At 48.5% G+C, this 72,089-nt stretch overlaps 1 protein-coding gene across 1 annotated transcript; it reads right to left on the reverse strand.

Annotated features, from left to right (window-relative positions):
- Positions 1-21,422: 21,422 nt before the first annotated feature.
- ccn1l1 (cellular communication network factor 1, like 1) lies at positions 21,423-39,648 on the reverse strand. The gene is made up of 5 exons (XM_085965862.1): positions 39,131-39,648; positions 32,764-32,977; positions 31,430-31,795; positions 28,636-28,838; positions 21,423-27,070 (listed from the first exon to the last, which is right to left on the reverse strand). Exons 1-5 carry the CDS (start codon positions 39,176-39,178, stop codon positions 26,768-26,770), a joined length of 1,134 nt encoding a protein of 377 aa, XP_085821988.1. The 5' UTR covers positions 39,179-39,648; the 3' UTR covers positions 21,423-26,767.
- Positions 39,649-72,089: the final 32,441 nt, after the last annotated feature.

Raw genomic sequence — 72,089 nt, forward strand, 5'->3', positions numbered from 1 at the left:
CCATCTAATCTCCCACCCCATCTAATCCCCCACCCCATCTAATCCCCCACCCCATCTAATCCCCCGCCCCATCTAATCCCCCACCCCATCTAATCCCCCGCTCCATCTAATCCCCCGCCCCTTCTAATCCCCCACCCCATCTAATCCCCCACCCCATCTAATCCCCCGCCCCTTCTAATCCCCACCCCATCTAATCCCCCGCCCCTTCTAATCCCCCGCCCCATCTAATCTCCCACCCCATCTAATCCCCACCCCATCTAATCCCTCACCCCATCTAATCCCCACCCCATCTAATCCCCCGCCCCTTCTAATCCCCCGCCCCATCTAATCTCCCACCCCATCTAATCCCCCACCCCTTCTAATCCCCCACCCCATCTAATCCCCCGCCCCTTCTAATCCCCCGCCCCATCTAATCTCCCACCCCATCTAATCCCCCACCCCATCTAATCCCCACCCCATCTAATCCCCCGCCCCTTCTAATCCCCCGCCCCATCTAATCTCCCACCCCATCTAATCCCCCACCCCATCTAATCCCCCACCCCATCTAATCCCCCACCCCTTCTAATCCCCCGCCCCATCTAATCTCCCACCCCATCTAATCCCCCACCCCATCTAATCCCCCACCCCATCTAATCCCCCGCCCCTTCTAATCCCCCGCCCCATCTAATCCCCCACCCCATCTAATCCCCGCCCCTTCTAATCCCCCGCCCCATCTAATCCCCCGCCCCATCTAATCCCCCGCTCCATCTAAGCCCCCGCCCCATCTAATCCCCCGCCCCTTCTAATCCCCCACCCCTTCTAATCCCCCACCCCTTCTAATCCCCCACCCCATCTAATCCCCCGCCCCTTCTAATCCCCCACCCCATCTAATCCCCACCCCATCTAATCCCCCGCCCCATCTAATCCCCCGCCCCTTCTAATCCCCCACCCCATCTAATCCCCCGCCCCTTCTAATCCCCACCCCATCTAATCCCCCGCCCCATCTAATCCCCCGCCCCTTCTAATCCCCCACCCCTTCTAATCCCCCACCCCTTCTAATCCCCCACCCCTTCTAATCCCCCACCCCATCTAATCCCCCGCCCCTTCTAATCCCCCACCCCATCTAATCCCCACCCCATCTAATCCCCCGCCCCATCTAATCCCCCGCCTCTTCTAATCCCCCACCCCATCTAATCTCCCACCCCATCTAATCCCCCGCCCCATCTAATCCCCCACCCCTTCTAATCCCCCGCCCCATCTAATCCCCCGCCCCTTCTAATCCCCCACCCCATCTAATCCCCCGCCCCATCTAATCCCCCACCCCTTCTAATCCCCCACCCCTTCTAATCCCCCACCCCATCTAATCCCCACCCCATCTAATCCCCCGCCCCTTCTAATCCCCCACCCCTTCTAATCCCCCACCCCATCTAATCCCCACCCCATCTAATCCCCCGCCCCATCTAATCCCCCACCCCTTCTAATCCCCCGCCCCATCTAATCCCCCACCCCTTCTAATCCCCCACCCCTTCTAATCCCCCACCCCATCTAATCCCCCGCCCCTTCTAATCCCCCACCCCATCTAATCCCCACCCCATCTAATCCCCGCCCCATCTAATCCCCCGCCCCTTCTAATCCCCCGCCCCTTCTAATCCCCCGCCCCATCTAATCCCCCACCCCTTCTAATCCCCCACCACATCTAATCCCCCGCCCTTCTAATCCACCGCCCCATCTAATCCCCCGCCCCTTCTAATCCCCCGCCCCTTCTAATCCCCCGCCCCATCTAATCCCCCACCCCATCTAATCCCCCACCACATCTAATCCCCCGCCCTTCTAATCCACCGCCCCATCTAATCCACCGCCCCTTCTAATCCCCTGCCCTTTATAATCTCCCTGCCCCTCTCCAGTTGCAAGTCATTATCTGCAGTGCCCTAGTTATTGGTACGACCCATCCAATTCTGAACTGTACAGTACAATTTTGGACCCTGCTGTCCAGAAATTACTAAAATGTATCTGAAGACTATTTGTATTGTAAAAGGTATTGTGAGACCATTTCCTCATTCAGCTTACATTTGGAACTTAAAAAAAATTGTTTTCACAATCATTGTTTTTTATTTTTTGAGGTGAGGTGAATGTTGCTCTTATCAACACTCAGCGTGAATCACTCCCAGGGCAGGTACAGCACGGGTTAGATACAGAGTAAAGCTCCCTCTACACTGTCCCATCAAACACTCCCAGCACAGGTACAGCACGGGTTAGATACAGAGTAACGCTCCCTCTACACTGTCCCATCAAACACTCCCAGGGCAGGTGCAGCACGGGTTAGATACAGAGTAAAGCTCCCTCTACGCTGTCCCATCAAACACTCCCAGGGCAGGTACAGCACGGGTTAGATACAGAGTAAAGCTCCCTCTACACTGTCCCATCAAACACTCCCAGGGCAGGTACAGCACGGGTTAGATACAGAGTAAAGCTCCCTCTACACTGTCCCATCAAACACTCCCAGGGCAGGTACAGCACGGGTTAGATACAGAGTAAAGCTCCCTCTACACTGTCCCATCAAACACTCCCAGGGCAGGTGCAGCACAGGTTGTTAAGTCTGTGAATTATTTAGTTAATTAAAACACAGACTAATGAGTAACAATAAAAACAGGTCTTTACTGGTTGGAGGTAGGGACTATACTGAATACAAGATTACTGCACAGTGCTTATATACCGGTGTGTTCACCCCCGGTATTATGTCTACAGCAGCCTGAGAAAGTAGTACATCTCTTAAGGTGGAACAGGTTACATACACAACACTCCTCCCTTCTTAGCTTTTTAGTCATCCCCCCCATTTAACATAACGTAATAACATATATACATATATAACTTCATGTTTAACGTAACATATCACAGATTCAGTCTCTGCGGAAAACAGTTCACAGATTCAATCTCTGTGGTGTAGTCGGTTCACGTTACTCATTCAATAGTCCTTTCATGGATTTAACAGCTTGAACTTCCGAACTGATTTGGCTCCGTTCGGAGGGACCACGTGTGTGATCTGGTAGAGGTGATAATGGTTCAGATGGGTCATCTTCTGTTTTTACTTTTCCTTTTCTGCTTCTTGGAGACTCTCTGGGCTCCATTGTCAGCTGCCACAGCTGCCAGCTGCATGCGCAGTTCCTCCTTCTCTTCCTCCTGTTTCCGTCGTAGAGCCAGCTTCTCCCGATGTTCCGTAGACTTTTGGTGCTCCTCCATGATTTCTGCACTTTGGGAGTCGAAGTTACAAGCTGGGCAGGACAGGACATCGTAATATTCGGTGTCGTCCACCAGGTCATGGTAATATTCGGTGTCGTCCTGAGCTAGACCAGTGAGAGGGTCGTCTATTTCCTCCATACCCAGCTGGACGTTAGCCAGCTCTTGTTCCAAATCCAGACATCTTTCCTGAAGAGACTTCTTCATGTGTACCTCTGCATCCAGCTTTTTCTGGGCTTTCAGCAAGTCGTTTACTAGTGACCTCATTTGTGATTTTAATACTTCAACTTCCTTTGGAGATTGATTGATCGGACTATGCAATCCCTCTACCGGAGCAGCTGTTTCAGCGGTCTGTTGTTCTACATTGACGTGAGTCAGCGTACTTTTGGCATCCAATGGCTGCTCTGTTGCAGTCGTTTCAGTCTGTGTCATCACATCAGCCATCTCAATGACTTTTGAGAGCTCCGAACCCTTTTCCTTTGAAGATCGCAGCTCGTGTTCAAGTTTTTCCCATTTCAGAGTCTTGTCCCTCAGCATATGAAGGAGTTGGCTGACCGTTAACTCTTCTGACACCAGATTATGGCACGCACCTTCAGAACCTGAATCAGCTTTGATTCGTTCGGCCTCCTCGCGCAGATGGTTGGTGTGCTCCTGCTCCATTTTCTCCATCAGTTGCTTCTGTTGACTTTCCAGATTCTCCCACTCTGTAACAAAGAACTTTTTTATTTCATTCATCTCTTGCTCAAAACGGCGAATCATTTGTTCTAATTGCTGTTGTAGTTTGAAATGGAGTTGAGTTCGAGCCCAGTGTCCCTCAAAAATGTGCATATCAGTAGACTTGACAGACTCAGAATTCTCTGTTAAACTATGTTGTTGTTGCTCAGTGGAATTCTGTGCTGAAACTTTGTCTTTTGCACATGGGTTGGTCTTACCATCATCAGTTCTAGAGTCTGGGCTGATTATCTGCACCGAGTTCTCACTCTTTATGGCTTTTAGCGAATGCCAGTCCATATTTATGTTTCTAAACCACTCCCGGCCTAGTAGTGGTGGACCTCCCTCCGGTAGCACATATAAGTCCATTATTTGACTTCCTTCGCCCTTGTTGGCCACTGCAACCTTTATTGTCCCGATGGGGTACACTCTCTGCCCCGTGTAGGTTGTCAATATAATCTCCGTATCCTGTAGGGGAATATGTTGGAATAACCTTCTGTAATCTTTCTTATTCATGACCGTCAATGCCGATCCAGTGTCCAATTCCATTTTTACTTGGACTCCTTCTATCTGAAGAGTAACCCAAATTGTCTGGAGGTCTGCACCCTTACCAGCGTTGAGTACCCTTAAGCTAGCCAGTTCAATACTGCTTGCGTCTGAATCGGACTCCTGTTCGGTCACCTTGTGTACCTTTGCATATTTTCCTTGCGGTGACTTCTTGTTGCTGGTCTTCTTCCCTGACCTGCATACTCTAGCTATATGTCCAAGCCTACCACAAGTTCTACATTCTTGGTTTTTAAACCAACACTGGTTCTGATCATGCGTTGTCTTTCCACAACGATAACATTTGCCAGAACTCACACCCAATTTGTGTGCACTGAGCTCCGGTGACCGTAGCTGCATTACTGCCGTGCCTCTCGCTGCGGCTTCGTGTGCTGCTGCCATAGTGACCGCCTTCTCAAGCGTCAGCTCATTCTCCTCGAGCAGTCGCTTTTGTGTATCCTGTTTAAATAAACCACACACAAATTTGTCTCGAAGTGCCTCTGTCAGTCCCGTTCCAAACTGGCAATATTTCGCTAATTTACGCAATTCCAGCAAATATTCAGCATTGCTTTCATGCTGTAGCTGCCTTCTGTCGTAAAATTTAAATCGTTCCGCTAGCATCAGTGGCGTGGGGTTTAGATGATCTTTCAGGACAGTAACAATCTCATCGAACGTCTTATCCGCCGGTTCATCTGGTGATAACAGGTGTTTCAATTGCCCGTATGTCTTCGCACCCATTAAATTTAATAATGTTAGAGCTTTATCTTGGTCACGAATTTTATTGGCCTTACAATAATTTTTTACTCTTTCAACATATATGGCCCAATCTTCGAGGTCACTATCAAAGGTGCTAATATTCCCGTGTTTAGGCATTGTAGATTTGCAATTTCTCAGATTTTATTTTCTTTACTTGTTATCAAAGATGGCGGCTTCCCGCTCTTGCCGTCGTCCTCCGCCCACAAAATGGCGGTTTTCCCGCGCTTGGCGGTCTTCACCCGTCCCCCGACGCCGTCTCCCTTCAGCCCCCGAGTGCGGCCCTTATCAGCGGATGCGATCGATGGCCTGGCTGCGCCTTGCACTTGAAAGCGGCCCGGCCCTTATCTGCCGATCGCTATCGCCCTACCTCTCTCTTCCCCAGTCCTGTCTTCTACTCCGGTTCACAAGCTGATGGAGGCTTCAGGGTCCTAATGCCTGTCGCCTCCAGTGGGGTGGTGAGTGGTGAGGTTTGAAACCTCTCTTCAACCGCCGTGGAATAACTGCCGCAGGGTAAGAACCTGACTCGTCGCCAGTGTTAAGTCTGTGAATTATTTAGTTAATTAAAACACAGACTAATGAGTAACAATAAAAACAGGTCTTTACTGGTTGGAGGTAGGGACTATACTGAATACAAGATTACTGCACAGTGCTTATATACCGGTGTGTTCACCCCCGGTATTACGTCTACAGCAGCCTGAGAAAGTAGTACATCTCTTAAGGTGGAACAGGCTTAAGCTCTCTTAAGGTGGAACAGGTTACATACACAACACGGGTTAGATACAGAGTAAAGCTCCCTCTACACTGTCCCATCAAACACTCCCAGGGCAGGTACAGCACGGGTTAGATACAGAGTAAAGCTCCCTCTACACTGTCCCATCAAACACTCCCAGGGCAGGTACAGCACGGGTTAGATACAGAGTAAAGCTCCCTCTACACTGTCCCATCAAACATGCCCAGGGCAGGTACAGCACGGGTTAGATACAGAGTAAAGCTCCCTCTACACTGTCCCATCAAACACTCCCAGGACAGGTACAGCACGGGTTAGATACAGAGTAAAGCTCCCTCTACACTGTCCCATCAAACATGCCCAGGGCAGGTACAGCACGGGTTAGATACAGAGTAAAGCTCCCTCTACACTGTCCCATCAAACACTCCCAGGGCAGGTACAGCACGGGTTAGATACAGAGTAAAGCTCCCTCTACACTGTCCCATCAAACACTCCCAGGGCAGGTACAGCACGGATTAGATACAGAGTAACGCTCCCTCTACACTGTCCCATCAAACACCACTGAGTCAGCCAATGAATTGGAGGTGGAGTGTGACTTGTGATTGTTACTTATAGAATCTCAGAACTCACGACAGAAAGTACAGCACAGACACTCCCGAGTGCAGCAGGATTATCTCTTCAGCAAAATGCAATGAGTGGAGGGTAGTTACATAATATTACAAATTACAAAAATGTATTGCAATCTCTAGTACTGACAGCCTACAGGTGAATTGAGAAATTTATAGCCTAGTTTTATATGTAGGTGGAGCATTTTGAGTCTTGGTCCCGAACTCAACAGGTGATTTATGTGCTTGCCCCACCAGTGAAATTGTGTATTTATATTTTTATTTCAGTTTCATGCCAGTAATTATACACAAACTATAACTGTACGGCGATGAGTTGGATTATAGGCAGGAATGTTGATATTTTTTTTCCGAACCAAATCAGTGTGAATGAAAAACTGGGAAATCCCATGTTATACTAACACTGACAGTGGATAACTAGAATGTTCGACCTGCGATGTAGAAATACAAGGTGCGTCAACGTCAATCTTCGGGGAAGAGGGAAGATTTGACGGGCAGGTGAAGAAAGCATTGCACATTCACGCGATGGAAAATTTGCTCAATAGAACTAATCAAACTCTTCTGGCAGAGTGCCCAAGGAGACACACTCGGCTATCTTCAGATCTCATGGAGACAGAAGAATGTGAGAAAGAAGAAATGAATGACAGGATCCCAGCTAATTAGACAAGGCGTGGAAGACAAGATTCAGGGTAAGGCAATCGCCCTGACTGCTGTTGGAGTGATCCAGCTGCACCTAGCTCAGTTAGTGCAGGTGAATGGGTTCATGAGCCCAGGTTGAATAATTAACCCCTAAGCACCGTAAACCACTTACTGGAAATACATGGGATGCCCACCACATTCACGAGTATATTGTACATCCGTGCACTGCTTGTCATAATGCTTTGCATTATAAATTCCCACATCCACGTTTATAATGGAGCTGCCTATGTAAATTTGCTGCACGATAATCACACCCTCCTCTCATTGGAGGTACTACAGTGCCACCCATGGCAAGAGGGTGTAATTACAGCGTGACAAGTTTAGCTAGTTGCTACTTTAGCTGTAGACAACAACAACAACAATTTGCATTTATATAGCACCTTTAATGTAGAAAAACGTCCTGAGGTGTTTCACAGGAGGGTTATCAGACAAAAATTGACACCGAGCCAAAGAAGGAGATATTAGGACAAGTGACTAAATGCTTGGCCTTTAAAGAGGTATGTTTTAGGGAGTGCCCTAAAGGAGGAAAGAGAAGTAGAGATGTTTAGGGAGGGAATTCCAGAGCTTAGGGCCTGGCAACAGAAGGCACGGCCACCAATGGTGGGGCGAAGGGGGTGGGGAATGGATAAGATGCCAGAATTGGAGGAACGCAGAGATCTTGGAGGGTTGTGGGGCTGAAGGAGGTTACAGAGATAGGGATGGGTGAGGCCCATGGAGTGATTTGAACACAAGAATGAGAATTTTTAAATCGAGGTGCTGCTGGACCGGGAGCCAATGTAGGTCAGCGAGCACATGGGGTGATGGGTGAACGGGACTTGGTGCGAGTTCGGACACGGGCAGCAGAGTTTCGGATGAGCTCGAGTTTATGGAGGGTGAAAATTGGGAGGCCGGCCAGGAGAGACTTGGAATAGTCAAGTCTGGAGGCAAAAAATGCGTGGACGAGGCTTTCAGCAGCAGATGAGCTGAAGCAAGCGCAGAGATGTAGGAATTTATAATGTAGGTACATATAATGGGCCAGAAATTCGGGTCCCCATGGGTGAGTACGCGCTGTGTACTCACCCGTAAGGCCAACGGAAGTGCCGGTTTCACGCTTGGACTGGAAACCGGAACTTCCGTTCCCTTGAAGGAAGGGGTTCGGAGGTCAAACGCGTGCGCCGGAGAGGCAGCGCGTACGCCTGGAACTTCCACTTTTTTCACAGGTTTTTCAGTGCGGGTAAGTCCCTAGCAGTTGCGCCTGGAAAAAGGCCTGCTTTTAACAAGGTAAGAGGTTAATTAAGTAAAATTAAAACATTTTTTCCACAGGTTTATCATTTTAAAATACTTTAAAGAAAGGTAAGTTTATTTTTAGCCCCGTTAAAAACTTTAATTAAATTTTTCAAAAATTTAAATTTTTGTTTAAAATAGTTAATTTATGTAATTTATAGTTTTTAAAAAAATGTGATGTTCTTTTAAAATTTATTTGAAGTTTTACTTAGGTTTTGGGGCCAATCTCTATTCATAGATTTGACAGGTCTGTCAAATCTATGAATGAAGCATTCCCTGCTCCGATTGGCTCCCCATGGCCCACGTGATCCCAGGGGACGCTGTGAACTAACTGCGCCCCGGGATACGCAAGCACTGCGCGCCGGCAGCTGGAGGAGGCCCAGGATCGGAATCCCATGCGGGCCCACAGCTCAACGGCCGGCACGCTACGTAAGTGCAGGTCGGAGGCTTGCACCCGCGGGAAGCCCCCGACCCGAATTTCTGGGCCAATATTAATTAATTTATTACCTAGACAGGAATTTATCATGAAAATAGAAAAAATAAATGTTTAATGTTAAAATGCGGGCTGAATTATGTCTGCGCACCGTGGCTCATTTATCCCCCGGCCTCTAACCCCACTTTACCTGAAAACTACGAATAAAAATAAAGCCCATGTGTACATAGGAAGATCAGGCTCCGGTGAGTTGATAGGAGAACCCTGGGGAGGCCTAGTACATCAACCCTTGAGGACCCTTGCGGCTGATCCCTGGATTAGGGGGGAAAGGTAGACGACTAACTTGTGGGAGGCGGCATTAGGTGAAGGGTTGGATGTGTATCTTAGGGTAAGCTGCATCTGTGTGTTGTGTTAGGCGACATGGTAACTAACCGAAGATACTGCCCGGATTCTTCCATCGTTCATCACTATTTAGTTTAAATTAGTGCAGTAACTGGATTCTGGAAGGTGTAGACCATTGGCTGCCTCGCGTGTCTGTAATGATTTAGAAATAGTTTTTGAAAACGAATGCTGTGGAGACATGAGAATCTTAAACTATGAATATCTGCAATCTGAGCTTAGAGGGATTCTTGGACGAGGGCTGTGTTAATAAATATTACACACAACGGTGGTCAAGGAGATTTCTGTTGTGATATTCTGTGCCCATAATAGCTAATACGTTCATGTCACTGAGTTTATGTAACGCACAATAGGAAAAACTGCACTTACGGCAAAATACTTTAATGGGTGTGGGGGGGGTTTATAACAGTGACTGCGCTTCTAATTGGCTGTAAATCGCTTTGGGACATCCTGAGGTTGTGAAAGTCGCTATAGAAATGCAAGTTCTTTCTTTTTTTAAATCTTAACTTTGGGCGATAGCCATGGCGGATCAGTCGCCCGTCATACATCTCTCCCCCTTTCCCCTTTTTATGGAACTCAGTGGAAAGGGAGATCGGGAGAGGCGTATGACGGGCAGTTGATCCGATATCGCCCGTTTTTACACTATTGTGTTAGGGAATTCAGGAGAAATTTCTTTACCCAGAGAGTGGTTAGAATGTGGAACTCGCTGCCACAGGGAGTAGTTGAGGCGAATAGCAGAGATGCATTTCAGGGGAAGCTGGATAAACACATGAGGGAGAAAGGAATAGAGAGATATATTGATAGGGGTCACTCAAACATAAGAACATAGGAACATAGGAACAATAATGGTGATCAAAGAGCAAAGCTCTGGCTCATTTCTCTTCTCCCTAAGCCACGGCTCTGAGGCCAGTACCAGTTGGTCTTCGCAGCCCTGGCGCTGAGGCAGGCTAACTCAGTACAGACTGGGGATTGAACCTGGGCCCCATCCTGGTTTGTATGGGGTCAGTACTACACCGGGTGGAGCACTTGTCAGGTAAGCCATCTGGGGACCGGAAACTCATGTGTTTGAGGACATTTCCTGAGCTGTTTGAGATCGGAAATCTTTTTAATGCTGTGCTGAGCACCGAATGAGTAATTCAGTGGCCAGAGTGTGAGGCTGTGTGTTGACGGATCAGATTATTTTACTTTTGATGTGAAATGCGTGTGTGGAATTTCACAGAGGGGCAACAGACTTGTAATTGAATCATCTCCATACTGCGTCACCCAGTTGAGAGAAGACCCAAGACAGGTGGAGTACAGAATGTGTCTGGAAAATCAGCAGCGTCTCCCTGAAACTGGACCCTTTGTGTTGTAAATAGAAAAAATAGCCAGAAAGAGCTTGCATTTCCACAGCGACCTCAGGAAGTCCCACAAAACGCTTTGCATCTAATGAAGTACTTTTTTGTGAATGGCGCCATGGGATCTTTTACATCCACCTGAACAGGCAAATAGGTTTATCAGCCCAGAAATTCGGGTCGGGGACTTCCTGCGGGTGCAAGCCTCCGACCTGCACTTACCTAGCGCGCCAGCCGTTGAGCTGTGGGCCCCCGTGGAATTCCGATCCTGGGCCTGCTCCAACTGCTGCCGCGCAGTACTTGCGTATCCCAGGGGCGCAGTTAGTTCGATGCATCCCCTGGGATCACGTGGGCCATGGAGAGCCAATGGTAGCAGGGAATGCTTCATTCATAAGTTTGACAGGAAGGGCTGTCAAACCTATAAATACTACAAGCCCCAAAACATCACTAAATCTTCAAATAAATTTTTTTTTAAATCACATTTTTTAAATAAACTATAAATTACATGAAATAACTATTTTAAACAATAATTTAAATTTTTGAAAAAAATAATTTTATTTTCTAACGGGGCTAAAAATAAACTTACCTTTCTTTAAAGTATTTAAAAATAATAAACCCGTGGAAAAAATGTTTTAATTTTAATTAATTCACCACTTACCTTGTAAAAAGCAGGCCTTGCGACTGCTTTTTATATGTCTAACTTCTGGAGACTTACCCTCCCGGGAAAACCTGCAAAAAAAAACGAAGTTCGATGCGCACGCGCTGCCTCTCCGGCGCACGCGTTCGACCTTTCAACCCCTTCTTTCAGGGGAACGGAAGTGCCGGTTTCCCACGCATGCGCAGTGCATGCAGGAAACCGGCACTTCCATTGGGCCTACGGGTGAGTACCCCGTGCATACTCACCCGTGGAGACCCGAATTTCTGGCCCAACGTAAACCAAAGCCAGACCGACCATCTCGCCTCCTCTCCCGCCGCGTTTCAATGACAAGCCCAGAAAGGTTGTGCGTTCCCTTTTTCCACAAAGACAACAGAGGCAGAAAGCAGTCACAGAAACCATTATAAAACTAAAAACATTTACAGCACTGGGCACACCATAAATGCCAATGGCGGTATATAACATTAAGGGGGAAAAATTCAGTATCGGCTGTGCGCAAAGTTTAGCGCCTCCGACGGCAAACTTGGAGCCTTGAATCTCGGCCTGGAGAGACCTGTGCCTAAATCTTGCAGCCAAGGACTATGGAGAGGGCCAGGGAGCGAGCACAGCGCTTCAGCGAGCGGGCCTTGGAGGCTCTGGTTGGCACGGTGGAGTGCAGAAGATCAATACTGCACCCAGAGAGTGGCAGGAGGCCTTTGCCACGCGATTACAGAAGAGTGTGAAGGGAGGTGGCACAGAGCATCCCCTCCAGGAGCATGGTGCCCAGGACCCATATACAATGTAGAAAAAAGTTCAATGACCTCACTCGAGTTGTCAGGGTGAGTGGCTTTTTTTCAACACCTCTCCATCTCAACCTCACTCTATGGCCAGAGGGTCTTAAAACCCCAATGCCCAACACTCATCCAACACCAATGGCCCTCTCATGAAACACACATGCACATTCCACACTTTGCATACAGTAAGGGCTATTCACTTATGGGAGGCACAGCAGGCAAGACCATGGCTGCATACAGTAAGGGCTATTCACCTATGGGAGGCACATCAGGCAAGACCATGGCTGCATACAGTAAGGGCTATTCACCTATGGGAGGCACATCAGGCAAGACCATGGCTGTATATTTACTCAGACGCCATCCTTTTTCTTGCAGGCCAAGCTATCTCATAATAGGACGGGTGGAGGGCGGCCTCAGCTGCAACCCCTCAGCGATCTTGAGGAGCGCGTCCACAGGATTGTGGCAAGCTGGGTGATCGGTCCCATCGCCACTGGAGAGGGCGACACTGTTCTGGACAGCAATGGTAAGGTCATCACCTTTTTGTCCTCTCTCCTTCCACTTGTTCCTCACAACACCAGCCTTTGACACTTTCAATCCAACTTACTAAATCGCTCCACTCCTTCCTCCCTTACTGCCCCCCTGTCCTGATGCTAAAGCCACTCTTGTACCTCCCTGCTTTCAGATGGTGATTCACCAGGTGAGGAGACAGGCCCTCAAGCTGCCGGTGGGAATGAAGTCGCAGGCGAGGAGGAAAATGAAGCCGGAGCATTAGCGCCACCCTTTCCCGAGGAAGCCCATGCCCACACTGGGAACACGCCTTCCCTGGAGGGGAGCAGGGGGGAAGGGTCTGATGAGGGTGAAGCTCCAGGACCCAGCGGGCTGCAGCAACGCGATGGGGGTAGGGAAGCTTGGGGGCCTTCTCCCCAGAGGGAGAGTATGCCAGCGAGTCCTACTGCACTGGACGCGGAGGAGGAGCGGCTGATCGCTGAAATGAACACCCAGGCGGTGGACATGCACACTCAGCTCATGGGTGCAGTGGGAAGGGTGCCCGAATCCATTGAATCACTGGCAAGGAGTGTGGAGCACTTCGCTGTAGCACAGGCGGATGCCACGCAAATGTTTAGTGCTGCAATTCAGTCACTGGCTGCCATGACCCCATCTCTGACTGCTCTCATGCAGACTCAGATTGAGGCCACATGAGCACTGACTGCTGCCATCCTCGCTGGTTCAGACACATTTCCCCGGGGCTCTCACCGCACCGCAGCAGGCCATCAATCTGTGTTCCAGCAGATTGCTCCGGATGCTGAAGTGCTGCCCCGTGGGAGTGCCAGTGTGTTGGTCGAGCAGGGAGTTGCTGTCCTCTCTCAAGATGACAGCATTCCTGTTACCACCACTGTCACTTCTCCACTGCACTTGCCACTGCCTGTAAGACAGGCTGCTGCCGCCCATGCAGAGTTGGTGCAGTCTGCAGCCGGGCCCTCCAGGCCCAGAGCTGGTTGAGGCCGTCCTTCAAGGGCATCTGCAGTCTCAGGTTGTGACAATCAGCAACCTTCCACCAGCCTTGCTGCAGCCACTGGGGTCCCATTACGTGCAGTCAATGGCACCCTGCACCATGGGGAAGGCCGCTATCCTCGCAAAGCCCATAGCACGTTCATGCTGTTTGGCCGGGGTCATGGGGAAAGAGATGTATTCTCGTCTCCTTTTATAGAGGGCATTTGTGACCTGATGGATGCAGCAATGCACCGCGAACTGGGAGATATTGGCGATGTCCCCAGTAGCTGATTGAAATGAGCCGGTGGCATAAAAGTTGAGAGCCACTGTTATCTTCACTGCCACCGACAGAGATGTCCTGCTCCTCAGTTGAGGCTGCAGATCTGGCTGCAGCAGGTGGCAGTGCTCAGTGACCACCTCCTTGCTGAAGCGCAGCCTTCGCAAACACTGCTCCTCAGACATATTAATGTATGAGAATTGTTGGCGAAATACCCTGGGAGGGTAAGGTCTCCTGTACAGAGGCCTGTTGGCCCTCCTCCATCTGGCCATAATTGCCACTCTCTCTCTGCGTCTCTGTGGCCTCCGAATCTGCAGGCGCAGGACGACGCCCCCAATTAGTGCAGCCCCCATAGTATCTGGGCAATCAAAGTAATGAAGGTCAAAAACCAAAGTACCTGCAAAGTTATGGTCAGAAGCCAAAACTACTTCACACAGCGCTGACTCAATGCAGAAGTCTCTGTCTCTCTCTCAAAATCTCTCTCTCTCTCTCAGAACGAGTGGTGCAAAAATGTCTACCACACAAAAAGCCAGGAAGAGGCCCCCTTTAAATAGCGCCCCCCCCAGCCCCACAGCGACTGGGAAGCGTTCCAGTCTACCTGCCCTTGGTTGCGCCAGGTGGAAAGGAGGGGGGCGCCACTCAATTTCCATCCGGGGCACGCTCGAATGACGTCAAGATCTGCGTGCGCAGGAGATCGGGCGGTATTGTTTAGCGCCGCCGCAAAATGTCTGGTCAATTTCGCGAGAGGCGCAGATATTGTCGCGCCCGGGCGGTAGTCGCTTTGCGCTCTATTAGCGCCCTCTTAAGGTGCTAACGGGAGGCGCAAGCCAACTGAATTTTTCCCCCTAAGGTTCTTATGATCTGACACAGGGGCGGGTTCCATTGCACAGGTGAAGAGGAGACAAGTGGTGGTGCCAGAGGAGAAGCTTTATGACTGGATGGCCACATGGGCATATCAATAGCCCCCAAGTCCCGTTCGCCCCTCACCCCTGTGCTCGCTGACCTACATTGGCTCCCGGTTAAGCATCACCTCGATTTCAAAATTCTCATCCTTGTTTTCAAGTCCCTCCATGGCCTCGCCCCTCCCTATCTCTGTAACCTCCTTCAGCCCCACAACCCCCCCGAGATATCTGCGCTCCTCTAATTCTGCCCTCTTGATGATCCCTGATTATAGTCGCTCAACCATCGGTGGCCGTGCCTTCTGTTGCCCAGGCCCTAAGCTCTGGAATTTCCTCCCTAAACCTTGCTATCTCTCTTTCCTCCTTTAAGACGCTCCTTAAAACCTACCTCTTTGACCAAGCTTTTGGTCACCTGCCCTAATTTATCCTTATATGGATCGGTGTCAAATTTTTTGTCTTAAAATACTCCTGTGCCGCGCCTTGGGACGTTTTACTACTTTAAAGGTGCTATATAACTACAAGTTGTTGTTGTTCATTGAGAAATACAGCGGAGACAGTCGTCCAGCTTTGCCATTCAGTGCGGAAGGAGAAGGAAGTTCCTGGCAAGTGGAATCTGCACTCCTCTCCCTCATTTCAGATGTCTTCTTTTCTCTCCTACTAATTCTATGATATAATCCGTCAGTGCAGTAAGGCAAAAAAACAGAAAAAAAGACTCTTTGCTGCTGCAGCCCTTTAAATGGCTGTCGCAGCGCTCAGAAACAGCGCCTCTGTTCGAGTGCTGTGCCAGCAGCATCGGTAGTTAGGGCCAAACACGCAATTCCAGGTGGGAACAGCCACGTGCAAAGAGTTGAGTGGTTGTCCCAATGCCCATTGTTCCTGCTCTAGAAGTGACATTTTTGAACCTTTACCTCATAGAGAGAAAAACGTATAAGAAAAAAAAATAAGTAAGGAATAATAACACAGACTAGAAAAGGATGGCAGATCCTGCCCTCGGCAGACTGCAGTTATTTCCCGATTTGCACAGACCTGTCTAGGTGCGACCTGTGGAGGGGAAAGAGATTAGACTTTCAGTGATAACAAATTCAGCGAGACAAGTTTTTAGGAGCTGCAGGTTGCAGACGGACTGCAGCGAGAGATGATGTCCCCATCTAACATTCTTATCTTTATCAAAAAAAAAACTTACAAGAAAAGTTACCTTTTGCCTTGTGTAAACTCTAGCAACAATCTTGACTGGTGCGTGTGCCAGAATGACACAGTGCTCTGTATTAGGAGATAACGTGGAGATCAGATAAACTCCACCCTCCAGCTGCGGGTTTGCTGTCATGCTGGTACGATGGAGGAGCCAGGCAGCTGAAGCACAGTTCAAAACCTTGAAACACATCCCTCGGTGGGGTGTACAACACATGTGACTGAGATTGGACTCACCACTTCACAGGCAGTCATTGAGTTAGCCCAAATTTGCTGCCAGATAGTTGGTGGACTAGTTTTGGCATTTTAGTGACAAGATTACACAAATGATAACCATCTTTCAGTTGGTGAGATCAGGGAGTCTACAAATCCCCTCAATCCTGCCACCTCTCCCCCTTATCACCACCTCTCCCCTAATTTCAAAACTCCTCCTCCCCATCCTCTTAACCCTGCCACCTTTCACCTAAATCCGTCACCTTTACTGTCATGCCACCTCTCACCTAAACTCTTGCAACCACCTCTCCACATTGCAACAGTGGCTCCACTTCAAAAGTACTTAATTGACTGTAAAGTGCTTTGAGACGTCCGGTGGTTGTGAAAGGTGCTATATAAATGCAAGCCTTTCTCTCTTTCTTTCTTTCTTTCCTGTCACCTCTCACCCTAGACCCCTGCCATCGCCTCCTCACCCCCTTTCCATCTCTCTCCCTCTAATCACCCTCCACCCTCCCACCTCTCTCCCAACATGCCTCTTTGACCGCGGGTTTGACCACTTCCCGAAGCTTCTCTCCCACTTCCTGATCAGGGCCCTGAGGTCTGTGGTGAAGTGCCCAAGGGTGTCTGATCCATGAAAGTTGCTATGTAAGCTGTTTGTTGTTTGTTGACTGATTTAGAATGCACAAGTCCTGAGCACCCTTCAGGAACCTGACATGTGTTCATTGCTAAGAATAATACAGCAAGTTTTCCACTGCCAGAGATTGACACGCCGATCAGATTCTGGGCACTGATTAGTTATGTGACTCTATGTCCTCTTGATTGCATGTTTCATGCAGACTGCTGTACGTAAACAGGTCTCTTAGGGTTTATATTTATGACTGGTGCAGTAATCCGAGCTGGGAGAGGGAGTCCCATGCTGATTGGATACCCCGCTCTCCCTTTGGTAGAGACGGAAGCCTTGCGGAGAGGAGGGAGTTTGCCGTGTGTGTGGGGGTGGGGGACACATTGGGACAGAGTGGATATTTAGCACAAAGCAAATGAGATCCATCTTTGTCAGCCTTGGCTCGGTGGCAACACTCTTGCTTCGAAGGTGTGGGTTCAAGTGCTACTCCAGGGACTTGAACATGTAACCTAGACTGACCATCCCAGGGCAGTACCCAGGGAGCGCTGCACTGTCGGAGGTGCCGTCTTTCGGACGAGTCGTTAAACCGAGGCCCCGTCTGCCCTCTCAGGTGGACATAAAAAAATCCCATGGCACTATTCAAAGAAGAGCAGTGGAGTTCTCCCTGGCGTCCTGGCCAATATTTATCTCTCAACCATCATCATTAAAAACAAGATTATCTGGTCATAATCAAATTGCTGTTTGTGGGACCTTGCTTTGCGCAAATAGGTTGCAGTGTTTCCTACATTACAATAATACTTCAAAAGTACCCCACTGGCTGTAATGTAAAGCGCTTTGAGATGTCGTGAAAGTCGCTATATCGCTAAATCCCCCACCATCAACATCCTGGGGATCACCATTGACCAGAAACTGAAGTGGACCAGCAGCCACATAAATGCAGAAGCTGCTAAAGCAGGTCAGATACTCACCCCCTGACTCCCCAAAGCCTTTCTACCATCTACAAGGCACCAGTCAGGAGTGTGATGGAATACTCTCCACTTGCCTGGATGAGTGCAGCTCCAACTCTCAAGAAGCTCGACACCATCCAGGACAAAGCAGCTGGCTTGATTGGCAGCCCATCCAGCACCTTAAACATACACTCCCTCCACCACCGGCGTAACGTGGCTGCAGTGTGTACCATCTACAAGATGCACTGATGCAACTCACCAAGGCTTCTTCGGCAGCATCTCCCAACCCATGCCCTCCACTGTCTAGAAGGACAAGGGCAGCAGGTGCATGGGAACACCACCACCTCCAAGTTCCCCTCCAAGTCACACACCATCCTGACTTAGAAATGTATCGTCATTCCTTCATCATCACTGGGTCAAAGCCCTGGAACTCCCTCCCTAACAGCACTGTGGGAGTACCTTCACCACACGGACTGCAATGGTTCGAGAAGAAGGTTCAACAACAACAACAACTTTTATTTATATAGCATCTTTAAAGTAGTAAAATATCCTAAGGTGCTTCACAAGAGCGTTATCAAACAAAATATGACACATGCACTTATATAGCGTCTTTATCGACACTGAGATACATAAGGGGCAGGTGACCAAAAGCTTAGTCAAAGAGGTAGGTTTTAAGGAGCGCCTTAAAGTAGGAGAGAGAGGTAGTGAGGCGGAGAGGTTTAGGGAGAGGTTTAGGGCCTAGGCAGCTGAAGGCATGGCCGCCAATGGTGGGACGATGAAAACCAGGGATATGCAAGAGGCCAGAATTGGAGGAGTGCAGTGATCTCGGAGGGTTGTAGGGCTGGAGGAGAAAATAGAGATAGGGAGGGACGAGGCCATGGAGTTGATTTGAAAACAATTATGAGAATTTTAAAATCAAGGTTTTTCTGGACTGGGAGCCAATGTAGGTCTTCCCAATATTTAGTTGCAGGAAATTTCTGCTAATCCAGTACTAGATCTCGGACAAGCAGTGTGACACCAACTTCTCAAGGGCAACTAGGGTTGGGCAATAAATACTGGCCTTGCGAACGATGCCCACACCCCGAGAATGAATAAAAATAAAATAGATATGTCTGACTTCTTTCTTTCTTGCTTTGCATCCAGTCCGACAATGGAAAATGTTACTTTGAGTCTGCGTCGCGCTTTCAAGACTCTAGTTCACCAAAAAAAAGTACAAGGCCCCACCCCCATCCCCCACATGCCACGATTTTATTCTTCTGTTGTGGAGGGAAAATGCCGCAATCTAGGTTGGCCTACCATCCATTGAAATGTATTCGGTGTCAACATTCTTAATTTAGGATAGATGGAGAGAAACTGTTCCCATTGGCGGAAGGGTCGAGAACCAGAGGACACAGATTTAAGGTGATTGGCAGAAGAACCAAAGGCGACATGAGGAAAAACTTTTTAACGCAGCGAGTGGTGAGGATCTGGAATGCACTGCCTGAAAGGGTGGTGGAGGCAGATTCAATCGTGGTTTTCAAGAAGGAATTGGATAAGTACCTGAAGGAAAAATTTTTGCAGGGCTACGGGGAAAGGGCGGGGGTGTGGGACTAGCTGAAGTGCTCTTGCAGAGAGCCGGCACGGGCTCGACGGGCCGAATGGCCTTCTTCTGTGCTGTAACCATTCTATGATTCTATGATGACCTCTGAATACCGCTGCCGATCCTTTCTCCAGCTGCCAAAGTTGCCGCCGGCTGTTGCGTAATACCCCAGACTGCATGTGGGCGGCCATTTTAATGTCTCTCGTAGGAGATTGTGTGGCTGTGGGGAAATGGGGGGCAGGTTATGGGGTCGAGACTGATGGCGGACAGGACCAGCTCAAAGGATTAGCCAGTCTTTTCCTGTCCTTACAGAGAATTACATTACATAGATTTGTACAGCACAGACACAGGCTATTGGGCCCAACAGGTCAGTGCCGGTGTTTATGTTCCACACGAGCCTCTTTCCACCTTACTTCATCTCACCCGATCAACATATCCTTCTATTCTTTTCTCCCTCATGTACTTATCTAGCTTCCCCTTAAATGCATCTATGTTATTCACCCCAACTACTCCTTGTGCTAGCAAGTTCTACATTCAAGCCATTCTCTGGGTAAAGACGTTTCTTCTGAAATCCTTATTGGATTTATTAGTGACCATTTTATATTTATTGCCTTTAGTTTTGGGCTCCCCACAAGTGGAAACATCTTCTCTACATCTACCCTATCAAACCCCTTCATAATTTTAAAGACCTCTATATTCGTATGTCCTGTATGAGGGAAGCACGTAATTATTTTGGGGCCGAGCGATACTGGGTGCGTTCATATTGTTTGGCATTTGCGAAGGGCCTCAGGAAGGAGGATTTAAAATGTTAAAAAGCTGGATTAGGCGGTCCTATACATTGGCAGAGCTAATCCATTGCGGTTAAATTGGCAAATCTTTCTGAATTCCAGCCCCCCCGCCCGCCGCGCCGGGACCTCTGGCTCCCACGTTTCTGCCATCACAGCCATTCGCTGCCTCACCACCTGAGGGAAGCTCGCCGGTGGTGCTGTAAAAGGCCCAGGATCAACCAACCAGTGGGTGAAAGTCCCTTCCCGCCCGAGGGCCCACTGCCATTGAGGCAGACAGAACATTCGAGGGTCAGAGGTCATGGTGAAGCTTTAACATCAGCTGGCCTTTGGAGCCTTGTGCTCAATTCGAGTCAGACTGTCATATAATAAAAGGATATAGAAGAGAGGAGCAACAGGACTGACCCGAGTGTAACGGGGATGAGCTATGAGGTAAGGTCAAAGAAGCTTAAGTATTTAATGGTATGGATAAAGTGAAGCGAGGGTCATATTGCAAATTAAGGAAATAGGAGCAGAGGAGATAAGTTTATGCTGGGTTAACTAGAGTTAACAAGGTGGTAATGGCTTCTAGATGGGATCGGTAGCCTTACCTTATGCATACTGGGGTGCGATTGCTGCCATTGAGCGAAGGCCAACACAATGGTGACACCCTCACCCCACTGAGCAGCTACATCCCTCACTGCCAGTACCACCCCTGTCGTTTTGTACCTCCATGTATTCCCCATGCCAGTGCCGGCTCTTCTCCCTGTCGTGGATAGACAGCGTGACCGTCACCATACTGTATATCCACACCATTCCAGTGCCTGCCAGAACGGCCCTCTCCCAGCCCACCCCGGACAACCACAACTCCTCATGTCGGCACCAGTCTGCTCAACCAGATCCATCTCTTCTAAATGTGCCTACAGCTCCCTCAGTCCCAGATACCTGTGTACTTTGGTCACAGGCTACTTGCTGATTTTTACTAGTAAATTGCCCACCATGCATTGATGATGGAGTTGGGGCTGAGGCTTCAGAAAGTCGCTCCGTAGCACTGCCTGGTGGCCAGAACCCACAACTACACTGTGACAGTTGGCATAGCAACTTGAATGGAAAATATTGAGGTAGCACTTTACAACGGTAAATGTTGGCACGAAAGCGTGACCAAAAATTGTGACAACAGGAAGTAACATTTGTAAACAGGAAGTGTGTGTCCTAGGCAAGGTTTTAAAAAAAAAAAACTGCAATAAGAATAACAAATCACAACAGGTGAAGGAAAAAGAATGGAGAAAAAAAACACAAGATTCATCTTTTATTATAAAATGTTTAAAATATTTATTAAGAAATTAAGTATTTATGTTTCTATAAAGACATCATTCTAATTACAATATGTGCAAAACATCAGTATATACAACACTATTCATCTGCAAACTTATATCGAAATCAGATATTAACAAGAGAGCAGTAAAACACTGCAGGCACAACCCAGGGAGTCAGAATGTGGCTACATTCATTACTAGTACGTCAAAGGCAGAAGAATAGGGTTGGGATGGAGGGAGCGAGCTTCTTCATCCCTTGTGTACCTGTAGAATTCAGACCTAGAGTGTGCGGTGGGTTGTCACAATTGTTAGTATAACTACGGACAGAACACTTGCCTCAGGCACTTTGCACTCAACCCCAAGAGGTGTATTTGGGAGTGGTGGGGTGGGGTGGGGTGTGGTTTGGTTTGGTTTCTGTCTGCACGTTGATTGCAGTTTTCCCCCGGTTTGCTCGTGCACCCACCGGCCCAGCCACGCTCCGCCTCTTGCTTCAGGAGCGTAACTATTGGATCTGATTTCCACGTTCGGGTGCCTTAGCCTACTGGTTACCCCTCACTGCCACACTGGAGCAATCAGTTGGATTTTGCCTTTTGATTGAAAAGCAGATCCAGGCTGGGGATACAATGGGCTTCAAAATGTTCCAGAATTTATAGACCTCTGCAGGGTGGGCCTCTAGCATGGCTACTGAAATAAGGGCGCTATTACAGGGCGAGAGAGAGACTGAGCACGACCCATTGGAATAGATGAGCCCCTAACATTGGGAGGCTCCATTCCCAACGGAGTCTTGCTCAACAGGAACACAGATGAGTGAATTGGGCGCAAAGGTCAGCACGTCCAATCCACGGCGTTCCCGATTCAGATATACTGACCCCCACACCCGGTTCACCAGTCTGTGCTCCATGCTGGGGCCCCGGTGTGTTCATAGTGCAATTAATACCTGTTCTCGGAAGGGCCAATTACTTTCTTCGCACTTGCAGAATGTTCAGTTCATTACAGAACTGAGTCCTGATAAAGTAAAGAGTGAGGGGCTTCCAGTGTGTCGTTGTTTGGATATTCCTAATTGTATGGATGACTGCAGGGTGGAAAATTCCTTTCTAAGAATTCGTCACCTGGGATTCTCCCAACCTGTTAATAGCAGATGGGGGAGGGGGAGTGGAGGGTGGGGGTGGGGAGGGAAGAAATTCTCTCAGGTAAAGCCTAGTGTAGCCAGTCTAATGGACAGACTATCGCCACTCTTACATTTACCATCTTAGCCCAGGTCAGAGGAGACCAACATCCGTATGTCAGCTCCCGGAGTTTACATCGCTGCCACTGGCTCCTCATCCCATTTTAGTGAGTCTACATACACAGGAACATAGGAACAGGAGCAGGCCATTCAGCCCCTCGAGCCTGCTCCACCCATTTAAAACCAGGTTTGTTTCCATTCAGTGGTGCAGTTGGCAGGTCTCCCTTCGATGGCGGGGCTGGCGTTCTGTAAAAGGGGCCATGAAAGAGGTGTGTGGAGAGCTGCTGGCTTAGCCCCGGCCTCAGAACACCACCTCCTGTAGCCCTCTGCGAGACTGATAATTCAATGCCAAATTTCGGACAATTGCATTCAATGGTTCCACAAGCACTGGCATCTGTTCTACTTTCTTTTACATCGAATAGCCTTACAACTGGCAGAGAGAGACCTTTATCCCATCAGCCTAGGGTGGTCTTAGAGGTGACAGGATGGTGTGTGACCCTCATTCAGTCCATTGGCAGATGGGATTGCTCCTAATTTGGCCAGCTTCTCACTTCAGTTGAACAATCTTGACCTCTAGACCCTACCACCTGGACAAACGCAGCGAGTGGGGAGGACCTGGAATTCGCTGCCGACGGAAGTGGTGCAAGCGGACACACTCAATGTTTTCAAGGGTAGGCTAGCCACTTGAGGGAAATAAACTTGCAGGGCTACGGGGATAGAGCGGGGGAATGGGACTGACTGGATTGCTCTACAGAGAGCCGGCATGGACTCAATGGGCCGAATGGCCTCCTTCTGTGCCGTTATGATTCTTATTCTTATGAAACCCAAGCACACCAAGGTTATGTTTTAACCTGGCAAGGCTGTTCTCCTCTAAGTCTCTCTTAACAACGTTATAGACTGGCACGCGAGCGCCAGTTGTCACAAAAATCTATTCTAACTGATCACATAGGTCGGATAAAAACACAGCCACAGCTCCACATTACAGTAATACTGGCAGACACCGAGAAATATATTAAACACATACAGAACAAAAAAAAGTCTTTAAATATACACACAGAATATTTACTACACACGACCCGCTACAGTTGTCTCATCGCGCTTCGAAAACGAAGCATGTTCAGTTCAGATCACTCCACCGCAGTGAAGTTTGTTTTAAGGGCAGGGGGTGGGGGGAGGGGGGTGGAAATAAGAGTACAAATTAAATAGAGTTACTGTAGGAAGGTCCACCTCAGTGCACAGGCGATAGCTGCCCGTTACTAAAATATTCACATCTCACGTTGCACAGTGCACATTCAAGAGTTAATCTCTACTGCCACAACAGATGGAGAACATGGTGTTGCTGTAATTTAACGGCCTGATGTTGTTTATAACAGTCTCCTCATGACAGCAGGACCAGCGTTGGTCTCTGCTTTCTGACGGGCTGCTTAGCTTCCTTGTGCTGGAGTTCACTGGCCCAAAGTTAAGACCTTCTCTAATGAAATGACCCATTGTTAAGCTTCTGGGTCTCACCTTCTGAACCTGGGCTGCCTTTAGGAATTTGGAAGGACTGGGCTGAAATGACCGAGCACCTCCCAAAATTCAAATAATATAGACACTAGTTTATTTTTTTTGTTGCTATGGAGCGCTGACCTCACGAACAAAGCATTTGGCAAACCGGTTCCCCTTTTGTTTACAGACATAAAACAGCTTGTGCAAAATGCACCTTCCCATCCCTCGCCCCGTGGAAATGTCGGAGACGCCAATCTAAAGTAAACATTTGCCAAACACTTTCCATGCAGCCTCTGGCTCTTCCATCTCTACAAATGAGACAATGGTCTTAGGAACAAGAGGAGGCCATTCAAGCCCCTCGAGCCTGCTCCGCCATTCAATGAGATCAGGGCTGATCTGTACCCCAACTCCATTTTCCCGCCATTGCCCCATAACCCTTGATATCCTTACCCATCAAAACTCTGTCTATCTCAGTCTTGAAAGCTCCAATTGACCCCCAGCTTCCACAGCATTTTTGGGAGGCAGAGTTCCAGATTTCCACTACCTTTTGGGTGAAAAGGTGCTTCCTGATTTCACTCCTGAACAGCCTAGCTCTAATTTTAAGGCTGTGCCCCCTTGTTCTTGATTCCCCCACCAGGGGAAATAAGCTTCTTTGTATCTAACCTATCGAATCCTTTTAACAGCCTTCATGTAACAGATTGGCAATGGCGGGGCGGGGCGAAACTGAGGGGCAAAAAAAAGGGAAAGTCTCAAAATTACGGACAGCCACAAAGTTACCGGGCGAGTGATCACCACAGGGCGTACTGCTGCCTCGGTGTGTCTTAAGGTGATTGACCTCCACATTATAAAAGGAGTTTCTAAGGTATGGGCAGTCCATTAGGGTACGCAGTATGCTGGTGTACCACAGTGTTGTCACATATTGGTGCATATTCCTAACAAGCTAAACATTGGAACTTAGGCTAGGGAAAGGCTTTGAGAGGATAAATCAACGTGGCTTGATCTCCTGACCCTCCCAACACCTGAGCCCCCCCATTCTAAGATGACCCGCTCGGTGGAAACGGGTTGCGTTTGAATCCATTGAGCTCAACGCAGCGTAAAATCAGGCAGGGAGTAAAACAGGCATTTGACCTGAACCCAGCCCGTTCGCCAGCTGGGTTGGGTTAAAATTGGGGCTTTGATTACAGCCGTGACTGGAAGTACGCCGGTGCCTGACCTCCTTGCCTGGTGAGTACTGTGTGGCATGAGGCAGGGGAAGAGACCCTAAAAGTAGGACGATCAATAAATAAAATATTCAAGGAAATCTCTTAAAAAAAAAGAGATTAGTCAAGGTGCTGGAACATGGGGTCTGGTTGCCTTGCACTTCACCCTCTCCTTCATTAACACGTAACTCTTGCCAATCGTTGATAGCAGAATACAGTGCTCCACTTCTTTAATGGGAAACCAGTCAGACCCTGATTCTCCATCTGATGCAGTAGTCATCAACTCACTCAGAAGTGCCATGGCAGAATGTCTCAGAATCTACCAGAAGTTGTCGGTGGCGCTGGACACAGTTTCAGAAGAAGTTGATGTCTCAGTGTAAAGTTAAAAATAAAGCTTTAAATAAGGCTCCGTGGAGTCAACCATCTTAAGCTTCCTGAGAGGTGGCCATCTTAAGCTTCCTGAGAGACTGCTATAACAAGCCTCCTTGAAGTCGGCCATCATAGGTCTTCCAGCAGGCGGACAGCTTAAGCCTCCTTGGCGGATGGCCACCTTCTCAGGTATTTTTTTTGAGTGGTTTTCAGACAGTACCGTAGGAGAAACAGAAACCAGCCACAATTCAGAAATAAGAACTCCTTACTTTGTCTGTGTTACATTCAGATATCTACTGGATAGATGTCCCAATCCCATTTTCAACTTTGAAAAGAAACTATGTCCAATGACCTTAAATAACATTAAAAATCCATCTGCAACTTTATATACAACCACATTAACTCTGATTAAATTAGATTAGGAAAAAAATGTCAATGTGAATTTTTTTTTGTTACAGTTAATTCAATCTGTTCTAAACCGAGCCTGAAAACTGGTTTAGAAGAGATTTTAGTCGCAAACCAACCTATTCAACTGAAGCTTAAAGGCTAGTGCTTGCTGGCTAGATGGAGTCTGTCTGTGTTCTTTGTCCCTTTTTTAAAAAAAAACTTAATTTTCAGAGGTGCATATCTCAACAGCCAGTCCCGTTCATTGAAGCAACTGGGAAGTTCTCACTTTTCCTCGGATCCTTTCCAATCGATGAAGTCTTCACGTTTAATGGCCAGCCGGTTTCCAAGGCAACGACGTGTTGGCTTAATGGAGCAACAGACCCTCTAAGGAGGAGGCCCGAAGAGCTACGAGAGGTGTGCTGCACACGGACCACTGGAAATCAAGGTTGACGGGCATGACAAATAGCATCGCCAGCCCTGAAGTTCAAAGTTCAAATGCACCACGAGAGCAGATGGCCATCAGTCTAGCCTTTACGGTTGGTTAAGTAGGTCAGTGAACTGGACTGGTATGGCTGCCAGTGTAGACGTCAATAGGCAGCAAAGTGGACTAGTGGGCACAGCAAATGGCCGCCAGTCTTGACAATGCAGAAGTTTTATTTTCCTCTTCGCCGTGCTTACTCGGAGAACTTGTGAATGTCGTTGTGCAGCATGTAGTAAGGGTAGGAGATCTCGTTCTGGTACGGGCAGTTGTAGTGGCACCGGCACTTGTTGGTCCACATCATGCTCTTGGAGAAGGTCTCGCCGTCCTCGCAGCGGAAGCGCACGTGGATGGTGCGGGTCTGCGACGGGGTGCAGCAGCGCCCGTCTGTGCAGGAGCCGCACCAGCGGGGCTTGTACCTCCGCACGCTGGTGCATCCGGCATAGGTGAATCGCACGGGCTCCTTGGCCTTCTTCATTCGGAAGCACTTCTTGCCCTTCTGTGAACGAGGAAAGAGAATGACTTGATAGGACCCTCTCAGGATTAACCATGGCGGACCAACTCACAACCCCCACGTCCCACCACCACACGACCGATCTTATCAATGTGCCTTACCAGGACTGGGCGAGGGGAGCCTCACCGGTCGGCCGTGCATATCAACAACAACTTGCATTTATATAACGCCTTTATCGACCCCAAGACACATAAGGAGATATTAAGACAGGTGACCAAAAGCTTGATCAAAGAGATAGGTTTTAAGCAGCGTCTTAAAGGAGGAAATAGAGGCGAAGAGGTGGAGAGGTTCAGGGAGGGAATTCCAGAGCTTAGGGCCCAGGCGGCTGAATGCATGGCCGCCGATGGTGGAGCGATGAAAACCAGGGATGGTCAAGAGGCCAGAATTGGAGAAGCGCCAAGATCTCGGAGGGTTGCAGGGCTGGAGGAGGTTACAGAGATAGGGAGGGGCGAGGCCATGGAGGGGTTTGAACTCAAGGATGAGAATTTTTAAATTGAGGCGCTGCCGGACCGGGAGCCAATGTAGGTCAGCGAGCACAGGGGTGATGGGTGAACGGGATTTGGTGCGAGTTAGGATATGGGCAGCAGAGATTTGGATGAGCTCAAAATTATGGAGGCTGCAAGGTGGAGGCTGGCCAGGAGAGCTCTGGAATAGTCAAGGCTAGAAGTAACAAAGACATGGACGAGGGTTTCAGCAGCGGATGAGCTGAGGCAAGGGAGGAGACGTTAGGAAATTGTACCATCCATTTACAAAGAAAACTAACTGTGACCTTGTCCCCACATCGCAACAACCTAGGCAAGGCCAAGTCCAGGCCCGCCATCTTGCACGTTCTTAGACGATTTGGACCATTACAGGACTGGAACCAAATAATCCTACCATTCGATATCCACAACGTCAAAACAATCCAGACCACCCAGATGTCAGCTGTGGCTCAGTTGGTAGGACTCTCGTCTCTGAGTCAGAAGGTTCTTGGTTCAAAATCTAGGCTGACACTTCAGTGCAGTACTGAGGGCGTGCTGCACTGTCAGAGGTGCCATTTTTTGGATGAGTCATTAAACCGAGGCTCTCTCAGATGGATGTCAAAATCCCATGGCACTATTTCAAAGAAGAGCAGGGGAGTTCTCCCCGGTGTCCTGGGCCAATATTTATCCCTCAACCAACATCACGAAAACAGATTATCTGGTCATTATCTCATTGCTGTTTGTGAGAGCTAGAATAATCAAGTCTAGAAGTAACAAAGACATGGATGAGGGTTTCAGCAGCAGATGAGCTGAGGCAGGGGAGGAGATGGGCGATGTTAGGAAATTGTACCATCCATTTACAAAGAAAACTAACAAATTGGCTGCCACGTTTCCTACGTTACAGCAGTGACTGCACTTCAAAAATGACTGAATTGGCTGTAAAAGCTTTGGGATGCCCCGAGGTCAAGAAATGCGCTGTATAAATGCAAGTTCTTTCTTTCTGTTGTGGCCCAGTTTAGGAGAGTTGACAGTTTCTGTCAGATAGCGGTCAATCGTTTGTACAACACGCTGTGACGAGCAGCCCCTTACCTTGAGGTTGGTGTTGAGTGGCAGGTCGCAGGGACGGAGCTGGCAGAGTCGGGTCTCTTTCATCAGTTTGCACTGGGGGTTGTCGCTGGTCACTCTGGTGGAGATGCCGGTGCCGCAGGTCTTGGAGCACTGCGACCAGTTGGTGGTCTGAACCAGGCACTTTGACCTGTCGGAGTTACGATTGTGGGCCTGCGCTCTCCAACCTGCAGAGAGAAACAAAGTCCTCATCAAGAACATGCTCTCCTTCCCTGACGCGGTGGGCAGTAACCGACAGGTACACACGAATATTCGGGGTCAAATTTCTACAGGAGGAGTCCCCTGACTCTCCGCTGTATCTCCGCGGAAACCGTGGAGAAAGGGAATCAGCGGTATTTATGCCATTTCTCCAGGGTTTCTGTGGATCTTCTGTCAAAGTTAGAGCCATCAATTCCCCGTGCAAATTCAATCCCACAGAGTCCAGATACAATAGTTGTGGGTTATATTTAGGGGAATGAGCAAAGATACAACCAGTTCAAATTTACAGAATATATTGGCCCAGAAATTCGGGTCTCCACGGGTGAGTACGCATGGGGTACTCACCCGTAAGCCCAATGGAAGTGCCGGTTTCCTGCATGCACTGCGCATGCGCGGGAAACCGGCACTTCCGTTCCCCTGAAAGCAGTGGTTCAGAAGTCGAACACGTGCGCGGGAGAGGCAGCGCGTGCGCATCGAACTTCGTTTTTTTTTACAGATTTTCCCGGGAGGGTAAGTCTGCAGAAGTTACACTTTTAAAAAGCAGGTGTAAGGCCTGCTTTTAACAAGGTAAGTGGTGAATTAATTAAAATTAAAACATTTTTTCCACAGGTTTATTATTTTTAAATACTTTAATGAAAGGGAAGTTTATTTTTAGCCCCGTTAGAAAATAAAATTATTTTCCTCAAATTTAAATTATTGTTTAAAATAGTTATTTCATGTAATTTATAGTTTATTTAAAAAATGTGATTCAAAAAAAAATGTATTTGAAGATTTAGTGATGTTTTGGGGCCATAGTATTTATAAGTTTTGACAGCTCTTCCTGTCAGACTTATGAATGGAGCATTCCCTGCTCCGATTGGCTCCCCATGGCCCACGTGATCCCAGGGGACGCATCGAACTAACTGCGCCCCTGGGATACGCAAGCACTGCGCGCCGGCAGCTGGACCAGGCCCCGGATCGGAATTCCACGCGGGCCCACAGCTCAACGGCCGGCACACTAGGTAAGTGCAGGTCGGGGGCTTGCACCCGCGGGAAGCCTCCGACCCGAATTTCTGGGCCATTAAAAATCTTGGGGGTGAAATTCGGCTCCTTTGCACCTGCAGTTAATGCCTCCGGGGGCGCTAACGGGGCGCAAAGGTGTTAATCGCACCTCCTGAGATTTTCGGCGGGGCGCTGCTGAGGCACTAGCCAATAGCGCTGTGCCCCGCTGATAGCGCACCAGGCCGCTGCGCCGCCAGCAATTAAGTCATCACCGAGCGACATGACCCCTTAGCACCCCACTGCAGAAATTCGGCTGCACTCCGCGAGGCTGCCGCGGGCGATATCAGCGCCAACCTCGCGGGTTGCGAACCAGGCCGACCTCCGTGCACGGGGCGGTATTTAAAGGGGAGGTGTGGTTGCGACCCACACCGCCATTTTCTTCTTTTGGCCAACCTCCAGGTCGGCCCCTCATGGCGGACCCTAGCGTGGTCTGTGGCCACCATCGCTGCGGCCGCGGCACCACACCGCCCTGGTGGCGTAGTGTGGCCATCCGAGGCCCTGCAGAGCTCACAACGTCCCTCCGCTTTAACGGAAGGGGAGGGGCGGTGAAACGTGTCAGCGCTACGCAGAGTGACTGCGTAGTGTTATCACCCTTAGCGCCCCCGACCGGAAGTGGAGTGCCCGAGATAACGCTTTACTTCCTCTCCGGGGCGGTAAGCCGAATTTAGCGGCCGGGGTGGTACTTCTGCGCAGGGCGCTAAATGTCCGGCGCTAATTCAGTTACCGCCTCCAAACGAGACGTAACCGAATTTCGCGCCCCTTACATCTGCACACACTTTCCTGTTGTACGTTCCTGTGACAAACCTGTCACACCCTTACAGTGTGACAGGTTTACATAGCCAGTTTCCATTGTAAACGTAGACATAGGGATTTATAATGGAAATATAAAAATAAAGACAGAATGTATGTTATGAAATGAGGACTGAAGTATGTCTGCGCGCCTTGGTCCAATGATCCCTCGCCCTCTAATCCCACTTCACCTGAAGACTATACTCGGTCTTGACTCTGAGGTGAGCTAGCGCCTTTATGTTTTCCCTCCTTCCTTTCCTGAAGGCAGTGACTGCCACTGGGATACAGTTCCACAGGCACTGGAGGCCTTCCATGTACCTCTTTTAAATGACCACTCTTCATGTGCAAGCCCAAAAGGCGAGTGCCAACAGGTTATTTGACCATGAGGTTCAGCAAGGCCACGCCTGTCCGTAGCGCGCGCGCACACACACACGCGCACGCGCACGCACACGCGCACACACGCACACACGCACACACACACACAGACACACACACTACCTCCCCTAGCCCAGGGGCAGTTAGGTCCATTGTAGCATCCTACACTTTTCCCCAGCTGAGACCAGCTAGCACAGCACAGGCCCAAAGCTCGAAGCTGGGGACTTTCCTGGTGTGTACGGCCTAGTCCCACACCGGCCAGTAAATAAAGCAATCTCGGAGCTGCAGATTCCTCTGTTGAAGGGGCAGTCGGAAGGAATGGACCGGACTTCGGAATGAGTGAGTGCTGGCCTACCTGGTTCTACCTTTAGGCCTCCTCTGACGAGGTCAGTCAGCTCATTGCTGGATAGCAGTTCTGCATCCGGATGCTCTCCGATCTCTTCATAACTCATCGAGTCGTCTGCATCCTCGGTGCTATCGCCAGAGTCTTCGCCAATATGGTTGGTGTCGCAGGCCCACTCCTCGCAGCACTGGCCCGGTACCTTGACCAGACGAGGCTTGGGGCAGTCCATGGTTGGTAGAGAGAACTCCTGGGGACAGAGGGGCATACAGCCCACCACGCCATCGATACAGGTACACTGATGCTTGCAGTTGGGTTGAAAGTTCTCTCCGTTCTGGTAGATACTCCCACCAAACTCACAAGGCCTCCCTTCAGACTTGGCTAGAACATCAAAAAACTTTTTTTACCCATGTGGAATATTCAACACGCAACAGAAACTTCTAAACACAAAGATCTTCAGGAAAAGTTTGGAAAAGCCATCGAGTTGTTGTGATCTGGAATGCACTGCCTGAAAGGGTGGTGGAAGCAGATTCAATAGTAACTTTCAAAAGGGAAAAAGTTTGCAGGGCTATAGGGAACGAGCAGGGGAGTGGGACTAATTGGAGAGCTCTTTCAAAGAGCCGGCACGGGAACGATGGGCCGAATGGCCTCTTTCTGTGCTGTATCATTCTATGATTCTAAGGTTCTAAGTCTTAGTTGAGTTTATTTCCCCACTTCCAGTCAGATTCTTTCTCCATCGCCCCTACCCTTGAAGGCCTTGCATGTTGCCAGGTGTAGATAAACATTTGAAACAGAGGAAGATACGGGGCTACTTGGAGAGCGCAGAGCAGTGGGATTAGCTTTGGATTACTTTAGCAAAGGGCCGGCACAGACAGGCTGGGCCGAACGGCCTCCTTCTGTGCTGTGCATTGCGATGGTGCGATGGCATCCGGTCCCTGAAGTTCTCCGACCTCTGTCAGTACTGCCAGGTAACCGGACCCCAGGATGCGGGCCTGACGGTTACTAGATGTTACTAATAATCACGGGGTTACTATGGGTTACTAGTAACCACGAGGGTTACTATGGGTTACTAGTAACCACGAGGGTTACTAGTAACCACGAGGGTTACTATGGGTTACTAGTAACCACGAGGGTTACTATGGGTTACTAGTAACCACGAGGGTTACTATGGGTTACTAGTAACCACGAGGGTTACTATGGGTTACTAGTAACCACGAGGTTATTGATGATCACTTTTCCTTGGGACATCGGGTTGATGCCACTCGTTAATACCATCACCAGTGAACAACAAGATGGCTCTTCCCGCTCAACATCCTGCCTCATTTTATGTTGTTAAACGCTTGACTTACCTCGGCAGATGCCCCGCGTGGCGACGTCACTGGAGCCGAAGCTACACTCGAGGCCCTTGATGTGGTCGCAGGGTTCCATGGTGCTGCAATCCTGGTTGAACTGCCGAGCACACACTTTGCAGCAGTTGCAGCCGTCCATCATCAAGCTGTTGCCCGGGGCACAGGTTGGAGGGGCATCGGGGCAGCGACACTCTGGTCCACAGCTGCTCTCCACCTGGGTTGGGCAGGACAAACACCAATCAGGCTTCTGCAGGCACTCAGCCCCTGCCCGCTGCATGTGGTCTGCTTGTGGTCTTGGTGATTGTAGGGAATCAGATGGGAAGGTTACTGAGTGTTGTACCGCACATCGCAGATTAGCGGCAAAGTTTGATCAGAACAGAAATGTGGGCAAACCAAACCCTGGCATTAAACACCCGGCGCTACTGAAAATCTCAGCACCACGCTGGACTGAGTCTGGCTGCGAACCGTACTCCTTTTATTCATTCAATTCATCATACCTGGGAGTGAGTTACAGACTGGGATCTAATCGAGGGGTTCAGGTGTTTATATATAGAATAATGGATATCCAGGAGGGAGTTACAGGCTAGAATCTAATCGAGGGGTTCGGGGGTTTATATATAGAATAAGGGATAACTGGCAGTGAATTACAGACTGGGATCTAATCGAGGGGTTCGGGGGTTTATATATAGAATAAGGGATAACTGGCAGTGAGTTACAGACTGGGATCTAATCGAGGGGTTCGTGGTTTCTCACTAGGGCAAGGACAGGGACAATCTACCCTATACAATAATGGACACCCCAGTGAGGTTCAGATCAGTATAGGAAATAGTGAATAATGTGCGATAAAACAGTCAGTGTATAATATACTGAGCAATGTATCTATATATAAAACAGAATGTATATAAATACTGGGTAATGTATAATATAAAACAGATAGTATAATATACAGACAGTGTAATATATATATATATATAAAAAAAAAATAATTTTAGTATATAATTGTGGTAAACCACTGTAGTTCACTGTGTTCACTGTTGTTGTTGTTGTTGTTGTCGTTCACTCTTGTTTCACTGTTGTGCCTGACTATGCCTCAGCTGACTCCGCCCCTGGGCTACCGAGTATAAGAGCGGCCGCATGGCAGCTCCTGGCATTCGGTCGTCCACTAGAGGCATAGTCCTGATCTGTCTGAAGTGCAATTCAGTAGTTAATAAAAGCCTGTTGTTCTGAACTCTGCCTAGCCTTTTATTAGAATTGATAGCGCATCAATAATATACAGAGTAATCTGCATCTATGGGAGAAGGGTGGGGTAATTTTCCATGTCTGTGCTTCGGACACAGGATTGCGCACCGACAGGCCTGTTAGAATATCAGGTGCGGTGGACAGTGTGCCTCATATTGTAATTTAAATTAATAGAAGGTAAATCAGACACATTGCAGAATGTGCAAACTATCTTCAGCACCTGATCTCCCAATGATCCTGTCCAGCAGCGATGCTTTTATATATGCATGTGTGTGTATGTGCACATGTGTTTACATGTGTGTGCGCACGTGTACATGTGCGTTTACGTGTGTGTGTGTGCGCGCGAGTGTGTATGTATGTGTGTGTATGTATGTACATGTGTATTTGCATGTATATGTGCATATGTGTGTGCACGCATGTGCAATGTGCAATAATGTATTCAAATACTATTCCTGTCTCTTGAAGAATTATTGTTTGGACATATTGTATTGAATGGAGACCTGCAGTTAGAGTGAGTGCAGTATGATGACACATTTGAAATTCTTTAGCACACCATTACTGAACAAGCCAGTTATACTGACAGAGGAATTAAAGGTGCGAAACAAAAATATTCACCACCATCCCTGCCTCAAACACAGCACGGTCACTTAGAACTCGAACAGGGAGTTCCCACCACAGGGAAGAAGCAGTTGCTTTTCACCAAAGCCATCGAAGATTGTAAATCAATTTATGGTTCTTTATCTGAACAGCACCCTGCTTCCCGAGCCAGACCGGTCTGCAGATGAGGGTTCACGGTTGATAGGGGGCACGGGAGATGGGGGGCACGGGAGATGGGGGGCACGGGAGATGGGGGGCACGGGAGATGGGGGGCACGGGAGATGGGGGGTCCTATTCAGCCAGCTGCCAGTGGGGATGCTCAGCTGAGTACCGTACACTCAGCCATGATTAAAGAGCTACCTAGTGACATCTAAGCAAGCACTCGCTGGGCTTCAGTGTGAAGGCTTTGTTAATGTGCTTGTATTTCTGTGCCTCGACAGTGCAGTAGCCCATTGTTAAGCCGTCTTTCAGATGAGACGTTAAACCGAGAGCCTGTCTCCATCTCCGTTAGATGTAATAAAAGATCCCATCCCACAGTAAGATGTCACAAACAGCAATGAGATAAATGACCCGATAATATGTTTTTTTTAATTGATCTTGGTTGAGGGATAAATATTGGCCAGGACACCAGTTAAAACTCCCCTGCTCTTCTTCGAAATAATGCCATGGGATCTTTTACGTCCACCCAAGAGGGCTATCTAATCATCACTTCTTTCACTGAAGTGGGTGTCGTCAGATCCCCCCCGCCCCCAAGGTCTCCTCTCAGCTGTGGAGTTTACTCCTGCACCAGGAAATGCTTATTGCACAGGGGGGGGGGGGGGGGGTGAAGCAGTGAGACAACAACCATGGCAGATCATGTCCCTGCCCAGCCCCTCCACCCTTGCAAGGTCCTCGTGTTGTTTGATGGGACTGTCCATTCAGAGACATGACTCAGCGCAGCTCGAAATAGACCTGTCAGACGTGCCAAACCCAATGACCTCCAGCACACTTCATTACTAGGATTTGCAATTACACTTCAGCAAGAATTTTCTGTTATGAAATTGCCTGCAGACTTTTAACCCTGACAGGTCCAGGCAAATAACTATTCTCTCCAGTGCCTGACTGTATTTTTAAACATCTGCTGACAGACTGTGACGCTGAATCAAACACCAATGCTATATTATTAACAGAATACACTAAATCCTCGGGTATAGATTCATCACCATCAAAAGAAACACCATGAACTCAATTTTAAGTACTTCAATTTCGCTTGCACTGTCACTTCCAACTCTCTCTTTCCCTTTGCCCTATTTCTGATTTTTTAAAACTTCAATTTAACGTGTGTTTTTTTGTTAAACCCAACCCACTCCGGAACTGAACAAGTAGCCGGCTAATGGAACCAATAGGAAAGGGTGTTGTTGAAAGCGTTAATTGCTTTTGGTGTAGTCAGCTGACACACTAACCTTTCACCTGTAGGACCAGAGCTTCAGCCTGGCCCAGAGTGTCGGGCTGAATGTCTCCTCCTTTCTGTGTCAGATGGCAGGATTCCCCACACAATGCCCCTGGCAGTGCCCGTTGGGAACCGAGGTACACCACCCGCCCCCCCTTTCCCCGCCAGAAGCTAAGGGAGCGTCTCTCCTGAATCTATCTTTAAGTCGTGCCGCTCGTCTCCTTGTAAAACCAGCTGCAAAAGGTGGGGGTGGGGTGGGGGGGGGGGGTGGGGGTGGGGTGGGGCGGGGGGGGGGAAGTGCGAGCGCAGACTATCTGTGACATCAAGGCCAGCGTGCGCGCGTGGGGTATCGTGATTTGGCACCATCACCAAAACAACCTGCTGCTCCTTACCAGTGGCAGCCAAGAAGAACTGGTGAAAAAAAATAGGTTTTCCTCGGGTGTCAGCCGTGGCTCAGTGGGCAGCACTCTCGCCGTCAGAAGGTCGGGGGTTCAAGCCCCACTCCAGAGACTTGAGCACACAATCCTGGGCTGACAATCCTGTGCAGTACGAAGGGAGTGCTGCACTGTCAGAGGTGCCGCCTTTCAGATGGGCTGTTAAATGGAGGCCCCTGTCTGCCCTCGGAGGAGGATATTTATCCCAAAACCTACATCCCTCAACAAAGATTATATTGTCATTATCTCATTGCTGTTGGTGGGACCTTGCTGTGCACCTCATCTCCCTACAACAGTGACTACACTTCCAAAGTACTGGGTGTGAAACGTCCTGAGGTCGAGAAAGGGCGCTATATAAATGCAAGTTCTTTTTTTTCCTCCCCTCAGTGTGAAAACTCAGTACATTTTGAGCTCAGATGCCGATTCCTCCATTTCACGCCGTTGCTGATCCGTGTTTGACTCCTGTTTGTAACCTGGATTTGCAGCTTCTGATAAGACACGGATATGTTGTATTCTTGTTTACATGGCATCAGGCTGAGGCTGCAGGAGCAGGCATGTTTTGAGATGGTAGAGATTCTTAACTGGGTCACTGGAGGCTGCACTCTGGAACTGGTGCATTTAACTCTTCGAGGGCTGTTTGCCGTTTATTTACACAGCAAGAGTAGAGTGCGATGTGAGGACAGGACCGCAAAAGGAGGGACTGTTAACCCCGAGTTAACGGCTGCGATTCTCAAAGATGCTGCAGGCAAAGAACATTATAATGTTCTCAAAGCACAACAATTTGAGGCAAATTACACATTCACTTAACGCAGATGGAAACTCCTGACCTGCTCAAGGACAGCAGTGCCCCTTTAAAAAAAAAACAGAACTGACATTTCCACCCAAGGAATCAAGGGGTTAATGACATTAGTTTCCTGGTGTGGTTCCCAAGGCTGAGATCGAGACGTGGTCCCTTTAAGAGTTGACTCTGCCCATTCCCCACCCCCGCCCCTGCAATTTGAGCCGAGTGTGAAGTTTACCAACATGAGAAGCGGCCTTTGTGGTTTGGTTTGTGATGATTAAGAAGCAGCGTGGGGCCCACGCTCAGGCTTCTAAACAGTGCCATTCAGTCAGCAGCTTGGCCTCATGAATGTACGTCAGTGACGGGGACTCCCAGTATCCTAGGAATTTAGAATCGGAGTGCAGCGGCCCAGGGTCTACTGAGGCCTGGGTTGTTTTTCCCCTCTCTTCGCACTCGTCCCTTGGAGAATAGTGTGAAGTAGTGGAGGGATTCACAGGCTGATTAACAACCTGACAGGCTGTGACGTGAACGCTCCTTCCATGACCATAACTGCGACTTTCATCTCTCCACCACTGGCGGCCGTGCCTTCAGCTGTCTGGGCCCCAAACTCTGGAATTCCCTCCCTAAACCTCTCCCCCCCTCCCCTCTCCTTTAAATCACTCCTTAAAACCTTTTGGTAACCTGTCCTAATATCTCCTTAAGTGGTTCGGTGTCAGAGTTTGTTTGATAACCACTACGTTAAAACTGATATATAAATTCAAGTTGTTGTTGTTAATTGGCTGGGTAATCCTATACAATGGGAAGGTTTCACTGGCTCCCACAACCCATACAAATGAGGCAGCCGAGGAGGGGCGGTCAAGGGGAGGGGAATTGCTACCCAAATTAAAGGGGCCGCACCTTCATCAAACTGCGACTGACTTTCAGTTGTTCACCCAGCTCACGAGGAGATGAGACGAATCCCGGTGCAATGTGTGACAGAAAGGGCAAAGGAAACACAGGACAATGTCCCATTGCCAACATTTTCCCGGCTTTTCATTCTCCCTGGTAAAAATAAGACTTGCATTTCTATAGCGCCCTTCACAGCCTCAGGATGGCCCAAGACACTTTACAGCCAATGAAGTACTTTGGAAGTGCAGTCACTGCTATAAAGGTGGGAAAACACAGCAGCCAGTTTGAGCACAACAAGCTCTCACAATCAGCAATGTGATCATGACCAGGTGGTCTGTTTTAGTGATGTTGGTTGAGGGATAAATATTGGTCAGGACACCGGGGAGAACTCCCCTGCTCTTAGTGCCATGGAATCTTTTACATCCACCTGAGAGGACAGGCAGGGCCTCGGTTTAATGTCTCATCCGAAAGACGGCACCTCCGACAGTGCAGCACTCCCTCAGCACTGCACTGGAGTGTCAGCCTGGATTGTGTGCTCAAGTGTCTGGAGTGGGACTTGAATCCACAACCTTCTGACTGCGAGGTGAGAGAGTGCTGCCAACTGAGGCCAGGCAAGGGCACCGTAATAAAGACAAACTTCTCCACCCCCGCTACATTAAAATTGTAAAATTGCAGTTTACTTTAAACAAATCCTTCAATGGTAATAATGCCAACATTTAAGATAATAAACTTAACAGGGTTTGTGAGGAACGCCTGGGAGGCGGATTGTTTTAACACAGAACCTGCGCGGAATACTGCAAAGAATGTTTAAAATCAGCTGGCAGGTTGGATGCATTTAGCAATCTGTCCCTGTCTCTCTCTCTCACACACTGATCACAGGATCTGGACTCTTAGTGACGATCAGGCGCATTTACAGCAGAATTGAGACGATATATACACACACACACACATACACAAAGACTTTGTAATAATTTGTCGGAAGAAGTGAACAGCACTTACCCCAGCCACAGTGCAGAGCAGGATGACCAGATACACGAATGCTTCCATCCCCTTTACCCCCCAAAAAAAACCTGGTCAAAAAAATAAAGATTCCTTCCCTGTTTTCTAATTACTTTGTTTGGGGGGGAAAAAAAACTTTAAAACAAAACAAAAGATCCTTGTGCAAAACAGAAGTCGTCACAACTTGTCACCCAGCTCCAGGTGGTCGGGTTAATTTCAGGTAAGTTTCAGCAGCGCCAGATCCACCTTGTTGCTAAAGAACAGTGGGGAGGGGGGGAGAGGAGGAAAATAAACTTTCCCTGTTTGTTTTGGGAGTTAAAGTGCGCACCAGTCGAGATCTAGCACTGACTTTCTCGCTCCTGTTATTGTGGTTTCCTTCCCTTCACCAAGTGCTGCTCTCTCACTGATGTTCTTGTCTTTCTCTAGGCGGTGTCAAAACGCTGAACACCGCGGGTCGCAGTTCATTCAGCCGCTGTGAGATGTCGCTTGTTTTTATAGCCAGGGACGCTGGTCTAATTCCCTCCTCCCTCCCTTTCTCCCCTCCCACGGCCCCCGCGTCACCGCCTGGCCGCTCTCGGAGCACAGATCCCCGGCGCCAGAGCCAAACACCTTCCGCCGTGGAAACCCAGCCAAGTAAAAGCGAACAGACCGACACCAACCCCCCCCCCCCCCCCCACAACCATCATCATCAAGAGAGAGAGAGAACAGAAACTTTAACAAACCGATTTCTCCAAAACAGTTCTATTTATTTAACTTTCAGTAAAGCATATTATTAAAACAAACTTGCTACTTAAATTTCTTCATTTATTATCCTTTAAAAAAACGAACCGCTCCTTGTAAGATGCAAAGCCCACCATTTGTGAATCTCGGTGTAAATGTACCTCATTTCCCAGATCAATGTGATTTAAATGTGTTTTTTTTCCACCTCTGTGCCTCCCCTTGATTAAAGCTGAAACTCGTTCTGAAATTGGCCCATTTAATTCATTTTTCCCGTTTAATTCATCCTGCGGTTTAATATCACCCAAACTTGGCAACAAAGTTTTTTTTCAAAAATGTTTTTAATGCTTCTTACAGGAGCATTTAAAAAAATGGATTTAAAATGCATATTTGTTTTGGGAGTAATGCGGATGAAATGTCAGGATGAGAGGTGAAAGTCCAGGTGCCGGGGCTGGGGATGCAGAGTTGAGTTGAGTTATGCAACAATCCAGTTATCAGCTACTGTTTCCCTTCTAGATACAGATTAACAATTTGCACCTAAATCACAGTCAATTAGAATTGATGTAAAAGTGCAGGGCTTCAGGGCTGTAAAAACAACAACACCAAAATCAGAAGGAATCGCTCAATATTTACATTTCCATTATTGCTCGTCTCCGAAGCAACTGAGTGTGTTTTGCAGATAACACGAATTCCATTCATTCCAGCCACTGCAGCCGGCGGCTCAGTTCTCACTGAAGTTTCTCTCTCTCTGCTCGGCCGCTCATTGCCCAGGTACCTGCCGTACCGGCCGCTGCTGCTGGGTGGCGCTGTTTCCACACGGCTCCAGCCCATCAACAAGCCGGCCAGGCAGCTCTGGCCAGGCAGGAACCCTGCCCTTCTCCCTGTCACTGCACTGACAGCCCCCACTGTAACACTCTGATATACCCCTCACTGTACACACCCTGATATACCCCACACTGTAACACTCCCTGATACACCCCTCACTGTAACACTCCCTGATATACCCCACACCCTCACTAACACTCTCTGATAAACCCCACACCCCTCACTGTAACACTCTCTGATATACCCCACACCCTCACTGTAACACTCTCTGATATACCCCACACCCTCACTGTAAGACTCTCTGATATACCCCACACCCTCACTGTAACACTCTATGATATACCCCACACTCTCACTGTAACGCTCTCTGATATACCCCACACCCTCACTGTAACACTCTCTGATATACCCCACACCCTCACTGTAACACTCTGATATACCCCACACCCTCACTGTAACACTCTCTGATATACCCCTCACTGTAACACTCTCTAATATACCCCACACCCTCACTGTAACACTCTCTGATATACCCCACACCCTCACTGTAACACTCTCTGATATACCACACCCTCACTGTAACACTCTCTGATATACCCCACACCCTCACTGTAACACTCTCTGATATACCCCACACCCTCACTGTAACACTCTCTGATATACCACACCCTCACTGTAACACTCTCTAATATACCCCACACCCTCACTGTAACACTCTCTGATATACCCCACACCCTCACTGTAACACTCTCTGATATACCCCACACTCCTCACTGTAACACTCTCTAATATACCCCACACCCTCACTGTAACACTCTCTGATATACCACACACCCTCACTAACACTCCCTGATATACCCCACACCATCACTGTAACACTCTCTGATATACCCCACACCCCTCACTGTAACACACTCTGATATACCCCACACCCTCACTGTAACACTCTCTGATATACCCCACACCCTCACTGTAACACTCTCTGATATACCCCACACCCTCACTGTAACACTCTCTGATATACCCCACACCCTCACTAACACTCCCTGATATACCCCACACCATCACTGTAACACTCTCTGATATACCCCACACCCCTCACTGTAACACACTCTGATATACCCCACACCCTCACTGTAACACTCTCTGATATGCCCCACACCTCTCACTGTAACACTCTCTGATATACCCCACACCCTCACTGTAACACTCTCTGATATGCCCCACACCTCTCACTGTAACACTCTCTGATATACCCCACACCCTCACTGTAACACTCTCTGATATACCCCACACCTCTCACTGTAACACTCTCTGATATACCCCACACCCTCACTGTAACACTCTCTGATATACCCCACACCTCTCACTGTAACATTCTCTGATATACCCCACACCTCTCACTGTAACATTCTCTGATATACCCCACACCTCTCACTGTAACACTCTCTGATATACCCCACACCTCTCACTGTAACACTCTCTGATATACCCCACACCCTCACTGTAACACTCTCTGATATACCCCACACCCTCACTGTAACACTCTCTGATATACCCCACACCTCTCACTGTAACACTCTCTGATATACCCCACACTCTCACTGTAACACTCTCTGATATACCCCACACCTCTCACTGTAACATTCTCTGATATACCCCACACCCTCACTGTAACACTCTCTGATATACCCCACACCCTCACTGTAACACTCTCTGATATACCCCACTCCCCTCACTGTAACACTCTCTGATATACCCCACGCCCTCACTGTAACACTCCCTGATATACCCCACACCCTCACTGTAATACTCTCTGATATACCCCACTCCCCTCACTGTAACACTCTCTGATATACCCCACACCCTCACTGTAAAACTCTGATATACCCCACACCCCTCACTGTAACACTCTCTGATATACCCCACACCCTCACTGTAACACTCTCTGATATACCCCACACCCCTCACTGTAACACTCTCTGATATACCCCACGCCCTCACTGTAACACTCCCTGATATACCCCACACCCTCACTGTAACACTCTCTGATATACCCCACTCCCCTCACTGTAACACTCTCTGATATACCCCACACCCTCACTGTAACACTCTGATATACCCCACACCCTCACTGTAACACTCTCTGATATACCCCACACCCTCACTGTAACACTCTCTGATATACCCCACACCCCTCACTGTAACACTCTCTGATATACCCCACACCCTCACTGTAACACTCTCTGATATACCCCACACCCTCACTGTAACACTCTCTGATATACCCCACACCCCTCACTGTAACACTCCCTGATATACCCCACACCCTCACTGTAACACTCTCTGATATACCCCACACCCTCACTGTAACACTCTCTGATATACCCCACACTCCTCACTGTAACACTCTCTAATATACCCCACACCCTCACTGTAACACTCTCTGATATACCACACACCCTCACTAACACTCCCTGATATACCCCACACCATCACTGTAACACTCTCTGATATACCCCACACCCCTCACTGTAACACACTCTGATATACCCCACACCCTCACTGTAACACTCTCTGATATACCCCACACCCTCACTGTAACACTCTCTGATATACCCCACACCCTCACTGTAACACTCTCTGATATACCCCACACCCTCACTAACACTCCCTGATATACCCCACACCATCACTGTAACACTCTCTGATATACCCCACACCCCTCACTGTAACACACTCTGATATACCCCACACCCTCACTGTAACACTCTCTGATATGCCCCACACCTCTCACTGTAACACTCTCTGATATACCCCACACCCTCACTGTAACACTCTCTGATATGCCCCACACCTCTCACTGTAACACTCTCTGATATACCCCACACCCTCACTGTAACACTCTCTGATATACCCCACACCTCTCACTGTAACACTCTCTGATATACCCCACACCCTCACTGTAACACTCTCTGATATACCCCACACCTCTCACTGTAACATTCTCTGATATACCCCACACCTCTCACTGTAACATTCTCTGATATACCCCACACCTCTCACTGTAACACTCTCTGATATACCCCACACCTCTCACTGTAACACTCTCTGATATACCCCACACCCTCACTGTAACACTCTCTGATATACCCCACACCCTCACTGTAACACTCTCTGATATACCCCACACCTCTCACTGTAACACTCTCTGATATACCCCACACTCTCACTGTAACACTCTCTGATATACCCCACACCTCTCACTGTAACATTCTCTGATATACCCCACACCCTCACTGTAACACTCTCTGATATACCCCACACCCTCACTGTAACACTCTCTGATATACCCCACTCCCCTCACTGTAACACTCTCTGATATACCCCACGCCCTCACTGTAACACTCCCTGATATACCCCACACCCTCACTGTAAAACTCTCTGATATACCCCACACCCTCACTGTAAAACTCTGATATACCCCACACCCCTCACTGTAACACTCTCTGATATACCCCACACCCTCACTGTAACACTCTCTGATATACCCCACACCCCTCACTGTAACACTCTCTGATATACCCCACGCCCTCACTGTAACACTCCCTGATATACCCCACACCCTCACTGTAACACTCTCTGATATACCCCACTCCCCTCACTGTAACACTCTCTGATATACCCCACACCCTCACTGTAACACTCTGATATACCCCACACCCTCACTGTAACACTCTCTGATATACCCCACACCCTCACTGTAACACTCTCTGATATACCCCACACCCCTCACTGTAACACTCTCTGATATACCCCACACCCTCACTGTAACACTCTCTGATATACCCCACACCCTCACTGTAACACTCTCTGATATACCCCACACCCCTCACTGTAACACTCCCTGATATACCCCACACCCTCACTGTAACACTCTCTGATATACCCCACACCCCTCACTGTAACACTCCCTGATATACCCCACACCCTCACTCTAACACTCTCTGATATACCCCACACCCTCACTGTAACACTCTCTGATATACCCCACACCCTCACTGTAACACTCTCTGATATACCCAGCACCCTCACTGTAACACTCTCTGATATACCCCACACCCTCACTGTAACACTCTCTGATATACCCCACACCCCCACTGTAACACCCTCTGATATACCCCACACCCTCACTGTAACACTCTCTGATATACCCCACTCCCCTCACTGTAACACTCTCTGATATACCCCACACCCCTCACTGTAACACTCTCTGATATACCCCACACCCTCACTGTAACACTCTCTGATATACCCCACACCCTCACTGTAACACTCTCTGATATACCCCACACCCTCACTCTAACACTCTATGATATACCCCACATCCTCACTGTAACACTCTCTGATATACCCCACACCCCTCACTGTAACTCTCTGATATACCCCACACCCTCACTGTAACACTCTCTGATATACCCCACACCCTCACTGTAACACTCTCTGATATACCCCACACACCTCACTGTAACACTCTCTGATATACCCCACACCCCTCACTGTAACACTCTCTGATATACCCCACACCCTCACTGTAACACTCTCTGATATACCCCACACCCTCACTGTAACACTCTCTGATATACCCCACACCCTCACTGTAACACTCTCTGATATACCCCACACCCTCACTGTAACACTCTCTGATATACCCCACACCCTCACTGTAACACTCTCTGATATACCCCACACCTCTCACTGTAACATTCTCTGATATACCCCACACCCTCACTGTAACACTCTCTGATATACCCCACACCCTCACTGTAACACTCTCTGATATACCCCACACCCTCACTGTAACACTCTCTGATATACCCCTCACTGTAACACTCTCTGATATACCCCACACCCTCACTGTAACACTCTCTGATATACCCCACACCTCTCACTGTAACATTCTCTGATATACCCCACACCCTCACTGTAACACTCTCTGATATACCCCTCACTGTAACACTCTCTGATATACCCCACACCCTCACTGTAACACTCTCTGATATACCACACACCCTCACTGTAACACTCTCTGATATACCCCACACCCTCACTGTAACACTCTCTGATATACCCCACATCTCTCACTGTAACACTCTCTGATATACCCCACACCCTCACTGTAACACTCTCTGATATACCGCACTCCCCTCACTGTAACACTCTCTGATATACCCCACACCCCTCACTGTAACACTCTCTGATATACCCCACACCCTCACTGTAACACTCTCTGATATACCCCACACCTCTCACTGTAACACTCTCTGATATACCCCACACCCCTCACTGTAACACTCTCTGATATACCCCACACCCCTCACTGTAACACTCTCTGATATACTCCACACCCTCACTAACACTCACTGATATACCCCACACCATCACTGTAACACTCACTGATATACCCCACACCCTCACTGTAACACTCTCTGATATACCCCACACCCCTCACTGTAACACTCTCTGATATCCCCCACACCCCTCACTGTAACACTCTCTGATATACCCCACACCATCACTGTAACACTCACTGATATACCCCACACCCTCACAGTAACACTCTCTGATATACCCCACACCATCACTGTAACACTCTCTGATATACCCCACACCCTCACTGTAACACTCTCTGATATACCCCACTCCCCTCACTGTAACACTCTCTGATATACCCCACACCCCTCACTGTAACACTCTCTGCTGTACCCCACACCCTCACTGTAACACTCTCTGATATACCCCACACCCTCACTGTAACACTCTCTGATATACCCCACACCCCTCACTGTAACACTCTCTGATATACCCCACACCCCTCACTGTAACACTCTCTGATATACCCCACACCCCTCACTGTAACACTCTCTGATATACCCCACACCCTCACTGTAACACTCTCTGATATACCCCACACCCTCACTGTAACACTCTCTGATATACCCCACACCCCTCACTGTAACACTCTCTGATATACCCCACACCCTCACTGTAACACTCTCTGATATACCCCACACCCTCACTGTAACACTCTCTGATATACCCCACACCTCTCACTGTAACACTCTCTGATATACCCCACACCCCTCACTGTAACATTCTCTGATATACCCCACACCCCTCACTGTAACACTCTCTGATATACCCCACACCCTCACTGTAACACTCCCTGATATACCCCACACCCTCACTGTAACACTCTCTGATATACCCCAGACCCTCACTGTAACACTCCCTGATATACCCCACACCCCTCACTGTAACACACTCTGATATACCCCACACCCTCACTGTAACACTCTCTGATATACCCCACACCCTCACTGTAACACTCTCTGATATACCCCACACCCTCACTGTAACACTCTCTGATATACCCCACACCCTCACTGTAACACTCTCTGATATACCCCACACCCTCACTGTAACACTCTCTGATATACCCCACACCATCACTGTAACACTCTCTGATATACCCCACACCCTCACTGTTACACTCTCTGATATACCCCACTCCCCTCACTGTAACACTCTCTGATATACCCCACACCCTCACTGTAACACTCTCTGATATACCCCACACCATCACTGTAACACTCTCTGATATACCCCACACCCTCACTGTTACACTCTCTGATATACCCCACTCCCCTCACTGTAACACTCTCTGATATACCCCACACCCTCACTGTAACACTCTCTGATATACCCCACACCCCTCACTGTAACACTCTCTGATATACCCCACACCCCTCACTGTAACACTCTCTGATATACCCCCACACCCCTCACTGTAACACTCTCTGATATACCCCACACCCTCACTGTAACACTCTCTGATATACCCCACACCCTCACTGTAAGTCTCTGATATACCCCACACCCTCACTGTAACACACTCTGATATACCCCACACCCTCACTGTAACACTCTCTGATATACCCCACACCCTCACTGTAACACTCTCTGATATACCCCACACCCTCACTGTAACACACTCTGATATACCCCACACCCCTCACTGTAACACTCTCTGATATACCCCACACCCTCACTGTAACACTCTCTGATATACCCCACACCCCTCACTGTAACACACTCTGATATACCCCACACCCTCACTGTAACACTCTCTGATATACCCCACCCCCTCACTGTAACACTCCCTGATATACCCCACACCCTCACTGTAACACTCTCTGATATACCCCACACCCTCACTGTAACACTCTCTGATATACCCCACACCCTCACTGTAACACTCTCTGATATACCCCACACCCCTCACTGTAACACTCTCTGATATACCCCACACCCCTCACTGTAACACTCCCTGATATATCCCACACCCTCACTGTAACACTCCCTGATATACCCCACACCCCTCACTGTCACACTCTCTGATATACCCCACACCCTCACTGTAACACTCTCTGATATACCCCACACCCCTCACTGTAACACTCTCTGATATACCCCACACCATCACTATAACACTCCCTGATATACCCCACACCCCTCACTGTCACACTCTCTGATATACCCCACACCCTCACTGTCACACTCTCTGATATACCCCACACCCCTCACTGTAACACTCTCTGATATACCCCACACCCCTCACTGTAACACTCTCTGATATACCCCACACCATCACTATAACACTCCCTGATATACCCCACACCCCTCACTGTCACACTCTCTGATATACCCCACACCCTCACTGTAACACTCTCTGATATACCTCACACCCCTCACTGTAACACTCTCTGATATACCCCACACCATCACTATAACACTCCCTGATATACCCCACACCCTCACTGTAACACTCTCTGATATACCCCACACCCTCACTGTAACACTCTCTGATATACCCCCACACCCCTCACTGTAACACTCTCTGATATACCCCACACCCCTCACTGTAACACTCTCTGATATACCCCACACCCTCACTGTAACACTCTCTGATATACCCCACACCCTCACTGTAACACTCCCTGATACACCCCACACCCTCACTGTAACACTCTGATATACCTCACACCCTCACTGTAACACTCTCTGATATACCCCACACCCTCACTGTAACACTCTCTGATATACCCCCACACCCCTCACTGTAACACTCCCTGATATACCCCACACCATCACTGTAACACTCTCTGATATACCCCACACCCTCACTGTAACACTCTCTGATATACCCCACACCCCTCACTGTAACACTCTCTGATATACCTCACACCCTCACTGTAACACTCTCTGATATACCCCACACCCCTCACTGTAACACTCTCTGATATACCCCACACCCTCACTGTAGCACTCTCTGATATACCCCACACCCCTCACTGTAACACTCTCTGATATACCTCACACCCTCACTGTAACACTCTCTGATATACCCCACACCCCTCACTGTAACACTCAATACAATACAATACAATACAAATCGCTTTATTGGCATGATAAGGTACATCTTATGTTGCCAAAGCATCAAAATACATTTATGGTTGAACACATAAACGCGGTTCCATTCATACAGTGTATAAACAGGTATATCCCTGAGTTTATAAATATATTTTCGCCTTGTTTATATATACTCTTGTCTTAGTTTACTGGTTGTCCCTCTGTTCATGGCAAGCTGTAACATAGTGTGCCGCCAGTGTTACACAGCTTCTCTCCTCCCCCAGTAGGAATGGGAGTTTTTGGTTGTCAGTCAGATTTCTGAATTCAGGGCATATTTGTGAGAATTTTTGATAGAAATTCTCTCTGATGGCCTGATATTTTCCACAGGCTGTGAGGAAGTGCATCTCTGTCTCAACTACTCCCTGACTGCAGTGAGAGCATATCCTGTCTTCTCTTGGCAGCCTGGTCTGCCTGTGTCTGCCTTTTTCGATCGCTAGGCTATGTTCGCTAAGTCTGTACCTTGTCAAGGTTCTTCTCAGTTTGTTATCCTTTACCATGGTCAGGTAATCAGCTATGTTGTATTGTCTGTTTAGGGCCAAGTAGCAATTGAGTTTGCTTTGGGTTTTTGTTGTTTCTGCCCAATATTCTCTGATATACCCCACACCCTCACTGTAACACTCTCTGATATACCCCCACACCCCTCACTGTAACACTCTCTGATATACCCCGCACCCCTCACTGTAACACTCTCTGATATACCCCACACCCTCACTGTAACACTCTCTGATATACCCCACACCCTCACTGTAACACTCTCTGATATACCCCACACCCTCACTGTAACACTCTCTGATATACCCCACACCCTCACTGTAACACTCCCTGATATACCCCACACCCTCACTGTAACACTCTCTGATATACCCCACACCCTCACTGTAACACTCTCTGATATACCCCACACCCTCACTGTAACACTCCCTGATATACCCCACACCCTCACTGTAACACTCTCTGATATACCCCACACCCCTCACTGTAACACTCTCTGATATACCCCGCACCCCTCACTGTAATACTCTCTGATATACCCCACACCCTCACTGTAACACTCTCTGATATACCCCACACCTCTCACTGTAACACTCTCTGATATACCCCACACCCTCACTGTAACACTCCCTGATATACCCCACACCCTCACTGTAACACTCCCTGATATACCCCACACCCTCACTGTAACACTCTCTGATATACCCCACACCCCTCACTGTAACACTCTCTGATATACCCCACACCCTCACTGTAACACTCTCTGATATACCCCACACCCTCACTGTAACACTCTCTGATATACCCCACACCCTCACTGTAACACTCTCTGATATACCCCACACCTCTCACTGTAACACTCTCTGATATACCCCACACCCTCACTGTAACACTCTCTGCTATACCCTACACCCTCACTGTAACACTCTCTGATATACCCTACACCCTCACTGTAACACTCTCTGATATACCCCGCACTCCTCACTGTAACACTCTCTGATATAGAAACATAGAAGATAGGAGCAGGAGTAGGCCATTCGGCCCCTCGAGCCTGCTCCGCCAATCAATGAGGTCATGGCTGATCATCCAAATTCAGTACCCTGTTCCTGCTTTCTCCCCATATCCCTTGATCCCTTTAGCCTTAAGAAATATATCTAACTCCTTCTTGAATATATTTAATGAATTGGCCTGCACTGCCTTCTGTGGTAGAGAATTCCACAGGTTCACCACTCTCTGGGTGAAGAAATTCCTCCTCATCGCTGTCCTAAATGGCTTACCCCTTATCCTTCGACTGTGACCCCTGGTTCTGGACTCCCCCGCCATCGGGAACATCCTTCCTGCATCTAGTCTGTCTAGTCCTGTTAGAATTTTATAAGTTTCAATGAGATCCCCTCTCATTCTTCTAAACTCCAGCGAGTATAAGCCCAATCGACCCAATCTCTCCTCATACGTCATTCCTGCCATCCCAGGTATCAGTCTGGTGAATCTTTGCTGCACTCCCTCCATGGCAAGAACATCCTTCCTCAGATAAGGCGACCAAAACTGCACACAATACTCAAGGTGTGGTCTCACCAAGGCCCTGTACAACTGCAGCAAGACATCCTTGTTCCTGTACTCGAACCCTCTCATTATGAAGGCCAACATACCATTTGCCTTCTTAACTACTTGCTGCACCTGCATGCTTACCTTCAGCGACTGGTGCACAAGGACACCCAGGTCTCGTTGCACTTCCCCTTCTCCCAATCTATTGCCGTTCAGATAATAATCTGCCTTCCTGCTTTTGCCACCAAAGTGGATAACCTTGCATTTATACTGCATCTGCCATGCTTCTGCCCAATCAGCCAACCTGTCCAAATCATACTGGAGATTCTCGGCATCCTCCTCACAGCATACACCCACCCAGCTTTGCATCGTCTGCAAACTTGGAGATATTACATCTAGTTCCCTCGTCTAGATCATTTATATACATTGTGAATAGCTGGGGTCCTAGGAACGATCCCTGCGGTACCCCACTCATCACTGCCTGCCACTCGGAAAAAGAACCATTTATTCCAACTCTTTGCTTCCTGTCTGCCAACCAGTTCTCTATCCAATTCAGTACTTTGCCCCCAATCCCATGTGCCTTAACTTGTATGCTAATCTCTTATGCGGGACCTTATCGAAAGCCTTCTGAAAGTCCAAATACACCACATCCACTGGTTCTCCCTTATCTATTCGACCAGTTACGTCCTCAAAAAATTCCAATATACCCCACACCCTCACTGTATCACTCTCTGATATACCCCACACCCTCACTGTAACACTCTCTGATATACCCCACACCCTCACTGTAACACTCTCTGATATACCCCACACTCCTCACTGTAACACTCCCTGATATACCCCACACCCTCACTGTAACACTCTCTGATATACCCCACACTCCTCACTGTAACACTCCCTGATATACCCCACACCATCACTGTAACACTCTCTGATATACCCCACACCCTCACTGTAACACTCCCTGATATACCCCACACCATCACTGTGACACTCTCTGATATACCCCTCTTCTTCTTCTTAGGCAGTCCCTCGGAACCGAGGATGACTTGCTTCCACATTAAAAATGAGTTCGCAGGTGACGGATGAGTCCAATGCGGGACCTACAGTCTCTGTCACAGGTGGGGCAGATGGTGGTTCAAGGGGCGGGTGGGTGGGGTGCTTGGGTTGATGTGCGCTCCTTGCACTGCTTGCGCTTGGCTTCCGCTTGCTCCCGGTGAAGAGACTCGAGGTGTTCGGCGCCTTCCCGGATGCTTCTCCTCCACTTTGTGCGGTCTTGGGCTAGGGATTCCCAGGTGTCGATGGGGATGTTACACTTTTTCAAGGAGGCTTTGAGGGTGTCCTTGAAGCATTTCCTCTGCACACCTGGGGCTCTCTTGCCACACCGGAGCTCCGAGTAGAGCGCTTGTTTTGGGAGTCTCGTATCAGGCATGCGGACAATGTGACCCGTCCATCGGAGCTGATTGAGCGTGGTCAAAGCTTCGATGCTGGGGATGTTGGCCTGAGCAAGAACACACCATCACAGTAACACTCTCTGATATACCCCACACCCTCACTGTAACACTCTCTGATATACCCCACATCCTCACTGTAACACTCCCTGATATACCCCACACCCTCACTGTAACACTCTCTGCTATACCCCACACCCTCACTGTAACACTCTCTGATATACCCCACACCCTCACTGTAACACTCTCCAATATACCTCACACCCTCACTGTAACACTCTCTGATATACCCCACACCCTCACTGTAACACTCTCTGATATACCCCACACCCTCACTGTAACACTCTCTGATATACCCCACACCCTCACTGTAACACTCTCTGATATACCCACACCCCTCACTGTAACACTCTCCAATATACCTCACACCCTCACTGTAACACTCTCTGATATACCCCACACCCTCACGGTAACACTCTCTGATATACCCCACACCCTCACTGTAACACTCTCTGATATACCCCACACCCTCACGGTAACACTCTCTGATATACCCCACACCCCTCACTGTAACTCTCTCTGATATACCCCACACCCTCACTGTAACACTCTCTGATATACCCCACACCCTCACTGTAACACTCTCTGATATACCTCACACCCTCACTGTAACACTCTCTGATATATCTCACACCCCTCACTGTAACACTCTCTGATATACCCCACACCCTCACTGTAACACTCTCTGATATACCCCACACCCTCACTGTAACACTCTCTGATATACCCCACACCCTCTCTGTAACACTCTCTGATATACCCCACACTCTCACTGTAACACTCTCTGATATACCCCACACCCTCACTGTAACACTCTCTGATATACCCCACACCCTCTCTGTAACACTCTCTGATATACCCCACACTCTCACTGTAACACTCTCTGATAAACCCCACACCCTCACTGTAACACTCTCTGATTAACCCCACACCCTCACTGTAACACTCTCTGATATACCCCACACCCTCACTGTAACACTCTCTGATATACCCCATCCCCTCACTGTAACACTCTCTGATATACCCCACACCCCTCACTGTAACACTCTCTGATATACCCCACACCCTCACTGTAACACTCTCTGATATACCCCACACCCTCACTGTAACTCTCTGATATACCCCACACCCTCACTGTAACACTCTCTGATATACCCCACACCCTCACTGTAACACTCTCTGATATACCCCACACCCTCACTGTAACTCTCTGATATACCCCACACCCTCACTGTAACACTCTCTGATATACCCCACACCCTCACTGTAACACTCTCTGATAAACCCCACACCCTCACTGTACCACTCTCTGATATACCCCACACCCTCACTGTAACACTCTGATATACTCCACACCCCTCTCTGTAACACTCTCTGATATACCCCACACCCCTCACTGTAACACTCTCTGATATACCCCACATCCTCACTGTAACACTCTCTGATATACCACACACCATCACTGTAACACTCTCTGATATACCCCACACCCTGACTGTAACACTCTCTGATATACCCCACATCTCTCACTGTAACACTCTCTGATATACCTCACACCCCTCACTGTAACACTCTCTGATATACCCCACACTGTAACACTCTCTGATATACCCCACATCTCTCACTGTAACACTCTCTGATATACCCCACACCCTCACTGTAACACTCTCTGATATACCCCACACCCTCACTGTAACACTCTGATATACTCCACACCCCTCTCTGTAACACTCTCTGATATACCCCACACCCCTCACTGTAACACTCTCTGATATACCCCACACCCACACTGTAACACTCTCTGATATACCCCACACCCTCACTGTAACACTCTCTGATATACCCCACATCTCTCACTGTAACACTCTCTGATATACCTCACACCCCTCACTGTAACACTCTCTGATATACCCCACACTGTAACACTCTCTGATATACCCCACATCTCTCACTGTAACACTCTCTGATATACCCCACACCCCTCACTGTAACACTCTCTGATATACCCCACACCATCACTGTAACGCTCTATGATATACCCCACATCTCTCACTGTAACACTCTCTGATATACCCCACACCCTCACTGTAACACTCTCTGATATACCCCACACCATCACTGTAACACTCTCTGATATACCCCACACCATCACTGTAACACTCTCTGATATACCCCACACCATCACTGTAACACTCTCTGATATACCCCACACCCTCACTGTAACACTCTATGATATCCTTCTCACGAGCACTTGATTCAGGAACCGTTGCTTTAGATTGGAAAATTGCACATATCACTTTGCTATTTAAGAATGGCGAGAGAGGGAAACCAGGGAATTATAGACCAGTTAGCCTAATATCTGTTGTCAGGAAATTGCTAGAGTCTATAATTAAGGATAGTGTGACTGAACACCTCAAAAATGTTTAGTTGATCAGTTGATTACAGTGAGAATGATGGATTTGTGAAAGGTAGGTCATGCCTGACAAACCTGATTGAATTTTTTGAGGAGGTGACTAAAGTAGTGGACAGGGGAATGTGTATGGATGTTATTTATATGGACTTCCAGAAGGCATTCGATAAAGTCCCACAGAAGAGACTGTTAATTAACTAAGGTAGATGGAATTGAGGGCAAATTATTGACCTGGTTAGGAAATTGGCTGAGCGGCAGGAGACAGAGAGTAGGGATAATGGGTAGATACTCAAATTGGCAGGATGTGACTAGTGGTGTCCCGCAGGGATCTGTGTTGGGGCCTCAACTATTCACAGTGTTTATTAACAACTTAGATAATGGTGTAGAAAGTCATGTATCCAAATTTGCCAATGACACAAAGATAGACGGCAATGTAGATAAAAGCATAAAATTACAAAGGGATACCGACAGATTAAGTGAATGGGCAAAACTGTGGCAAATGGATTTCAATGTCGGCAATTGTGAGGTCATCCACTTCAGACCTAAAAAGGATAGAACAGGGTACTTTCTAAATGGTGGAAAGCTAAAAACAGTGGAGGGCCAAAGAGACTTAGGGGTCCAGGTGCATAGACCATTAAAATGTCATAAACAGGTACAGAAAATAATCCAAAAGGCTAATGGGTGCTGGCCTTTATATCTAGAGGACTAGAATACAAGGGGGTAGAAGTTATGCTGCAGCTGTACAAAACCCTGGATAGACCACAGCTGGAGCACTGTGAGCAGTTCTGGGCACCACACCTTAGGAAGGATATATTGGCCTTGGAGGGAGTGCAGCGTAGGTTTACCAGAATGATACCCGGACTTCAAGGGTTAAGTTACGAGGAGAGATTACACAAATTAGGGTTGTATTCCCTAGAATTTAGAAGGTTAAGGGGTGATCTGATCGAAGTTTTCAAGATATGAATGGGAACTGATAGGGTAGATAGAGAGAAACTATTTCCGCTGGTTGGGGATTCTAAGACTAGGGAGCATAGTCTAAAAATTAGAGCCAGACCTTTCAGGAGTGAAATTAGGAAACACTTCTACACATAAAGGATGGTAGAAGTTTGGAACTCTCTTCTGCTAATGGCAATTGATGCTCGATCAATTGTTGATTTTAAATCGGAGATTGATAGCTTTTTGTTAACCAAAGGTATTAAGGGATGTGGGCCAAAGGCGGGCATATGGAGTTAGGTCACAGATCAGCCATGATCTCATTGAATGGCGGAGCAGGCTCGAGGGGCTCAATGGCCTACTCCTGTTCCTATGTTCCTAACACGCTCCGATATACTCCATCCTTCACACTGTAACACGCTCATATACCCCATCCTTCATACTGTAACACTCTCGAATATACCCCATTCTCCTCACTGTAACACTCTCTGATATAACCCATCAATCTCACTGGAATACTGTATTACTGTAAGACTGGAGGGGGTTACAGAGATAGGGAGGGGTGAGACCATGAAACAAGAGAGAGAGAGAAGGATCTTATCTACACTGGGCAGTGGGCAAAGCTCTGAACACCAGGAGTGAGATTTCTGAACAGAAAGAAGGTGAGACAGATCAGGAACCCACTGATACACACAGTGGTGCGTGTGGTGGAGGGGGAGCGGGGAGCGGTGGTATGTGGCATTGCTCTGGTCACCGTGAGGGTAAATGTTATTTTGCGCCTCTCCTGGAGACCGCACGGGAGCGCTACTGTAACATGTTACACTCCCACCTGCGGTTTTCCATCTGTTAAGCTGAATGGCCGGAAAATCGGTGACCGGACTTCCGCAGTTTTGGACATAGGAATGTCACATTCCAGGAGCAGCAGATCAACATTTTAACCCTCTATGTATAGTGATGCAGCCCCATTGTAAACATTTTCCTTCTAAGTGAATACACGTCAGTACACGTGGCAACCAGAGGAATTCTCCCCCTTCCAGGGAGCTGCCTTTATTCCCACGAGTGAGAGACTGCTGACCTCCAGCTCCAAGACGTGATCCATCCATTCGCTATTATTCCTGCCCTGAACCTCTACTCCCTGATCAATCGGGAATTGATCCGGTTCCTTTTTTGAATGACCGCTCCTGCAGAATGAGTGCTTACCAGCTCCACAAGTCAATGGGTCTGACTGGGAGGACAGAGCGATGGCCTTCGCCTAAGCCAAGGTGTCTTGGGCATGCACTGTGGATGGATGATACCTGGCTGGGGACACATGTCTTCTCCGTGGCCTGAAAAGACATTTGAAGAAAATTGCTGTCAGTTCGGAGAATCCCTGAATAGTGACAGAAGAGAGGGCTGGGTGTGAGAGTTGGCACTGTGAGGCCAGACTGCTGTAGAAAATAATTCTGCAAACCTTCATTTTGCACGGTGGCATAGTGGTTAGCACTGTTGCCTCACAGCGCCAGGGACCTGGGTTCGAATCCAGCCTCGGGTGACTGTCTGTGTGGAGTTTGCACATTCTCCCCGTGTTTGCGTGGGTTTTCTCCGGGTGCTCCGGTTTCCTCCCACAGTCCAAAGATGTGCGGGTTAGGTTGATTGGCTATGATAAATTAACCCTTAGTGTTCGGGGGATTAAATACGTGGGGTTACAGGGATAGAGTGGGATATGTGTTGGTGTAGGGGTTACGGGGATCGGGTGGGATATGTGTTGGTGTAGGGGTTACGGGGATCGGGTGGGATATGTGTCGGTGCAGGCTCGATGGGCCGAAATGGCCTCTATCTGCACTGTGGGGTTTCTGTGGTTTCTGTGAATTTAGTTTGTAAATTAGGATGCTGGAGGGGCGGGAGCACAGAATCTATTTGGAAATAATTTTGTTGGAAGATTAAATGGCTCACTAAGTGCTTTCAATGGGTGGGGCGCATTATGTTGTGATGAGTGTGGAATTTTGAAACGTAGGAACAGAAGAAGGCCATTCAACTCCTTGAGCCTGTTCTGCCTTCAATTAGATCATGGCTGATATGAATCTCAAGTCCATCTACCCGCCTTGATTCTGTATCTCCTAATACTCTTGCCCAACAAAAACCTATCAATCTCAGTTTTGAAATTTTCAATTGACCTCCAGCCTCAACGGCTTTTGTAAGACGAGAGTTCCAGATTTCCACTACCCTTTGTGTGAAGAAGTGCTTCCTGACATCACCCCTGAACGGTCTAGCTCTAAAGCTGTTAGGCTGGAGATGTGCGGCTACATTATGTCGCCAAGTGCACAGGAGAAGTTTGAACACTGAATCCATGAGCCAGAAGTGAATACTCTTTGCAATACTCTGTAAGAATAGCTTGTCACTCTTCATTTCTGAACGGGCTTGGAAGTGAGAATTCTCACTTGAAAAGCGATGTGTAAGAGGAGGAACATTAACAATGATATCAAGACCAGACACATCCTCTCTATGGTTGGGTGTGATGAAACAATCAATGTCATGCTGTGCCAACCTGTCATGGAAGGCTTAAAACGCTGTATGAAAATTCTCCCAAGTTAATCCAGTCACAGTCCAGTGATCGAAACATGTGTAAGCTATTAGAGACAGACTCTGCCAAGCAACATTCAGAACCTGCCCGGAAACAAACCCAATGAAGACATCATCCAGGCTGATCACCTTGGGAAACCAATCACTAAAGATCAACGGTGATAGAAAGAAGGTCATTGTCTCACTCAGTTACGGAACAGTTACATTCATGGTCTCACTCAGATACAGAACAGTTACATTCATGGTCTCACTCAGATACAGAACAGTTACATTCATGGTCTCACTCAGTTACGGGACAGTTACACAGGATTACATAGGATATACGGCACAGAAACAGGCCATTCTGCCCAACCAGTCCATGCCGGCGTTTATGCTCCACCTGCGCCTCCTCCCATCTTTCCTCATCTAACTCTATCAGCGTAACCCTCTATTCCCTCCTCCCTCATATGCTTATCCAGCCTCCCCTTAAATGCATTTATACTATTCGCTTCAACCACTCCCTGTGGTAGCGAGTTCCACATTCTCGCCACTCTTTGGGTAAAGAAGTTTCTCCTGAATTCCCTATTGGATTTCTTGGTGACTATCTTATATTGATGGCCACTAGTTATGCTCTTCCCCACAAGTGGAAACATTCTCTCTGTATCCACCCTATCAACATTTTTCATAATTTTAAAGACCTCTATTAGGTCACCCCTCAGCCTTCTTTTTTCAAGAGAAACGAGACCCAGCCTGTTCATATTTTCCTGATAGGTATACCCTCGCATTTCTGGTATCATCCTTGTAAATCTTCTCTGCACCCTCTCCAGTGCCTCTATATCCTTTTTATAATATGGCGACCAGAACTGTACACAGTACTCCAAGTGTGGTCTAACCAAGGTTCGATACAGGTTTAGCATAACTTCCCTACTTTTCAATTCTATCCCTCGAGAAATAAACCCTAGTGCTTGGTTTGCTTTTTCTATGGCCTTGCTAACCTGTGTCGCAACTTTTAGTGATTTGTGTATTTGTACTCTGAGATCCCTTTTGTTCCTCTACCCCACCTAGACTCGCACCCTCCAAGTGATAAATGACCTCCCTATTCTTCCTACCAAAATGTAATACCTCACATTTATCTGTGTTGCTTAATTTGCCAATGATATGCCCATTCTGCAAGTTTATTAATGTCCTCCTGTAACTTGTTGCAGTCCTCCTCAGTATTGACTCTTTATCCCCCCCCCACAATTTGGTGTCATCCGCAAATTTAGAAATTGCGTTTTTGATTCCAAAGTCCAAATTGTTAATGTAAATTGTGAACAGCAGTGGTCCCAGCACTGATCCTTGTGGAACACCACTACCCACCTTCTGCCACCATCAGAAAGTCGTGGGTTCAACTATCTTCAGCCAGAAGTGCCGAGTGGATGATCCATCTCGGCCTCCTCCTGAGGTCCCCAGCATCACAGATGCCAGTCTTCAGCCCATTCAATTCACTCCATGTGATGTCAGGAAACAGCTGAAGACACTGGATACTGCAAAGGCTATGGGCCCTGACAATATTCCGGCAATAGTACTGAAGACTTGTGCTCCAGAACTAGCTGCGCCCCTAGCCAAGCTGTTCCAGTACAGCTACAACACTGGCATCTACCCGGCAATGTGGAAAATTGCCCAAGTATGTCCTGTCTACAAAAAGAAGGACAAATCCGACCCGGCCAATTACCGTCCCATCAGTCTACTCTCAATCATCAGCAAAGTGATGGAAGGTGTCGTCGACAGTGCTATCAAGCGGCACTTACTCACCAATAACCTGCTAACTGACGCCCAGTTTGGGTTCCGCCAGGGCCACTCAGCTCCTGACCTCATTACAGCCTTGGTCCAAACATGGACAAAAGAGCTGAACTCAAGAGGTGAGGTGAGAGTGACTGCCCTTGACATCAAGGCAGCATTTGATCGAGTGTGGCATCAAGGAGCCCTAGCAATACTGAAGTCAATGGGAATCAAGGGGAAAACTCTCCATTGGTTGGAATCATACCTAGCACAAAGGAAATTGGCTGTGGTTGTTGGAGGTCATTCATCTCAATCACATGACATCACTGCAGGAGTTCCTCAGGGCAGTGTCCTAGGCCCAACCATCTTCAGCTGGTTCATCAATGACCTTCCCTCCATCATAAGGGATGTTCGCTGATGATTGCACAGTGTTCCGCGCCATTCGAGACTCATCAGATACTGACGCAGTCCGTGTCCATATGCAGCAAGACCTGGACAACATTCAGACTTGGGCTGATAAGTGGCAAGTAACATTCGCACCACACAAGTGCCAGGCAATGACCATCTCCAACAAGCGAGACTCTAACCATCTCCCCTTGACATTCAATGGCATTACCATCACTGAATCCCCCACTATCAACATCCTGGGGGTTACCATTGATCAGAAACTGAACTGGACCAGCCATATAAATACTGTGGCTACAAGAGCAGGCCAGAGGCTGGGAATTCTGCGGCGAGTGTCTCACCTCCTGACTCCCCAAAGCCTTTCCACCATCTACAAGGCACAAGTCAGGAGTGTGATGGAATACTCTCCACTTGCCTGGATGAGTGCAGCTACAACAACATTCAAGAAGCTCGACACCATTCAGGATAAAGCAGCCTGCTTGATTGGCACTCCATCCACCTTCAACATTCACTCCCTCCACCACCGGCGCACTGTGGCTGCAGTGTGTACCATCTACAAGATGCACTGCAGCAACTCGCCAAAGCTCCTTCAACAGCACCTTCCAAACCCGCAACCTCTACCACTTAGAAGGACAAGGGCAGCAGACGCATGGGAACATCACCACCTACAAGTTCCCCTCCAAGCCACACACCATCCTGACTTGGACCTGTATCGCCGTTCCTTCACTGTCGCTGGGCCAAAATCCTGGAACTCCCTTCCTAACAGCATTGTGGGTGTACCTACACCATATGGACTGCAGCGGTTCAAGAAGGCGGCTCACCACCATCTTCTCAAGGGCAATTAGGGATGGGCACTAAATGCAGGCCTAGCCAGCGACGCCCACATCCCATCAATGAATTTTTTAAAAAGTCCCACTTGGGACTTGAGCAGAAAACCTGAGCTGACACTCCAGTACTGAGGGAGTGCTGCACTGCTGGAGGTGCCGTCTTTTGGATGAGATATCTGCTCTCTCAGGTGGATGTTAAAGATCTCATGGCACTATTCAAAGTAGAGCAGGGGGAGTTCTCCCCGGTGTCCTGGCCAATATTTATCCCTCAACCAACATCACTAAATGAGATTATCTCGTCATTATTACATTGCTGTTTGTGGGACATTGCTGTGCATAAATTTGCTTCCTACATTACAACAGTGACTTCAAAAGTACTTCATTGGTTGTAAAGTGCTTTGGGACATCCGGACATCATGAAAGACTCTATATAAATGCAAGTTTTTCTTTCTTTATCATTGAATGATAGAATGATACAGCACAGAAGGAGGCCATTCGGCCCATTGTGCCTGTGTCAGTTTCTCCTTATTTACTCTATCAAAACCCTTCATGATTTTGAGCACCGCTATCAAATCTCCCCTTAACCTTCTCTGCTCTAAGGAGAACAACCCCAGCTCCTCCAGTCTCTCCATATAACTGAAGTCCCTCATCCCTGGTACCATTCTAATAAATCTCTTTTGCCTTGACATCCTTCCTAAAGTGTGGTGCCCAGAATTGGACACAATACTCCAGCTGGGGCCTAACCAGTGATTTATAAAGGTTTAGCATAATTTCCTTGCTTTTGTACTCTAGGCTTCTGTTAGTAAAGTCAGGGATTCCCTATGCTTTTTTAACAGCCTTCTCAACTTGTCCTTCCACCTTCAAAGACTTGTGTCCATACACCCCATTCTCTCTGTTCCCGCACCCCCTTTAAAATTGTACCCTTTAGTTTATCTCGCCTCTCCTCATTCTTCCTTTCAAAATGTATCATTTCTCACTCCTCTGCATTAAATTGCATCTGCCATGCGCCTGCCCAATTCACCAGTCTATGTCCTCCTGAAGTCTGTTACTATCCTCCTCACTGTTTACTACATTTCTGAGTTCTGTGTCATCTGCAAACTTTGAAATTATGCCCTGCATCCCTACGTCCAGATCATTAATATATCTCAAAAAGAGCAGTGGTGCTAATACCGACCCCTGGGGAACACCACTGGATACTTCCCTCCAGTCTGATAAACAATCATTCACCATACTCTTTGCTTTCTGTCCTTTAGCCGATTTTATAACCATGCTGCCACTGTCCGAGCTGAGGGTTCAGCTGCTGGGGTAACTACTGCAATAATTTTGTTTCTATTGCACGGTTGAGGGTCCAAGTGATGGAAGGGGTGGAGCACTGGGTAACGTAGTGAGTTAGTACCCTGTCTTTTTACCTCAGGTGTAAGGGGTTTTCTCTCCGAGATCACAGAGGTTTCTCTCGCCAGAGGCCCCTCTCTCTCTTTTGTACAGTAAAACCTTGAGTGGTTCGACCCACTCACCCCTTAGGTTCTAGACACTGGTCTTAGGTGCAAGAACTACAATGCAGAGAATACTCTTATAGACCAAGTTTAATGAAACGAAATGAAATTTTATTGCATAAGGAAAAACAAATCAAATGCAAGCAAATAAGAGGGTACATGGGAGGGAAAAACAAATCAAAATACAGCACTAACTAAAATAGATACAGGCATATTATACTTTACAAAAGTCATCATGAAATGGGGAAACACACGGAACATCGAGGGACAACAACTCATGTTAATTATACCCAAAATGCCCACCCCCTTAAACCTATCTAGATCCAATTATGAAGGGCCAGAAACATGCTCACTAATCCAGTTGGAAAAACATAGAGTTTTGAAACAAGTCTGCATTTTGATCCCCTCAGGCATCCTGTTTCCGCGTGGTCAGTGGGGCCACAGCGAGCTGCGCCACGTCTCTCTCTCTCTCCTCGAGGTGAAGGTCACAGGCAGGCTGGACACTGGCAGGCCTGGATGTCGGCGGGGATGGAGACCATCTGTTTGACCACGGTTGGAGAGGTCTCTAGCTGGTTACCATTTTCAAATAGGTTTCTTCGGTAGGGCTGCTGCCCTTTGTCTCGTCAACGACCTGGGGTTTGTCGACGATCTCCCGATGGTTACCCCGGGGCGGGACGCGGACTCGAATCGCCTTCTTGATGGCTGCCTCGTCTCCTTCTTCTTCAACGGTTAATCGCTGCCGTGTTGCTTCGTTGCTGTATTTTGCTGTGTTTAATCACTACCCCGGGACCCCAATTATACTTCTCAGATGAGGCCTTTATCTCCCGCCAAATCAAGGTTAGTCTTTGTTTAACTTTTGGTGGGCTTGTAGCACAGCGGGGTAGTTATTATATTTAAACTGCTTTCGGGATGGCCGGTGATGGCCATCTCTGGTCTGGGATGACCCTGCATTGTTTCGAATGTCTTCTTGGTGTCTTTAATGGGTCTTTGATGCTCCCCTTATGAATGTGAAACTGTTTCCCTTTGCCTGGGTAAACACTTAGATGGCCTTTATCTACAGGCCGATCTGACAAGATCTGCATCCAATCTATATATATGTGGCTGGTCTGGTTTCGTTTTCTCAGAAACGGCTTCCAGAACTTACTGTGGGTTGAATCCACAAAGGCTGTCTGGGGACTGCAGGAACCATTTTAAAGTGTCCAAAAAGCTAGTCACGGGGTCTGGTGGCCATTTTACGTGTCCCTTTTTCTGGGCTTCTTTTAAAACAGTCTTTAAAACAGGGCCTCTTCTGCCAAAGGACCCTTATAATACAATGTTTAATTTTGTGGATCTCACAGTCCCCCCTGATGATACTATAACTTGCTTGAAGTATCATAATTCTGGATGAGCAAAATTTTCTGACTCTCCATAATTAAACCATCCCCTGTATTTACCTATCTATGATCCCATGACACATGCATTTCCCGTTTCAGAAAACCTACAGTGTACATTAAGCATCTATAGATGGCAACACATTGGATTTAAAATCTGACACATTCACTTCCAGGCGTGGAGGGGGGCCTAATACCCCTACACCACCTGGTTCATACACATTATCTTTATTAACAACAACTTACTTACTAAAACTTCAATAATGCAAATAAAGTACACACAAAAATTACACATGAACAAACATCAAACATAGAGGAGGGAGGGAAACTTATACTTTATACATAGCAGCAAAAATCTAAACGGGTGTCTCCTCATCTACCTGCACATAATGCTCCTTCCATTCTCCTCTGTTGAAACATAGAAACATAGAAACATAGAAGATAGGAGCAGGAGTAGGCCATTCGGCCCTTCGAGCCTGCTCCGCCATTCAACGAGATCATGGCTGATCATCCAAACCCTAGCACCCGGTCCCTACACCGACAGCCATCCCACCCAAGCCCTATCCCCATAACCCCGTAACCCCACGTATTTAATCCCCCCTAACACTAAGGGTCAATTTTTATCATGGCCAATCAACCTAACCCACACATCTCATACTTCTGTGAATTTCTGACCTTTCTACAGTGTACAAACAGTAAATAGATTACAATAAAGACCCGACACACTACAAGGATGTGAGAGGCTATTCTAATCCAAGAAGGGACTTCTATATTAGTGAACAGATCCCACCACGGTGGGGTTACTATATCCAATATGTTTGCCCCTATTTCTAAAGTCTTCTGCTCCAGTGTGTAAAAATGTTTCTGTGAAACAACAACGGCTTTTAATATCTTGGTGAGGTGTTCAGGGAGAGGGGGAATGATATAGCCAAAATGTGCAACGAATCGTTACAGATCGATGAAATTTACTTTAACAGTGATGTGAACAGTGGAAGGTTCAGGAATGGGGACAATTCGCTCTTGGGCCACTTGAACTTCTGCCTTGGGCTTGAAGCAGAAACTGCTGTCACTCACCGGACACCAGCCGTGCTGTCCATTTTGGTAGTGGGGCGCTGCAGTGGTGACACAGTATGTCCCACCTCCTATATATGCCACCTGCGGGGGCACATGGCCTTGTGCCATTGCCTCCATGGTGCAATTTATAGGCTTCGCGCCAGCAGTTCTGAACCCGCACTGTGGTTTCGAATAGGCATTCAAGTGCTGGGGACACAGGATGATGTGTGCGCCCCGGCTCCGGCACCCCGAGAGGTCGGTACCCATCATTGCATGCTCCCATCGAATGACGTAAGGTGGGACTGCTGTGTAGCGAATGTGTGCACCCCCCTGAATGACTCCAATGTTCTCCACCCTGTATACCGGGGCGGGTTTAGCTGTCTTTCCCATCACCGGTATTCTTACCACTATACCCATAATGGTGTGATTAGACCGCCCACAGTCCACTGGGACTGGGTAGGCCTCTGAAGCTAGTCTGAGCTGGCACGGACTCAATGCATTCTCAAAAGGGTGGAGGGCTGCGAGGTGCTTGTTGCTGATCCAGGAGGGGACTAAACCTTGTTTTAAATCCTCCAGATTACTGCGGCCCTCGCCCAGTAACCACGCCCCGTACAGCACGCAAGCTTCGCTCTGCGCAGCCTGATCGGACGCATTCCGATCCTCCCTGATGAGAGCATTTACCGTTTTAGCGTGTTTCTCCAGCTCAGCAATAATTTCTTTTAAGTGTAGTGTCATGGTCTGGTCCTCATGTAACTCAGAACCCCCTACCTTATTCTCATCCGTCAGTATCTTTCTTAACTGTGTTTTTAAACCATTAATCTGGGTCTGCAGCTCCACGTCATCCAGAGTGTTGATGACGGAAGTCCCTGTGTTAAAAGCTGTAAAAATATCATTTACTGCACCCCTTCTTTGTCTCCCTACCCTGTCCAAGACCTCATGTGGTGTGGTGTACAATCCGGCTCTGTCTACATCAGCAAAGTCGAATTCGTAAAACTGCCTGAACATGTTTGTTACCAGGACTTGGTACAATTGCTCCATTTCCTTGGGGCACCACTCTGGCAATCGCACCTCGGTGAGGTTTAAAATCACCGAGGCCACCGCGTAGTGCACCCCTTGGTACAGCACCTGACCTGTGGGCACTAACACCAATCCGTTCCCGGGTCCCTTGGTAGTGGTGGGGCACCCTTCCTTGCGGGCTTTGGCTATCGGAATCGTGGGCAGGGGCTTGCGGGGGCGGGTGATGAGCTCAGTGGCGTCTACTGGGATCTGAGAGTATGGGACTCCGCATGCCCGTGTGCTGATGACGACCCACCTCATTCCTTTCCCAGCATCCTGCCACTGCCTTTGGAAAAAGATGGAGACGCCTGTGGGGCAGGCACGTTCTGAACCCCACATACAGATGTAAATCCCCTCATCTGGTTCCCACCATTTGTCCCAACAGACGCTCAACCCCCCATGAGTCCCTGTAATAGTCCAATGGGTATTGTTACCCAGTCTCTCCCACTCAACCATGGAGTTCTTCATGGTTTTGCTCAACTTGCGCAACCACCACCATCGGTTTAAAGGAACATGTCCCGTACAGTTCAAACAAATCCTTTTCCCGACGGTAACACTGACTCTGGGTGCGATGATCCTCACTGGGGGACACATTAAAGAAGTCTCTCTGTACTTAAAACCGAACTGGCTGGAGTATTCCGTAGAGTTCGACCCCAGCCATCCTGGCCACCTCCCTTCGTGGAAATAGGTGTCTGTCTCCTCAACGCCCCGCGCGCCCGACCCATCGGTTGCGATGGGGGCTGTGTCTCCAGAGCACCCATAAATCGTGGAGTCCTTGGTGCGGCCCCGATAGGCCCCGCTACACCCGATCACCGCGAACGCGACAAGAATTCCTCTCTTTATCTCTTTGGTTCCTGTAACAAATTAAACGATACAGCCAGGCTCCCGAGAGATTCTGGCCTAGGTGAAGGCATGATCGGGTCTTTCGACCTCGATCCAAACAAACACACATACTGAGCAGATCTCAAAACTATTTATAACACTAATCACTTTAATATTCACACATCTTAAACTTAATTAAACTTAAACTTAACTTATGTACAGCGCCGCCCATCCCCGGGCGGCTTGCCTAATCCCTGTTTGAACTGCAGCTCGCCGCTCCTTGTGGCGGGGCTGCATTGACCTGTGGCTTGGGTCCCCCGCAGCCTTTTGCTGCCAATTGGGGACTGCGTTTTGCCAGGGATTTCCCAAGTCGGTGTTTACTGAAAACGGGGAAATCGGGCCAAGGTTTTACCGGCTGAGGCATTCGAGCCGACCTGCGAAGAGGTACTTTGGGCGTGGCTCCCTTAGCGAGTGGACCTTCGGTTGGGACTTTAGCCCTCACAGCCCATGGCACCTTCACGACTGCCGGCTTCGGCTCCCTTCCCTCAGGCTCCGCCCCTTTGGGAATTGGGTCTGTGGCAGACAATTCCTCCTCACCTGTCCCTACAGGTGGAGGATCTCCGCCCCCAATTTCTACCTCCCCTAAGCTTGAGTCGAGGGCGGGATCTCCGTCCTCCGACTCCACCTCCTCCAGAATCGTGCCAAGGGCGGGGCCTAGCTGTTCGGGCTCCCCCCCGATGGCGTTCGGATCAGGAGGTGGGCCTTGGTCTTCGGGCTCCTCCTCGTCCGAGTCCCAGGCCATTGGGGAAACCTCCCAGGTGGGCGGGACAGCTTCTCCCTCTAAGCAGGCTGCGGTTCCAGCCTGTGTGGTCTGTGACTTGTTGCACGCCTCAGGCTGAGGATTTTCACCTTCAGACCTGGCTTTAGTTGTTGGCTCATTTGCACCTGGCTTAAACAGTTTGCACCGCTTTATGTGAAACCATTTGTTGCGTCGGGGTGCCTTCACTGCGCGACTGGCGGGGACCGATGGATCTTGCACCGATTCCTGTCTATCCTGGTTTATGTCTCTCTCGCCAGCGCGGAGGGTCAGACCCAAGAATTTTACTTCCCGCCGGCCGACCCGTGCTTTCGTTGGGTTCACCTTGACATCCTCTATCCCTTTCACACTCGTACCCGCTCCCCAGAGACAGTGATTTCTCAGGTCCACGAGGATCCCGTGTGCTTCCAAGAAATCAGACCCAAGGACTCCCGTTCCACCCCCCACTTCCCACTTCATTAGTGTACACTTCCACGTGGTGCGGAGTGGTCCTAAATGAATGGAGAGGGGAATGGAATGTGCGCCAGCCTATTCTTCGCCCGTGAAACCCGACAGAAGGTATGGAACCCCGGTGGACAGAGGCGAGGCGGTGGGGTTATCTGCGTGGATCACGGTGCACGATGCCCCTGTATCCAACAAATCGGTCCCTTTCACCTCCTCCACCTCCATCTCCACGAGGGGTCGCCTCCATACATCATATCGCAGCATGCACAGGTAGACGGGCTGCGCCGGCTCTAGTCATTTGGGCACAGCAGTCGGGGTTTCGGGAATGACAAGACCAGTGGTGACAGCTATCTTCCCCTGCACGATCATAAGAGACCGCATTGTCTCTAAAATTGATTCTATCGCAGCAGGATCCATAGCCGCACCAGCTCCTTTTGCTGGGACAGGAGCTGCGGCTTGTGTTTGGGCTGGTGCTGGGGCGGCGGTCTGGGCTCGGGCTTGGGCTGCGGGAGATTTTCCCTTATTATCCTTCCACGGATTTCTACAGTCCTTGCGCCAATGTCCATCCTTCCCACACCCGTAGCAATTGAGCTTGGCTTGGGCAGGGCGATTCCCCTCCTGACGCCACTCCTTCTTACTTGGGGCTGTGGGTTTTGCCTCATGTGCCTTTCCCTTAGAGGGAGGTACCTCCTGACTTCTACAATTCTTGTATGCAATGGTGAGCTGGCGGAGCACCGTTTCCTCCGTGACACCGGGACCTTGGGGGTCAAACCAAGATTTGGCTAAGGCCTGTATCTGTGGCAAGCTGTTGGTAACCAAGCAACGGAGCCAATGAACCCGCTGTTCGGCGCTCATTGCAGCCCGTTCAGGCACACCCGGACAACTGCGCCGATACACTGGCCACAGCCTTTCTGCAAAAACCCGTGGGGGTTCTCCAGTTAGCTGCACAGTCCCTTCCACCCGTTGGAACGGATTACCGTCGTCCACTCCCATAACTTCCAAGACCTCATCCCTGAGATCCACATACCCTTTCCACCCCCTCTTACTCTCGCCTGAGAGGCACTGAAGGATTGTGCTACCCAGGGAGAAGAGCAGCATCTTCGCCCGTTCTTGATCGTCACAATCATTAATGGCGGCTGTCTCCTCTATCTCCCTGAAATGCACTGAGGGATCTCCCTTTACTGTGAGTCTTGGGAGGTGGCTCACCATGGATCTTAGTTGTTGGGCACCGTAGGGCACCACGAGCTGGTTCAGGTGGGGTCCGTCCATGCCATCTGCGGCGGTGGCACCGAACCTCTGGTGCCGAGTCGGACAAATTGGTGCCGGCTCCGGCTTTACTACCAGGGGCTGTTCCTCCTCCTGTACCACCTCGGCTACCCTTTCTTCCACCACCCCCTTCTCGGGCCAAGCCTCACTATAGCTCGGCGGGGCTGAGGGTTCAGTGGCTGGTGCTGCAACTATTTCGCAAGGAATCGGATGTTTGGATTCCTGCAAAAAGTCAATATGACTTGCTTTTGGGCTTACAAGGCATACCATGCCTTTTGCCTTAACCAGGGCCGTTCTTAGGTCCTCTATGGTCTTTTGGCAGGGGCCATGGTCTGCGCTCTCAAACCCGTGCTCGAGAGCCAGCTTGTAAGCTGCCTTAACTTCCACTACTCTCTCCTCCTGCGCTCTTAGCTGTTGTGCGAGGCGGGCGTTTTTCTCCCGTATTCTCGCTTCATGGATCTTTGCCTCAGTAACCTGGCATTCCAGATACTCTATTCTAGCCTGATGTTGGCTGGCTACAACTTGGCATTCCTGATTCAGCGCGTGAAGCGCTGTGATGAGTTTTTCCCCACCCATGGCCTTTTCCTCTATCTCTGCTGCCTGGGTTGTGATCCTGGCTGCCTGTGCTGCAACGACCCGGTCCAAGATCTGGACTTGTTTCTTGTAGCACATCAGCCACACTGCCTTCTCCACTGACTTCTTATGCTCTTTGCTCTCTGTCCACCTGATGGCTGCGTCTACCGGACGCCTATCCAGTAAGAGATCGGAAATCCACTGTTTAGTGAGATTTACCTTTCCAAAGACATAATCTACTATCCTCTCATCCATTGCATTTTTACCATTCAAACCTGGGTCTAATACATTGCAATCCTGCTGCCAGTGTCCTGCCGCGGTCGCCATTTTCTGTAAGGGGTTTTCTCTCCGAGATCGCAGAGGTTTCTCTTGCCAGCGGCCTCTCTCTCTCTTTTGCACAGTAAAACCTTGAGTGGTTCGACCCACTCACCCCTTAGGTTCTAGACACTGGTCTTAGGTGCAAGAACTACAATGCAGAGAATACTCTTATAGACCAAGTTTAATGAAACGAAATGAAATTTTATTGCATAAGGAAAAACAAATCAAATGCAAACAAATAAGAGGGTACATGGGAGGGAAAATCAAATCAAAATACAGTACTAACTAAAATAGATACAGGCATATTATACTTTACAAAAGCCATCATGAAATGGGGAAACACACGGAACATCGAGGGACAACAACTCATGTTAATTATACCCAAAATGCCCACCCCCTTAAACCTATCTAGATCCGATTATGAAGGGCCAGAAACATGCTCACCAATCCAGTTGGAAAAGTATAGAGTTTTGAAACAAGTCTGCGTTTTGATCCCCTCAGGCGTCCTGTTTCCGCGTGGTCAGTGGAACCCCAGCGAGCTGTGCCACGTCTCTCTCTCTCTCCTCGAGGTGAAGGTCATGGGCAGGCTGGACACTGGCAGGCCTGGACGTCGGCGGGGACGGAGGCCATCTGTTTGACCACGGTTGGAGAGGTCTCTAGCTGGTTACCATTTTCAAATAGGTTTCTTCGGTAGGGCTGCTGCCCTTTGTCTCGTCAACGGCCCGGGGTTTGTCGACAATCTCCCGATGGTTACCCCGGGGCGGGACGCGGACTCGAATCACCTTCTTGATGGCTGCCTCGTCTTCTTCTTCTTCAATGGTTAATCGCCGTCATGTTGCTTCGTTGCTGTATTTTGCTGTGTTTAATCACTACCCCGGGACCCCAATTATACTTCTCAGATGAGGCCTTTATCTCCCGCCAAATCAAGGTTAGTCTTTGTTTAACTTTTGGTGGGCTTGTAGCACAGCGGGGTAGTTATTATATTTAAACTGCTTTCGGGATGGCCGGTGATGGCCATCTCTGGTCTGGAATGACCCTGCATTGTTTCAAATGTCCTCTTGGTGTCTTTAATGGGTCTTTGATGCTCCCCTTACGAATATGAAACTGTTTCCCTTTGTCTGGGTAAACACTTAGATGGCCTTTATCTACAGGCCGATCTGACTGGATCTGCATCCAATCTATATATATGTGGCTGTGTCTGGTTTTGTTTTCTCAGAAACGGCTTCCAGAACTTACTGTGGGTTGAATCCACAA

Source organism: Somniosus microcephalus, chromosome 23 (assembly GCF_052327205.1).
Source record: "Somniosus microcephalus isolate GS21.2 chromosome 23, FLI_Smic_1.0, whole genome shotgun sequence".
Taxonomy (NCBI): domain Eukaryota; kingdom Metazoa; phylum Chordata; class Chondrichthyes; order Squaliformes; family Somniosidae; genus Somniosus; species Somniosus microcephalus.

Coding starts and splice junctions, on each gene's coding strand:
- ccn1l1 (XM_085965862.1), bottom strand. CDS start 39,178: ATGGAAGCATTCGTGTATCTGGTCATCCTGCTCTGCACTGTGGCTGGG. Junction 28,839..31,429: donor AGGCCTAAAGGTAGAACCAG/GTAGGCCAGCAC, acceptor TTCTCTCTGCAG/GTTGGAGAGCGCAGGCCCAC. Junction 27,071..28,635: donor CACTCAACACCAACCTCAAG/GTAAGGGGCTGC, acceptor CCTCGTTCACAG/AAGGGCAAGAAGTGCTTCCG.